Source organism: Bos grunniens, chromosome 1 (assembly GCF_055505025.1).
Source record: "Bos grunniens cultivar Pamir isolate PY7600 chromosome 1, Bosgru_T2T1.0, whole genome shotgun sequence".
In the NCBI taxonomy this organism is placed as follows: domain Eukaryota; kingdom Metazoa; phylum Chordata; class Mammalia; order Artiodactyla; family Bovidae; genus Bos; species Bos grunniens.
In genome coordinates this window covers 127,815,929-127,888,017 of record NC_141165.1, presented here as the reverse complement: position 1 = coordinate 127,888,017, position 72,089 = coordinate 127,815,929, and the positions used below count along the sequence as shown (strand labels likewise).

General features: G+C 38.1%; 1 long non-coding RNA gene across 1 annotated transcript; it reads left to right on the top strand.

Moving 5' to 3' along the window:
* Positions 1-29,776: 29,776 nt before the first annotated feature.
* On the top strand, positions 29,777-34,858 carry LOC147380201 (uncharacterized). Its single transcript, XR_015134954.1, has 2 exons — positions 29,777-29,957; positions 34,047-34,858. It is a non-coding gene; the product is annotated as an uncharacterized LOC147380201 (long non-coding RNA).
* The last annotated feature ends 37,231 nt before the right edge of the window (positions 34,859-72,089 follow it).

Below are 72,089 nucleotides of genomic sequence, written 5' to 3'. Positions count from 1 at the left end.
ACAGCTTGGAAGGGCCTGTGTGAATCGGTCACCTTCAGTGTTTGGGGTATAAAATATTGAACTATTACTGTATCTCAACATAACACAGAAACCCTCTCAGTTTTTATTTCTACTTTGGTTTTAGTTATATATCAAAAAAGACACGCAAAAATGAATGAGATACAGTTCAACACTGAGAACATCCCAGTTTGGAGGCTCAGAGGTGGCCTCCGTAAATGATGCATCAAAAGCGTGCGTGCTCAGTCACTTCAGTCATGTCTGACTCTTTGCAACCCATGGACTTTAGCCTTGTAAGCTCCTCTGTCCATGAGATTCTCCAGGCAAGAATCCTGGAGTGAGTTGCCCTGCCCACCTCCAGGTAATCTTAACCCAGGGATTGAACCTGCATCTCCAGCATTGCAGGTAGGTCCTTTACTCACTGAGCCACCTGGGAAGCCCTCAATGGCTCAAACTAAAAACGGAATTCTATTCTCAACTTTGCCATTATTGGCCTTGTAACCATGAGTAAATCTCTTGGGCTTCTTATGTCTCTAGTTCTTTATGTTTTACTTGAGGACAAGTGCAGAATAATTCCTAAGGTACTTTGCAGCTTTACAAATTTGTATTATTTTTGACAAAGCTAAAAGTGCTAAAAGAATGGAATGAAATTTTGGAGTCAGTCAAATCTGAGTTAAAATCATCAAACCACCACTGAGTGACCTTGAGAAAGCAATGGAGCCGCTCTATAGCATATTTTTCATCCGTAAAATGGGAATATTATTGCTGTCCTTGCAGGCTTGCAGTGGCTACAAGATTGAATGTAAAGGTGGCAACATAAAGCTGGTGAACAAAAGGTACTGAAAAATGGGGGTTATTTTCATAGACCAAGGGAAATCTTATTTCCTGTGAGAGCCATGCCAAATGGGGTGCTCAAGTTATTGTTTGCACTCCTCACCCGTGAAGGTGTCCATGAATTGAAATTAGCACTGTGTGTGTGTGTGTGTGTGTGTGTGTGTGTGTGTGTGTGTGAGTCTCATGGGATTCGAGTGTTGCTAAGGCAACCACTAACTTCCGAATCAGGGTAAATAGTTTCACAGAATGTACAGTTTCCTTTAACAAATTGGATTCTAGTGAAGGGCACACCTTTCCTTCTCCTGCTGCTCTGTGCCCAAGTCCGGGTTGTACACCTGCAGTTCTGTGTGGGGGGGGCCGCTTTCATCCTCTGCCAGCAACACTCTGAAGGTAACAGCCAGTAACGGAGATCCCTGAGGTCTGTCAGCTTTCCCTAGTCTTTACCTTTTGTACTTTGTCAAGTTGGAGTCACATTTCTTGACTCACACAGTAGGGCACTGAAACAGCTGCTTGGCACATTCATGTAATAGACTCCTAAGCAAAGATGCCATGCGGTTTGCAGTCATCTCATTCTGCCTTCTCCTTCCCACCCTGCAACTATCCTTATTTCCCCTACTCACTCATATGAATTCCTGCCGAGAATGAACCTATTATTAAGCCAGCATTGCCTCTCCTGCTACATTCTTGTGTTAAATTAGTCCTCTTCATTGTTGCAAATAATAGGCGACCACTTATATATCAATGAAAATTCACTGCACTGCTGTGGGGTTATTTCAGTCCTCGATAAACCACACGTTTCTGCTATTGTTTATGATTTTAAGTGATTTGAAGTCAGTATTGCTTTATTTAAAATCTTTTCTTTTGGAAGTGGTGACCATTCTTCCTCCTGTTCTTAGCATATTTTCTCTTTGAATTCCTTGGAACAATGGGTACTTTAACAGTGGCATCTTTTTTGTGCTAATTCTTAGTATTGGCTTCTGCTTTTGAATATGCTAGTAGCAAGGCATGAATACAATGCTGACAATTCAAGGAAGCATGTTAATTAGCTTCCTTAAGCATATGGAGGAGAATTTAGGATTATTTATTCTTTTCTGATCAAGACTTGAAGTCAGAAAAAGCCTCACTAGCTTTCTCACAGCTCTCCTATGAAAAAGCTTGGCCTTTCACCTTTGCTGAGGTTCTCCCTTACGCCAGGCACAGTGTTGGGCTTCTCATGCACACTGTCACCCTTAGAACTGGAAATAACTGCAAATTAGGGATTATCACGTGCATTTTACTTTTGTGAAAATTGATTAGCATTTTTAAAGATCTTACAGTAAAAAAAGTATTCAATCTGGAAATTTCATGTGTCTCTGCAACGTATTAAAATTACTGATAGAATCTACTAAGCAAACATTTCTCCCTATGCTTGAAGGATTAAAAAAAAATTGCAAAGTATGTTGTATATAAAATAAACATGGATATATTTAGTTCAAAAATAATAAAATGAACACATTTGTACTCTCTATCCCCTTAAGGAAAAGAACCTACCATGCCTGTCCTGAGCCTATTGGCCCAGAGTCATAGCGCAGTATCTTAATTAGGAGAAATAGCCCTTATAGGCATCTTTACCCTAGTTCCCTTTCACCTGTGTTAGGTCAGTCTGAACTACAGCAGGAGATTTGGTTTCTCAGCTCTTCTATTACACATGTCAGTAATTTTTAAATTAAATTTTCTGTAACACAAGTACTTAAAGTGATGTCAGTTATTAGATTCTCATAAATAGACCTCAAAAAATGAACTCTGCATTTTCCTCCTTGATCATACCTCTCCATCAACCTCAGAAGTAACCACTATCTTGATTTTTAATTGTAGCATTCTCATGATTTTCTTTACTGGTTTTACCACTTTTGTATCCTTAAACGTTATAATTTTTACTTTTGTCAGTTTTGCACTTTATGTAAATGGAATCACACAGTATGTTCTCATATGACTTGCTTTTTTTCAACATTTTTGAGATTCATGAATATTATATGTGCAGCAGTTCATTAATTTTCTGTAAAGCATAATATTCTACTGTATGAAATAGCATAACATATCCTTTCTCTGTGATACACTTTTGTCTGTTTCCAGTTTTTACTTGTATGAACATGCTACCATGAACATTTTGATATGTGATTCCTGGTACATATGTGCAAGAGTTTCTCTAGTACATATGCCTGTGGATGAAACTGCAGGGCTATAGACCATATAAATGTTCAGGTTCACATGATAATTCCAAACTCTTTCCCAAAGTGATTGCACCAATTTATAATCCCACCAGTGAAAAAGTGTCCCAGTCATTCCAAATCCTGAACTGAAAGTCACCTGCTTTTCAAGTGTTTGAGAAATCAGAGGATCTATGAACTGAAAGCAGGCTTGAGAGATAGCTTCTTGCTAGAAGTTTTAACTGGAAAGATTGTGAAACCTGGATAGAGAGCCTGAACAGAGTGGATTGCTAGCAGTTGAGAAGAGATTATGCAGCACAACAATAAGAGTCATTGCCATGTCAAGTGAGCAAAATTTGGATGTTTTCAGGGTGTGTGGCTATGTAGTGGGATGATATCTATCAAAATTTCTACAAAGAATATCCCCAAAAGAAAGATTCATCTTTGAACATACACCAAGATGAGAGCACCAATCCTGATTTCTGAAGTACCAGTAAACCAGTAAAATTAGACTTCCCTGCTCTTTTCCTGTCTCTCCTTCTTCTTCTTCCCAGGTCCAACAGAAACTGAGTGTTGGATAGTGGGAAAGACAAGAGGGGCACAAGATGGAGAAATAGTGAGAAAGTCAACCTCACTGTCTTAACGTTAGGTTCAGCATAAAGCATGCTAGTGCTGAGCCAGAGGACAGCTTCACATTTAAATTTCTGAGTTTTACTATTACATACACCGAATAACTTAATTACCCAAATGAAAATGTTTTGTGAATAAGACTGACAGGAGAACTTTTGAGAGTGATGAGAAAAACCATTGTGAAAAAAGCAGTTTGAATATAGTTACTTCTCTATCTGAAACATATATATATATATATATACATATATACAAGTTCAGTATAAACCCAGTGGGCTCAGTGTATACATGTGTGTGTGTATGTGTGTATATATATATATATATATATATATATATATATATATATATAAACCCAGTGGCACAAAGGAAATTGGAGAGGAGGCAATTATAGCAGACCCAGCAGTAAAAGTTTTGGAGGCTGAAAACCAGCAGGACAACGGGTAACAGGTAAAGCAGAAACAAGAAAGCTGAATCCTCCACAGTAGGAGGGCTGGCAGTCAATTCAATTTAATTAAAGAATTACAAAAAGGCTCAGGAGTTGGTTAACACTAGAGACCTGTAGAAGTGGAGGTGAAGTTGGGTGAAGAAGAATCATTGGATTTCTGTTTAAAAACCATCAGAATCTCTAGGTTCCCTCCAGATTGTTTCATGCCCTTCCTCTCTTCCTCCACAGCCCTGTCTCCTATATTTCCAAATAATGTATTTTATATTCTCTTTTCTGACTTCTCCCATTTGGACAGTATCTTTTTACTCCCCTACATATTTTTTCTATCCCTGGTAGTTTTACTGTCAGTCATTTGGATGATTAATGTATCATGTTTACATTATTCAATTAGGTAAATTGTATTTATTGCTAAGCCATATAGGATACTTATTTTTCCTGAATGCATTTTTGTTTTTCATGGCATTGATAAAGACTTTCTTTTTAAAACTTGATTGTCTTTATATGCCTTTAACCAGAGGAATAAAATGATGGGCCATATGGGCTGTTCAGTAAAATCAGAACACCCACATTCACAGGACTAAGGCTTTGGGGAAAAACTGAATTTGATGATAGAGCAAGAGAGTTCAGAATTGGAATTACCAGGCAAGTCATATTGATTAGGGAGGCAAGATGTCACTTTGGATCATTTAATCTAATGTACTATATTCTCTGCACTGTGTTATAACCTTAGAACATAAGCACATTCATTTTCAGTGCTGTCTAGGCTTCACCTATCATATTCTAGTGTTGTCAGAGGGACAAATAATCAAAATTATATCACAATGTATTTGAAGATGAGTATAGTGGTAGGGGTGATGGTAAATCAGGAAAAACTTCCCTAGGTCATAGACCTGATGATCCTTATAAGACAGATAGTAATTAACTAGATGGAATAATGGAAAGTGAAGTTTCAGACAAAAGAATCAATATTTACAGAATTGCTAGGTATATATTTTAGAGGAAATATTTTCAAGTGCTATTGAGGATAAATCTGGAGGGAGTTAGATCAGTGTGGAGCTAATGCAGTAGTCTAGGCAGAAAATGATGAGGGATTAAACTAACACGCTGCCCAGAAATCAAGGAACTGACTTGAGAGCTAGCATAACATTGGAATTAATAGGACAGTGTTACTACCCGGAAGAGTGAGGGATGCAGTGCAGTCTTGGGTAGCATAGATGCTTTTGTTCGGAGTTACTAGATGGACAACCATGCCATTCACTGAGATATCCAACAGGAAGAAGATAGACTTGGGTGGAAGATGATGAGTTTTAGATCTATTGAGTATGTATTATTTGTGGAAGATATGTGTGAAGAGGATGATGAGGTAAGAAAACAATTTGAGATGTAAATTATGTTTTAATTCCTTTTCTTGGAATTAGTTGGTCATTCCCTAGCCTAGAAAGTTAGGGTATTCCACCTGTACTGCCACAAGAGAAGAGATGATCAATATAGAACAGATCAAAAGAGTTAATTCTTGGGTTTGATTTCCATAAGCTTAGGCCTTACCATAGAGAAAAGATTTTGAAAAAAAAATCTCATCATGAAAAAATCATAAAAATTTTTATTTTTCCCAAATTTCTTCCTCCCTCTAGACTAAAGATGAATATTATGGTCTCCAGAAAGGGACATCCTTTAATCACCTCCAGACTCTGGAGATATGGCAAATTACAGTGTTTCCTTACAACAAGCAAGAGTAAGAGCAGAAGAAATTTTTTTCCTGGTATGTTAAGGCAGACTTGTCAGAGAGGACATCACAAATTTTCCCACAGTCTTGAGTAGTTTGGGATCAAGAGAATATTTCCAGTGAATCCTAGAATGGCTGGTACATGGCTGACAGTGAGCTGAACTTAGGTCAAAGGAGAGGGGGTTGAAGAGCTGATTTTTGTGGATTGCTGAGCCAAGTAGAAACTGGGGACAGGGACATCTCAGCAAATGACATTGTGGGTATATAAACAGATTGTCTTAAAACCCTACTGTATCCCCAGAATCTAAAAGCAAGGCCAGGGAGAAAGCAAATTTCTTCTTTAACTGATTGAAATTAAGTTTTCATTATCAGGTAAAATGAGTTCTCATAAGAGAAATTAAGTTCAATTATTTAAAAAAAAAGACAATTCATTTATTGAAGGTGGTGAATTTGTAGACTAGATTTCATACCTGCTATATACAGTAAACAACTGGATGTGCTCTTTTGGGATGCAATTGGTAAAACTTATCTGGATGTATTGACTTGGAAGTTATCAATATATCTGTAGTGACTGAAGGTCTAGCAAGAATCAGATTACTTCAACAACATGGAATAAGAGATAAAAATGTTAACAGCAAAAATGTCTGAAAAATACAAAGACTCAAATAGATGGAAGAAGATGGTCCCTTAAAGACTAAGTGAGGAAGTGTTTTTTGAGAAGTCTCCTTTTGAAAGTGTAGCCTAAGTCTGAAAGTCTAATGCTAATGACCTTGCATTTCGGTTCAAAAGGGCCGTTATCTAATGTGTCTAGGTTTCATGAGAAATACTTTATGTTGCTAAAATGAAATGTCTTTCTTGCCTTTTATTGTTTACATAATTAAGTTAAGTGACTCCTGCAGTTCTCTGTTTTATATTAAGTTTGACTTCAGGTAGAAAGGGAAATTTGAATGTTGGTACACATGAACACTTCAATGAGGTTTTTTAAAATTTAAATCAGGGTTTACTACTCTCATCCCCACCCTACTTCCACAACAAGGAACAAACACACAGAAAATATAGACTTCAGATTGCACGTATTAGATTATAGGCAGCTATCGGGCTTCCCTGGTGGCTCAGAGGTTAAAGCGTCTACCTGCAATGTGGGAGACCTGGGTTCGATCCCTGGGTCAGGAAGATCCCCTGGAGAAGGAAATGGCAACCCACTCCAGTATTCTTGCCTGGAGAATCCCATGGATGGAGGAGCCTGGTGGGCTACAGTCCACAGGGTCCCAAAGAGTCGGACATGACTGAGTGACTTCACTTTCACTTTATGGGTCATCATAGACAGTTGTATTAGAGAGTGACCTAAAATAATAGAGCTTAGTATCTTGATAATTCTTGCATCTTTGTTAAAGTTTCAATTGTCTTCAAGTAACCCATAGTAATAAATTTCCTCTGGTGTGCATGCTGGTATTCTTGAGTACTTTAGAGATATAGACTCTTATTTAGGATGAAGCTGAAGAGCCTGCCAATGCTTCATGTGTCAGCCTTGGTAAAAACTGATGTTCATGTGTTTCTGTCAGTTGTCACCTGGGATGGATTTCAGTTGCCATTGTGAATATAAAAAGCTCACTATCCCATTACTAATTCCCATGAGTTATTTAGTCCTGTCTTTCTTTTTCTAAAGGTTAAACTCTTATCTTTCTGCTAAAAAGTTAGATAATTAACATTCTCACTTACAATGCTTCCATAACATCTGTAGATTATGCACCATTAATCAAGTTCCTCTGCAGGCATGATTGACTTTTGCAAAGAAACTTGGGGAATAAATCCTTTCTCTTTTGTAATAACTTTGTTGTTATTATGCTTAAAAAAGTCTCTTTCTGAGAAACTCAATTTAGAGTAACTGTCTCTAGCTACTTAAAATGGGTATTATAAAACCATATAACAGAAATAAGAGTAAATGATGTATTTTAGAATCTTTGAATGCTGACATCTCTTTGTTTGCATTAAAAACTTTAGAATTTGTGATTTCTAAAGCATTGCATATTTATAAAAATCATTTGTATTGACATTTAAATTCTCCATTTTCAAATGACAGAAGCAAAAATTTAGGATATATACTGTATTAGCATTTTAACTTGAATTTAGAATTCACTTGTGTGGAAAAGACACATATAAAAACTCAGATTTTTACATTCTAAAATTTCTGTGCCTGAATTATTTGTCAAGAGCACCTGCGCAAGGAGAATGCTGGACATTTATAGAAAATATGTCCTAGAAACGATTTGTTCATGGAAAAAATCTGTTTTATATCTGTGATGTTCCCTTGACATTTTCTTTCTGCTGTGGGTTTCTTATAATGCCTCCTTGATCTGTCTGAGGAGATAGATTGTGGGAACTTTTGGGAAGCTTTAGAGATCTATTAAACATAGAAATAAAACCTCTTCTTTTCCATCATAAAAACCTATTTTCATTCACTTCCTTTTGTTCCCTTCTCCTTTCTTTTTCCTTCCCCAAAATGAGTGGTAGAAAATACCAAAGCACTTAAAAACAATTAATTAACATAAGAATTTTTTTGTTGCATAACAAAAAATATACCTGAATTGGGTCAATAAAACTAAATACCAGTGTTCACTGCCAAATATATTAGTAAACTATCTTGGCCTAAATGGCTCTTTTTCTAAATTTTGAATATAAGAACAACTTTCACAGGAAAAAGATTGACAATTTTGACATAGAGGGATGTACTTTTTAAATATTAGTAGCGATCACAGAGATAATTTTTTAGGCAGAGGATCCAAAGTTTTGGAAGAGAGGAGTCATAATAAAAAGAAAACAGAGTAGTTACATTAGATTTTGATTAGATGTTCTGGTAACATAGAGTCTAGTATCTTCTAAAAATCGTCAATTAATCAAGATTTTTGTAAAAGACTAAGGTCTTAAAAAGGTGAGGGGAGGAGAGGGTGAGATATATGGAAAGGGCAACATGGAAACTTATATTACCATATGTAAAATATATAGCCAACAGGAAGGGAACTTGCCCTATGGCTAAGAAACTCAAACAGGGGCTCTGTATCAACCTACAGGAGTGGGATGGGGAGGGGAGGTGGGAGGGAAGTTCAAAAGGGAGGGTATATATGTATACTTATGGCTGATTCAGGTTGAGGTTTGACAGAAAACAACAAAATTCTGTAAACAATTATCCTTCAATAAAAAATAAATTAAAAAAGAGGTGATACATAGAATAATTAGTCATCAGGTAATGTGGCTATTAAAAAATTTGCTTATGAAAATTGTTATATTTAGTGTTCACTTAAAGCTTAGTCTCTAACCATTTAAAAATCTTTATAAATGAGCTTATATTAACCTCTGATTGTTCTTTTTCTGGTGATCTTCTATTCATCCTTAAAGAGGCAAAGAAAATGTCTTCTCTGTGAAGGTTTTTGTACCCTTTATCAGAAACAATCCTTTTCCTTGCTATGAGCCTTTGCAATTTTGAGTAGAGCTTAGTCACTTTACATCTTACATTTTTGGTTTACATGTTTTGTTTCTTCATGTTAAATGTGGTCTAATCCAGTGGAAACAGTGTCAGACTTTATTTTTGGGGGCTCCAAAATCACTGCAGATGGTGACTGCAGCCATGAAATTAAAAGATGCTTACTCCTTGGAAGGAAAGTTATGACCAACCTAGACAGCATATTGAAAAGCAGAGACATTACTTTGCCAACAAAGGTTCATCTAGTCAAAACTTTGGTTTTCCCAGTGGTCATGTATGGATGTGAGAGTTGGACTGTGAAGAAAGCTGAGCGCCGAAGACGTGATGCTTTTGAACTGTGGTGTTGGAGAAGACTCTTGAGAGTCCCTTGGACTGCAAGGAGATCCAACCAGTCCATTGTGAAGGAGATCAGCCCTGGGATTTCTTTGGAAGGAATGATGCTAAAGCTGAAACTCCAGTACTTTGGCCACCTCATGCGAAGAGTTGACTCATTGGAAAAGACTCTGATGCTGGGAGGGATTGGGGCAGGAGGAAAAGGGGACGACAGAGGATGAGATGGCTGGATGGCATCACCGACTCGATGGACGTGAGTTTGAGTGAACTCCGGAAGTTGGTGATGGACAGGGAGGCCTGGCGTGCTGTGATTCTTGGGGTCGCAAAGAGTTGGACATGACTGAGCGACTGAACTCAACTGAACTGAACTGAAGCAAGGGAAAGGGCCATATTTCAGCCATCATGTTCCCAAAAATGAGCTCAGTGCCTGACACTAGCAGTCATAGTTTAAAAAAAACATTTGTAAAGGTATAAAATTTTTTATATTCTTAGCCTTAGGAACAAGAAGGCTAAAATCTTGAGATTAGAAAATGCTTACTTCTTTCTTCAGCTTCAAAGCGTCTCCATGATTTGTTATTGCTTCTTAATGGAAGACTAAATTAGGAGTAAAAATATCTAAGAACAGAGAATTAAGTTGCAGATTGATTGTTGCTGCTGAGTTGCCAAGTTGGGTCCGACTCTTTTGTGATCACATGGACTGTAGCCCAACAGGCTTTCTGTCCATGGGATTTTCCAGGCAAGAATATAGGAGTGGGTTGCCATTTCTTTCTCCAGGGGATCTTCCCAGCCCAGGGATCGAATCCATGTCTTTGCACATGTCTCCTGCATTGCAGGTGGATTCTTTACCACTGAGCCACCAAGGATAAAATTGTACAATTCAAACAATATGAGGAGAAATTTTGTGATATAAACATTTTGTAAATTCGCACTGAAATGAAAGATCATTTAGAATAAATGAGGGGAACAGTCATCAGAAATTAAATGTTTGGAAAATGAGAATGTATTTCTTCATTTATCTCACTTGACCTTTAGCATAAAACAAACAAAATGACGTCAGCAGTTATTGAGGCTATCAAGGATACGTTTGTACCCATGTAATTGAGTACCCTTAAAGGTGTGCTGTATCAAGAATTCAGCAGATAGACACAAGTAATTCTATTTACATGTTTGTTCTCATAACTTTGAATTTTAAATATATGTGTTCCTTTTATTCTTAAGTAAACTGAGAGCAAATTTGACCAAAGAGATGGAAATTGTATTTCTATGGAGACTTTTAGTGTAAGCACATACAACTTCTTAGCTCTAGGCTCTCTCTTTCTCTGTCTCTCACTATGTATATGTTCTCATTTGAACAAGAATTTCACTGGTATATTTTTCCACTACTATATCCCCAGTAATTGGAACAGTGGCTGACATATTGGTTTTGAGTAGGAACTCAATAAATATTTGTGGATGACTGCACATTTCTGTATTACCAGGGTGGATTATACATAGAAATAGAAGACATGGTCCTTGTTTAGCAGCTGATGATATCTAGAGGACTAGGTCACTCTAATACACATTAGTTAAACTAAACATTGTTTCTGCTAAAATTAGAAATATCCTCATTCTCTTCTCAGTCTAGTATTTAATAAAGAAAAACTAACCACAAAACTCTGTAAGACTGTGTTGTCTATCCCCAAAGTCCAGAGGCCAAATTGATATGAACATTGGCCTATTTCCTCTAATGAATCAGTTTGAACATTAAATGTAACATAAAAAAACATATTTTCTAAAAGACATAATTATAAATATTCTTGACAAATGAGAAATCAAGTGTTTAATGAGCTGCCCATGTAGCTTCCATGGCAAAAAGAATGCTTAGCTTTAACAGCAATATGTAGGATTTATGGATATCCAATTACCGTAACATTTTAGAGTTGAAAATTTTAGTTTTATTTGTTTGAAAACTGTCTCTCCTACATGGAGGGCAAGTGGACACTGAAGAAAAAGGCAAACTATTCCAGATTGGTAGGTGGCAATTTTAATAAGCAGGGGAACTTAGAAGACTTCTAAGATAAGATTTCTGCACCCACTCTCTAGAATCTTAAGAGTTTATATAAAGCCTTAACTGAGTACAGTCACAAACACAGTCCAGATGGTCTCAACAACACCTTGCTCTCTCAAGGCTCTGTCCTTGGAATAGATCCTAGTGTGTGAAAGGTAGGTAGAGTGTACCTTCCAAGGACAGGAGATGAGGCAAAGTTCAACTCATTGGTTAATCAGTGGTCACATTCTCTTGATTACCTTCTCCAAGTTTAGAAAGTCATTATTTCTGGGACCTTACTTTTTATTTTTAATATTTATTTATTTTGAATTAGATAATACTTGCTTTACAATACTGTGTTGGTTTCTGCCATACATCAACATGAATCAGTCATAGGGATACGTTTGTCCCCTCCCTTTTGAACTTCCCTCCCACCTCCCATCCCATCTCTAGGTAGTCACAGCAAACCGGGTTTGGTCTCCCTGTGTTGTACAGGAGAACCTTGTATTTTTAAATCAAAGAGTGAGATGTAGAGCTTTTAGGACTAAACAAGGACATATCGTGGGACAGTGAGTTCTTAGATGAGAATCTATGATTCCTAGCTCCCCATTTAATGCTTGTTTTAGTATACCCTTGTTGCTTATTATACCGAATAATTTAAAGAAATCTGTATCTATCCAAATGTTAAATTAATTTATCAATTATTATAAGGTAGAATGAAATGTTTTAATCTAAGTAACGGTCATTCATGCAAATCAGAGCAGGAAGCCATGTTTTTCTTAATTGACAGAAAAACCAGATCCTCTGTATAATTCATATGTTATGAAGGGCTCCATCATGTGAAAATTTTGAGAACTTCAATGTAGATGATCTGAGATTTCATGAGCCCTTGGCATTGTGACAGACCACGATTTTCCTTGAGTTGTCCTAATTTCTCTGACTCTAACTGAAATTTTGTTTGTCCATTTAAAAAATTTTAATGGTAATCTATTTCTGACCAGAGAGTTTTTCACAATCTCTGTTTCTGAAGGTTATTTTATGCTGCCTTTCACTGACTGGAAGACTATGTTTGGGAGACTTCTATGAAATGTTATCTTTGGAAGTTGTATAGAATGCTTTAAAGCACTCCAGTGTTTGAAAAATGGTATATGACTCAGAAAATAATTAAAATAATGATGATGATGATGATGACAGAGAAAATTTGAGGGGGAAAGTATTTCAAACTGAATCTTTGAATTAGTCTTTCAACATTTCAAGATATCAACCAGAAAGGCAGACCATGGAACATATACAAATTAATATCTTGGTCAGGTGGAGAAGTTTAAAAAATCCTTTAATAGAACTGAAAGTGTAGTTATTGATTTCTGAGCAGATAGGATTGCTAAAGGCTGAATTGCTTCTATGATTAAATCACAAGCTTCAGCTCTGGCATCAGTGTTTCCTTCAGTCAAAATCACAGAGGATATCTGCAGATCCCTAGAGCTGTTTCTCTGAGTAAACTAGTAAAACATAAATATTTCCCTGAGGGGTTTTGATCCAGTGCTAGATTAGCTGCTTGAAGTTGATCATTTCAGTTTTTCTTAGAGAGATCTATAGAAGCTAGTTACCTACTTGACTTGCCGTCTGTATCTGAGAATTAAAACGGATAACAGTTGAAGCCTCTGCATTTACTTAGTGCACTGCAGGCAAGATGGAAATGCAGGTTCCTAATGTTCAGCCTTTTATGTTTCTACCTTCTGGGTTAGATATTATTGCTTTGAGTGCTTGAAAATATTGTATTCTAGAAAGGGAAGTTAAGTATTTGAGTCCAGAATTAATCACCAACTACTCTTTAGTCTCATGAGTAAAATAAACCACCATTAAAAAAAAAACTCTTATGAAACAAATTACACTTAACACCTAATTTAAAACCCCAAACATAATTTGCAATAATAAAATGATTGAGCAGAGGGAGTGGGGTGGAAGAGCAGATAAGATTTTAATCAAATAAGCTTATTAGATGATCTAAACTTGGTTATATGCAATCCCAATCATTGTCTTCAACCATGTTTTAGTGATTATCCTTTTATTCTGACCCATAAATAACATCTAGGGAGATCCCAAGATTTCCCCATCATTTTCTGTTATTAAAAAGTGCAGTCTAGTCTTATCCAATTTAAAACTTGAATTTCATCATTGTCTCTTCTCCCAGTGATGGCCAAGCAGCATTGCATTTCCAGGACTTCACCCTTCTACTGTTCACTGTGAATTTGATGACACTATTGATAGTGGTGGGAGGAGGCATTGCATAAACAGGCAATAATCTTTTAAACTCACTGGTACATATTTATGGACATAAGAATGGTCAGATGTGGATGCACTCTGCCTGGCAGAAATCAAATGCTGCTCTTCCAGACACAAATGCGAGTCTTTGGGAGCCCTGAGGTGCTGCTTTCCATCTCACAATCCCAGAGGTGGGAGATTCACTGGCTCTGATTCTTTTATTCACCTTTTCTTTCTTCTCTCCACCGTCAAAAGTTCCAGCTCTTTTCTCAGTCTCTCTGCTCTTTGTAGTCAGCCTTTACTGGGGACCAGGAATGTGACTCAAACCTTGGCGCCTTCTCTAATGTCTGCTTAACTCACAGAAGTCTGCTACATTCTCACCCGCTCAGACCATGGAAATGCAGACTGCTCCATTGTTCCTGTCTTTTCACATGGTCTTTTCTGGACAATTTCCTTTTTGCCTGTTCATGTAGGCCCCTGAAGATTAGTAAATTCATGGCGTAGCCTGACTTTCATTCAGGAAATGCGATGCCACGCTCCCTTCCTGCAAAAGTTACTCCTAACTTGGCTTTTAGGTGGGGTAAACATATATTACATTGTCCAAACCAGGTCATTTTTGAGAATACAAGAGGTTAGAGACATAAACTACGAATTTCCTATGCATTCTAGAGTTGTATTAACCGGAAAATGAAGAATATTCTGTTGGTAGGGCTCCCCCTTGTGAGTCGAGTCAACCACAGTGCTCTCTTCCTGGGATAAAGTCTCAAAACTAGAGTGATTCTCCTCTCTTTTTCCCATTAGAATTTTCTTTATTTGGGGGAAAGGAATAGCACAATGGAAGTTAATGGTGTGGGTAGCAAAGTAGGTTTGGCTACAATCAAGATGTCTGGGCCCCAGTTATTTGTGATTCAGTTTAGAATATTAGCTTTCAGTCCTTCTATCAGTTACAGGGTAAGAGGAAAACAAGCTATTCAATTTCAACTTAAATACAGAAATTTATTTAAAAGATCAAATATTTCAGGAATCATGATTTTCAGATAGATAACTCATGTAATTCATTTTCAACTAAACATGTGGTAAAGGGTGTGGTTTTCCAGAAAAAAAAATTAATACTCCAAAGACTATTGCCTTAATGGCTTTTACTCTACAAATATATCATCTATCTCCCATATCATGGATTTCTCCCTCTTTACAAGGCAATTCTTCTCAACCTACATATATACTATAATACATTATCTTTCCCTTTACCAAAAACTCAGTCTGTTTTGACTCCACCTTCTATGCTTGTGACTATATAATTTCTCTGTTCCATTTCATTTCATAATTTCTCAAAATAAATGTCTAGATATGTTTCCAAACTTAATTTTTTTTAACCTCCCAAGCTTTCTTCCATCTTTTATACTCAGTTACTCTTGTCATAGTTACCAGTGGCTAAATCCAGTGTTCACTTCTATTTCTGATCATGACCTCAGCATAATTCTATAATGTTGGCCTTCCCTTTTTAATATATTCCTCTATGGTCTTTCCAGTAGTCATGTACAAATGTGAGAGTTGGACCATAAAGAACGTAGAGCACGAAAGCTTTGATACTTTCAAACTGTGGTGTTGGAGAAGTCTCCTGTGAGTTCCTTGGACTACAAATAGGAAAAGGAGTACATCAAGGCTGTATATTGTCATCCTGCTTATTCAGAGTACATAATGAGAAACGTTGGGCTGGATGAAGCACAAGCTGGAATTAAGATTGCCAGGAGAAATATCCATAATCTCAGATATGCGGGTGACACCACCCTTATGGCCGGAAGTGAAGAAGAACTAAAGAGCCTTGTGGTAAGGGTGAAAGGGGAGAGTGAAAAAGTTGGCTTAAAGCTCAACGTTCAGAAAACAAAGATCATGGCATCCAGTCTCATCACTTCATGGCAAATAGATGGGGAAACAGTGGAAACAGTGGCAGACTTTATTTTGGGGGGCTCCAAAATCACTGCAAATAGTGACTGCAGCCATGAAATTAAAAGACACCTACTCCTTGGAAGGAAAGTTATGACCAACCTATATAGCATATTAAAAAGCAGAGACATTACTTTGCCAACAAAGGTCCGTCTAGTCAAGGCTATGGTTTTTCCAATAGTCATGTATGGATGTGAGAGTTGGAGTATAAGGAAAGCTGAGCACCGAAGAATTGATGCTTTTGAACTGTGGTGTTAGAGAAGACTCTTGAGAGTCCCTTGGACTGCAGGGAGATCCAACCAGTCCATCCTAAAGGAAATCAGTCCTGAATATTGATTGGAAGGACTGATGTTGAAGCTGAAACTCCAATACTTTGGCTATCTGATGCTAAGAGCTGACTCATTTGCAAAGACCCTGATGCTGGGAAAGATTGAAGGTGGGTGGAGAAGGGGATGACAGAGGATGAGATGGTTGGATGGCATCACCGATGCAATGGACATGAGTTTGAGTAAACTCTGGGAGTTGGTGATGGACAGGGAGGCCTGGTGTGCTACAATCCACGGAGTCACAAAAAGTCAGACATGACTGAATGACTGAACTGAACTGGACTAAGAAGAGATCAAATCAGTGAACCCTAAAGGAAATCAACCCTGAATACTCATTGGAAGGACTGGTGCTATAGCTGAATCTTCAATACTTTGGCCAACTGATGCAAATAGCCACCTCCTTGGGAAAGACCCTGATACTGGAAGATTGAGGGCAAGAAGAGAAGGGGGTAACAGAGGATGAGATGGTTGGATGGCATCGCCGGTTCAGTGGACATGAACTTGGGCAAACTGGGAGATAGTGAAGGACAGGGAAGCCTGTCTTGATGCAGTCCATGGAGTTGCAGAGTCAGACAGGACCTGGTGACTAAACAAGAGCAACAAAGTATACAAGCTAGTAGTCCTTCAGATATTGGAAAGTTTTTTTTAGCATATCACATTTTGTTTGTACCTCTAACTTAATCTTTACCACATTCTACCTTGAATTGCAATCACATAATTACTCATGTATTAAGGATCTTCTTTAATAAGGCAATATTCTGCTAAGCACCGTGAGGCAGTAGAAACACATTTATACACATGCATTTTTCTCTCTTCCACTAGGGGGTGATATCCTTGAAAGAAGTATCTTAATAATTATTAGTATCTTCTATAACACATAGCAGTGCTTTGTTCAAAGTAATTCAGAGATTAGGTAGAATTACAGAGGATGAGGAAACTATTTTCACAAAATTTGCAAGGCTATTACTGAAGTGCATAATACACTGACCTTTCTCTCAAAATGATAGGAGAATAGTTCAGATCTTTGACTCCTATAGTCTAATCATAGACCTCGACATTTTAACCAGGAATAGAGATTACTGTGGCTTTTTCATCATGGCTTGTTGGGTGTAATCAAGTTGCTGGGTCATTATTTCTGATCAATCAGAATTATCACCTCCTCTGACCTACAGGTGAGGGTTAGTTTCTTTAAAAGAAGTGCTCATAATTTTTTAGTGTGTTTTATCTCTTTTTTCTTTGTCTGGTATGATATTTTCCAGACTGTGGGTGCTTAACAAATGTTAAATGATAATTCTTTATTGACCTGACTGGGTTTGGGGAGCTTTCAGAATTTTCAAGGAAGCATTTTAAATGTTTTGTGATCTTTAGGATTTTAAAATAGAATTATGATGACCTTTCCAAAGCAAAGCAGAAACCTGCTCCAATCTGAAGGCCAAGCAGTTAAAACTGATATGATTGGTCTCTTTTGGCTCATTAATTGTATCTAAGTGGATACAGAGAGGTGAAGCTTTTGTTAAATAATTGACAGACTGTTAATTCCAATTTGTAATATGATCTGGGCATGGTATAATAATAAAGCACAAAATGATCTCCATGGCATAAAGTGGAGAGGAGAGTCAAATAAATGCTGTCTAATAACTCAGGTTCTCCCCATATCCTGTGAGAGTGTTGATGCCAATTATGATGTTTATAAGCTTCTGGAGGACAGCATGGCAAATCACTCCAGTATTTTTGCCTGGAGAATCCCACGGACAGAGGAGCCTGGCGGCTACAGTCCATGGGATCACAAAGAGTCAGACATGACTGAAGAGACTTAGTTCTCATCTAAGCTTCTGGTGGTTTCATCACTGCCACGACCACAGGAAAATGGCCTTCCAGGTAGCTGTATACCACTCGCATTTCCAATTGCTCCTGGAAAAGGGGATCAAAAATTAAGTTGTTTGACAATTCTGGAGATCAGAAACCAAAAATGGGTCTTAATGTACTAAAATCAAACTATCAGCAGAGTCTCTTCTGGAGGCTGTAAGGAAGAGACCATTTCCTTGCTTTTTCCAGTTTCTAGAGGCTGGCTACATTCTTTGGCTCATGATCCCATTCCTCTATCTTCAAAGTCAGCAGCATAGCATCTCTGAATCTTTCTCCTGTTTTGACATTTTTGTTTCCCTCTAGCTAGGACTCTTACAATTACACTAGGCCCACCTGGATATTCCAGGATAATCTTCCCCTCTCAAGGGCCTCAATTTACATCTGCAAATACAAAGGTCCTTTTGGCACACAAAGTAATAATTCACAGATTTTGAGGATTAGGATGTAGATATCTTTGAGGGAACCAATATTTTGCTTACCACATGCTAAAAGTAAAATTTTAAATTATTTTAAACTATAATTTTATTTTGTGATAATATTTTCAAGGTATAAAAGACCAGAATATTATTTTGATATCAAAAACAATAAAATTAAAAATTGAGCAAATACTGTAATTTGTGTGGTGGAAAAACTGGGTGTTTGACTGACTGGGTTTTAATCATGGTAGTGCTAGGTATCGGAGAAGGCAATGGCACCCCATTCCAGTACTCTTGCCTGGAAAATCCCATGGATGGAGGAGCCTGGTGGGCTGCAGTCCATGGGGTCACACAGAGTCGGACACGACTGAGAGACTTCACTTCCACTTTTCAGTTTCATGCATTGGAGAAGGAAATGGCAACCCACTCCAGTGTTCTTGCCTGGAGAATCCCAGGGACGGGGCAGCCTGGTGGGCTGCCGTCTATGGGGTCGCACAGAGTCGGACATGACTGAAGCGACTTAGCAGCAGCAGCAGTGCTAGGTATTACTGAAGATTTTCTTATTTTCAATTTCATTACTTACATAATGAGCTTAAAATGCTATCCCATGAGATGCTTTGGAAAGCCAGTGGGGTGGTGTTTTTTTTGTATCAACATCTAGCATGATCATTTCTTGAATTCAAGTTCATTAACTACCTACTCAGGGAGAGCTTAGTCAGTATACTGTTTGATAAGTACTTGGGTTGATCATTAAATGCAGCTCAGGATAGCATTTAGAATGTCCTTGATGTGGCCCTAGGAAAAAGGATGCACAGATGTTCTACTGTGTGGCAACTCTATCTACTAGAATAAGACAGACAAGGGAAAAATAATATTCCACTTGACTAATTCCACTACTTGTTGGAAGGTTCAGTCTTCAGAGTTTTCATCAGAAAGAAGCGCAAAGGTAAATGCTTAATATCAGAGAGTACTAGGTCTGTGATCTCACTGGTTGGTGACTGGACATTAATAAAATTAATGTCTTCAATTAAATAGACTTGTTGAAAAATAGAACCAGTGAGAGCCAAAAGATGTTTTAGTCAGTTAATTAATAGACTATTGTTATATCCAGTTGGAGAAGGAAATGGCAGCCCACTTCAGCATTCTTGCCTGGAGAATTCCAGGGACAGAGGAGCCTACTAGGCTGCCGTCTAAAAGAAAATGGATGAAAATTGACTTCAACATGATAAAATATTATTAGTCTTAACCTTAAGACAGATTGGAAAGTACTTGCTGTTAAAAATTCTTTTACACCTAATTTTTCTCCTCTTGATTTTGCTATGGAAATAAATGGATTCCATGTCCTCTGCATTCTATTGGAGTTTATCTGAAAATCCTGACCTAATACTATAATTTTATTATCATTTGATATAAAGTTATCAGAATTTATTTGGAAATATGTACCCTTAGTTGGCTGTCTTAAATTTCCTTTAAATCTAGAAGTTTATTATTTTCATATTGTAGCTGATGGAGATAAAATATATTACAATCAGAGAAACTATATATGTCTTATTTCTAATTTTAATAACGCATACAATTATGTTTTTGGAGACTTGATTTAGTGCTCCTTGAAAAGGTTAGTATTAAATGAAAGTTTGATTTTGTTACCCCATTGGTTATATAAAATCACAAATTTTTTTAACGTTGAAGACATTCGTGTAAAATGTGTCATCAAATAGCTAATAAGGTATAAAAAAATCATTAGCCTTTCTTCAGAAAGATATCTAAGCTGATGAACTATAACATTTTGAGTTCTTCTGAGTGTCACTTGGAGTTCTGGGGGATGTCGCTTTTTTGAATTCAGAAATCATACGTTGAATATCTTGATATACTTGAGTAAGCGGGAAATGAGCACTGCTTTTGCAACTGACTCATAGATGTGATCCTAAGCAGGAGGGCAAGGATGAAGAGGGTAAGAATGAATAATAAATGTATTTGAAAATGAGATTTAACATGTAGAGAGTACCAAAAATTTTCCAGTATTTTAAAGAATCAGTTTCTTTTTTTACTTTACCATGCTTCTTAAAGAATAGACTATGTGACTGATAGATTATGTCATTGTTATTCTATCCTGCAATAAATATAAAGTCTTTAGAAATATTTCTTATTGTAATAATATGCCCAAATGGCTGTTCATTTTACAGATTCCATGTAGGAAACCATATTTTTCTCTAAGACTTTCTTCCAGTAATATTTGTGGTTAATACATTTAAAATTTTTTTGTAGGAATTTGCTTTGCTAACTTGACATTGGGGTTATTTCCATTGCAAACAAGTGAAAATGGAATCAGAAGTATATTTTCTGGGGTGAAACATTTCCTCACAACTTCAGTTTCTTTTTTAGGCTTAAATTTTGCTTTCATTTTTTTCTTTAAGGATTCTGAAGAATTCCAGCCTCCCTACTGTTGCTTCTTACATAGATTCATGTTGAATATGTATTTCCCAGCATCTAGAGATGCTGATTCAGTGTAGTTGGTGACAGGTGTCTCAATGACAAAGGCAGGAAGCCTTTAAAATCTTCAGTTTGGGAGTGTCAGGATGGGTATGACATAGGCCCATGCTGACAATCTGAAACGAAGGCTCTTGGCATAATTGCTTTTCATTCAAAAGTTAAGAAATGCAGCTGCGTCCTCTTCACCTCCAATTCTTGCAATCTCTATGCATGGAATGGAGAATTGCCTCCTTCATTTCTGAATTTCCATTCCTTCCTTCTTTAAAGGAAAGAAGATCAATGAACTTAGTGCTATTCTGGTTCTTACTAAACTTAGCCTGGCCAAAATAATCCATTTAGCTGGAAAATAAATCTAATATAAAAAGAAAGAGTCTGTGTTCTTATTTATAAAGGACCAAATATCTCTTTTCTCTTCAGTGACAGGGGCACACAGGCACTGCAGCACAACCCCAGGCAAAATAGAGAAAGAAAGGAGAAAGCACTGCCTTTTTCCAGAAGTGACTCGCAATATTTATTCACATGACAGGATGGATGAATTATCTGAAGATTTATAGGAATCTGTTAACTCTTGTACATGCGTTTTAGGTTAATTGCATTTTATGAGTATGTTAATCTATGAATTGTTCTTAGCTGTGCGTGGCAAACTGTGTGGATAAACACACATATGTTAATCAGTTTCGGGAAATAAACCTGACTTAAGAAAACAATAGTCTGCAATGGGTTAATAGACAAGGTATAATTAACATAATTCTGTATTTCTGCTCATGGGTTAATTACTTATAGGTTTTCTGCCTGAATTTAACTATACATATATACGATTCTTCATAATTTGAAAAGGAAGCTTTCGTTATGATGATTTCCCATGCAGCAGTTTGAATTGTTGAATAAAGACTCTTCATAAATGAACATCGTTATAACCTTAGGGCTTCCGGATAATTTGAATTGGTTTTTACAATCCACAGTCAGGTAGTAAAAAAGGAGTCACTTATGGCCACAGGAAAGCCTTGACAATTGTCAGCTTACCGTACATCCAGTGCACTATCTGAATTTGATCGCTGTCAAGAACAAATCATAGGTAAATGGATACCAGTTCTGATAATGAAGCAGACTAAAATGGCTCAAGACCTTCTTACTAAATTTAAGGAAGGCAGCATCAGAGCCAAATAGTTATTGCCCAACCAACATTTTTCTTTATGATTACACTGTAGTAAGACCTCAGAGAGACAGGCAGGTGTAGGAATGTGTTGAAGCTAGCACTGAGGTTAGCATACAAATATGTATAAAAGCAAAAAGTATCCTCATTTGGGCATTTTTAGAGTCAAACATAGGATAATTAGAGATATGTAGCTTTTTAAGTCACCATTATCATTAACTACCCGTGGGTGGGTTCAAATTGCTATTAATAGCTTCTACTGAAAGAAAAGCTCTTGTCTTTTGAGCAGCACATTATGTTTTGTGTTATATGAAGCAAATACCAGTGTAATTCTTGAATGTTATTTTCAGGTCTTTCCTTTCTTTTCTCTCTCTCTCCTTTCCTCTTTGCTGCTATTTCATTTTTTCTTTTATTTGTGCCTGGCAGACAGGATATCTTAAGTACTAAGGCCTGTAACTATAAAAAAAAAACAAACCCTGTAGATGGGACTTTTAAAATATTTAAGTAGCATACATGGATTTTGATTTGGTAGGAGCAGAAAAATAACCCTGTGCTTCTATGATTGTGAACTAAAAAGACCCTTGAAAAGGCCCTTGAAGATTTAATATAAGCTCTCCTCTTGGCAAATATATTATCCTATTTAAAGATGGTGAAACTCTCAAATCTGTTTCATTAAAATGTTACAATATCATTCAAGATGAATGAAGCCTAGGTTGCTTAGTTTAGTCAGTCAGTCAAACTTCCGCATATTTCAGAGGGCAAATCTTCAGGTTCTCCTTTTCCCCCGTGTTTTCTGCATACTCTTCAAAATGTGGATTCTGTTGGACTATGACATTTGAGGAATGCTTTTGTACCCTCTGTTTTCTCCCTGTACCAGCTGCAGAGTGATTAGTGAATCATTTTAGGACATTACATACTAATTGCTAAAATGATTAAAGCTCTTTCCTCTCCTATATTCAATCCCTTAACCCATCATTTTCCACTTTCACAATTTAAAGGCAGATTATCCAAATTTTGATTCACTAACATGCTCATTTAGCTGGATTTCAAATTTCGTTTTTGAGACATTTACATCAGTTTTCCCTAATCGCTTGCAATTGAAAAGGCAAACTGGCATTCTTGGCCAAAGGATGGAAAGAGAGGATAAGGCAAAGGAGGAAGGAAGGCAGGGGAGGAAAAGAGGGAGATTTGCTTATTCTGGGTTTCTTTGGGGAGTAAATTGTCCATCTCACCAAGAAAATCACCAAAACCTAAACATGGGAAGACATTGCTGGCTGTCTCCTCCACCAAGGATAAACTTCACAGCATCCACACACTAAGTAACATTACAGAAAGGCAGACGAGACAGGACAGTTATGTATTTTTAAAAACCTATTTGAGAGTCTCTCTCTCTTTCTCTCTCTCTCTCTTTTTTTTTTTTTGTTGCAAGCAGTCCTTTTTGCACAAAACATTCTCAGAATCTGAATATCAGTGTGTGTGTACTACCCTGATAATATCATATTCATCTCTAGAGATAAGAAAATGCTACTCCATTCTTGAGAGCAAAGAGAAAATTCTGACTGATAAAATGGTCAAACAGGGCTTGATAACAATTTATTTCTGACCTTTTAATGCCTTCTGTTCTTAATGATTTTCTGTCATTTCTGTCTAGTCCAGACTTGAAACTCAGTCTCAGAGGTGCTTAGCTTTATGTTGCCACTTAACTTTCAACTTCCATTTTCAGCTCAGAAAGGTAAATCAGTAATTGTCACTCTGGCTTCTCAAAGTTTGTCAGGCACCCGAGTGGGATTATGACATAGATCTTAAGGGTGTTTCATATGACTTTGACTGTAGTTTTGATGTAATCATGGAATGTCTTAGGACTTTAGGAACTTAATTATCTTATTAGCTTCACCCCTTCCTTTGCTTGGGTTTTTGGTTCACTGCTTGGGTTCTTTCTGTCCCCCTGATCTGTTGAGAAATAATTAAAGGAAAAAAAAAAAAAAAGAAGTTCAGGGGCATCTTCAGTGAGACATTTTCTTGGCTGAGAGTCATCTCTTTCTCAGTGCCCTCCTATTCTTTTGACTTTTCCTTTTCTTTTTTATTTCTAAGGCAGTGGCATACTCATTTTTCTCCTTTGGCCCTTGTGGAGCAATTGCAGAGCTTGAGGAACCACCCTCTGAAAGGTTAGTGTGTTGCCCTTCGTTTCAAAGTATTTTTGAGTCTGCTTTTTACTTTATCAATTGAAACTTAGGGAGACAGTGAAGGCAATGGCACCCCACTCCAGTACTCTTGCCTGGAAAATCCCATGGACGGAGGAGCCTGGTAGGCTGCAGTCCATGGGGTCGCGAAGAGTCGGACATGACTGAGCGACTTCACTTTCCCTTTTCACTTTCCTGCATTGGAGAAGGAAATGGCAACCCACTCCAGTGTTCTTGCCTGGAGAATCCCAGGGACAGAGGAGCCTGGTGGGCTGCTGTCTATGGGGTCGCACAGAGTCGGACATGACTGAAGTGACTTAGCAGCAGACATACCTAGAGATCTTCTTTAGACGAGGAGAGAAATGGGGAGGGGTCTCAAAGACACGGTCAATGGAGAATTTCTGTCTTGAGAAGATGAAAACTTGCATTTCCAATATTTTTATCCAGGTAGATTTGTCTACAGATCTGTGGCTGAAGATTTCTATGTGTGTGTATTAGTCAAAACTTCTTCACTTACAAGTGAAAGAAACTGAACTCAAGTTGGATGAAACCAGGACTTTTCTTTAAGGATTACTGGACTCAGGAACCCTAGTCAATAGCTGATTGTCTTTGCAGTCTCCCTTCCACCTCTGCCTCTTTTTTCCTATCTTGCTTACCTTTGTGTCTTTCCAGGTGTTGTCCTTACTCTCTCCTGCCAAAGATTAGCTCTCTCTCTGTAATGGCAAGGGTGGCTCCTGGCAGCCCTGGTCTAAAAGAAAAGAAAAGCTTTTCTTCCAGCATTTATAGAATGTCTTCTGGGGAAGTTTTTTCAATTGATTCTAAAAGACTTTCATGACTACCTCTTGACTTGGTCTTTGTGGATAGGGATTGGAAGCTGGGATCAAATACTCATCTCTGCTGACATGCAGTGGCCCAAACCTGTGATTGCTTGTCCAACTGTACTGGATGGGGCAAGGGCAGCTCAGCAACGGAAGGTTGGTGCTGCTACCAGGATTAGGGTTATAAGAAGGCATGTTGGGAAAGCCATATAGTTGTTTGTTGTCCAGTTGCTCATTCATGTCCAACTCTGCAACCCATAGACTGGAGCACGCCAGTCTGCCCTGTCCTTTGCCATCTCCTGGAGCTTGTTCAAACTCATGTCCATGAGTCGGTGATGCCATCCAAACATCTCGACCTCTGTCGTTCCCTTCTCCTCCTGCCCTCAATCTTTGGGAAAGCCATAGTTACTAAAATATAGATCTCTGCATGTTAATACTTACATAGCAAATGAAACAATCAATATACCGGAAGGGACATTTTATTTTTTTCTTTTAAAGTCTTTTCACACCGAGAACATATGATGTTATCTGACTGTTTTCCTTTAAGGTGTACTATTTGGTGTTTATATCCTGTGGTACAGGTATGGAAAAATTGAACTAGTTTTTATCATCTTCACCCAAATACACAAAACATTTATCTAATACCTACTATAGATAGAAGAAATGATATCAGGTGCTACTGTTTACTTTTTTATCATAAATAATAAGAGCACTTTTCATTTTCATAGTGGTATTTTGTCTTTTGTCTTAAGAATTCTCAAACAAATGTATTTATTCTGTTTTAAAAAATAAAGCAAGAAGGGGTTGTGTGTTTATGATTATTCATACTAAGCTTTACTGTGTTTTTAAACAGTGGTTATAACAAATGCATTTCTTATTTACAAAGTGTGTGTGTGTGTATGTATATATATATGGTTTCCTAGGTGGCATAGTGGTAAAGAATCCACCTGCCAATGCAGGAGATGCAAGAAATAAGGATTCCATCTCCAGGTTGGGAAGATTCCCGGAGAAGGAAATAGCAGTCCACTCCAGTATTCTTGTCTGGAAAATTTCATGGGCAGAGGAGCCTAGTAGGCTACGGTCCATAGGATTGAAAAGAATTGGACATGAGTGAGCAACTGAGAACACACATATGGTATATGTACTTGGGTACATATAGTATAAATAAATGTATATTTAAGCTTCATATTATGGATAATGGAAAGTACCTTAAGATCACTGTCTTGAGGAGTTGTCCATGTGTCTTATTTCTAGACCTCATCGATAGATTGTTAACACGTAGATCAATAAGCAATTATTGTTCTTTGTGAGATGCTGAGAGTAGATTTGGAGAGTTTACAGGTTAAGAGGCATACTTTACAAGGGGCTGTCAAATGTCAAACTAACAAGTAAAATGTATCATCTATTGATCAGTCTCTATCTATCTTTATCTATCTATCATCTATATCTCTGAGTCCAGAAAGATCTGTATATATCTATTGACCAAAGTCATATAAAAGATATTTGAATTTTTTTCCCTTTCTACAGATTTCCACAGAGAGCAGAGCTGATATTACTGGCTCTGTGCCTCATAGTGAGTTATAGTTATAATGGGGACAGCAGGCTTCTATAACTCTGTTTAATAGAAAGTAGGGTACCAGCAGAGATTTTCTAACTCTGCATTTAAAATCCCCCCCAATAGCTATTATTACTTCTTAAAACCATTTGAGCATTAGCACCAAATCAAGTGGAATAGTTTCATCTAAATAATTTAAGAGGCTGACTGATGTTCTCATATTGGCCATAATAAATAATATTATTAATTTCAAGAGAGAGAAGAGGATCAGAATATTGTGATTTTGGTTTTCTTTCAATTGAAAAGTATTTTGAAAAGGATTAAAGGAGCAGATTTTCCTCCTCCAGGTTTGACTCCCCGCATATCCCACCTCTGGTCCTTTCATAGAAACTCCACCCATTGTGTTTGGCCCCGTGTACCTGCTCCTGCAGGGCGGCATCCTGTGGTGGGAAGTTTTATTCTTCTGTGCAACAAGCTTATTGATCAGCAGGGTTTGCTTACTCAAGTGTGAGGACATTCTGAGTCTTTCCCTTGGGTTTTCATTTCCTTCCTGAGAAAACTCTTATGAAGAATTTTTTCACCCCTCTTATTGTGCTTCCAATCAATCTTTCATTTGATATTATGCAAAAAAAAAAAAAAAAATCTTAAGGCTTATCTGCAAGGGAAAAACTCTCCACTTAAAGTGGCTATTCTTCTTTGTTTACACTATCTGTATTTTCTCTGTGCTTCATGAGATCATCATTGTAACTATCTTAAGAGTAAAAATTGAGTTTTTTTCCCCCTGTGCTATCAATGAACATTTAAATACCACTGTTTCTCAAAATTCTTATCATAAAAATTATTTGAAAATACAGATTCCCAGTTTGCTCCTTGAAATTTGAATTTAGTAAGTCTAGGATGATGCTTGGAATTACTATTTTAAGTAATGTCTTAAAGGTGGTTTAAGTTTGTGCTGTGCCATGTTAAGTCACTTCAGTCATGTCTGATTCTTTGCGACCCTATGGACTATAGCCTGCCAGACTCCTCTGTCCATGGGATTCTCCAGGCAAGGATACTGGAGTGGGTTGCCATGCCCCACTCCAGGCGATCTTCCTGATTCAAGGATTGAACCCAGTCTCATGTCTCCTGCACTGGCAGGTGGGTTCTTTAATACTAGTACCATCTTGAGTTTCAGTTCAGTTCAGTCACTCAGTCGTGTCCGACTCTTTGCGACCCCATGAATTGGAGCACGCCAGGCCTCCCTGTCCATCACCAACTCCCAGAGTTCACCCAAACTCTTGTCCTTTGAGTCGGTGATGCCATCCAGCCATCTCATCCTCTGTCATCCCCTTCTCCTCCTGCCACCGATCCCTCCCAGCATCAGGGTCTTTTCCAATGAGTCAACTCTTTGCATGAGGTGGCCAAAGTACTGGAGTTTCAGCTTTAGCATCAGTCCTTCCAAAGAACACCCAGGGCTGATCTCCTTCAGAATGGACTGGTTGGATCTCCTTGCAGTCCAAGGGACTCTCAAGAGTCTTCTCCAACACCACAGTTCAAAGGCATCAATTCTTTGGTGCTCAGCTTTCTTCACAGTCCAACTCTCGCATCCACACATGACCACTGGAAAAACCATAGCCTTGACTAGACGGAGCTTTGTTGGCAAAGTAATGTCTCTGCTTTTGAATATGCTGTCTAAGTTGGTCATAACTTTCCTTTCAAGGAGTAAGCGTCTTTTAATTTCATGGCTGCAGTCACCATCTGCAGTGATTTTGGAGCCCCCAAAAATAAAGTCTGACACTGTTTCCACTGTTTCCCCATCTATTTCCCATGAAATGATGGGACCAGATGCCATGATCTTAGTTTTATGAATGTTGAGCTTTAAGCCAACTTTTTCACTCTCCTCTTTGACTTTCATCAAGAGGCTTTTTAGTTCCTCTTCACTTTCTGCCATAAGGGTGGGGTCATCTGCATATCTGAGGTTATTGATATTTCTTCCGGCAATCTTGATTTCAGCTTGTGTTTCTTCCAGCCCAGCGTTTCTCATGATGTACTCTGCATAGAAGTTAAATAAGCAGGGTGACAATATACAGCCTTGATGTACTTCCTTTTCCTATTTCCAACGGAAAACATGGAACCAGTCTGTTGTTCCATGTCCAGTTCTAACTGTTGCTTCTGGACCTGCATATATGTTTCTCAAGAGTGGTCTGGTATTCCCATCTCTTTCAGAACTTTCCAGTTTATTGTGATCCACACAGTCAAAGTTTAGGAAGTATTAAATCATCGCCTGTGTGTGTGTGCTAAGTTGTTCCATCATATCTGACTTTTTGCAACCCTATAGACTGTAGCTCGCCAGGCTGTTGCTGGCCAAAATCTTGACCTTCCGTGCCTACTGAAGCTGAATAAAAAATATGGAGACAGAGCTTGGAGGTAACAGAAAGGTGGCTTTAATTCTCAGCTGATGGAGAGGGTAACAGTGTAGGCTTATGCCTTAAGAACTGTGCCCCCGCTTCACGAGGAATCTAGGGGCTTATATAAGCTCAGAGCTTGTCGTTAGGAGTCAGCGATGAGAACAAAGATATTAGGATCCTGATTTCTTCTCCTTTGCATTGTTTCAAGGACAGTCATAGGCTGGCGTCAGTAACCCAATAATTGAGTCTGACAGTTTGGTGGCTTTGCGATCTTCTTTCTGATATGTAAAAAGAAGAACTATAAGGGGAAGAGTGTTGTAAGGGAAAACACCAGATGCAGGATGTATTATAGAGTCAACGGAAAACAGGTGCGAAGTGTAGGTCCTGCAGAGTTAGTGGGAAGATAAACAAACTCAATTACACAATTGTGAAGTGTTTGTCTCTCAGTCATGTCTGACTCTGTGACGCATGGACTGTAGCCCACCAGGCTCCTCTGTCCATGGAATTCGCCAGGCAAGAATACTGGAGTGGTTAGCATTCTATTCTCCAGGGAGTCTTCCTGACCCAAGGATCGAACCTGGGTCTCCTGTATTGCAGGTGGATTCTTTACTGTCTGAGCCACCCAGGTTAGGAGCAATTAAAGTAAAAAAAAAAAAAAGTAAAAAAAAAAACCCCAAAAAACTAGGAATGTCCAGACCTGCTCACTTTTCTCTTTATCTTCTTTGTTCTTAGGAAAGGAAAAGAAAAAAACTCATTCCCCACCCCCTTTTTTCCCTCTTCACTGCAACAAGACTCTTCTGTCCATGGATCCTCCAAGCAAGAATACTGGAGTGGGTTGCCATGCCCTTCTCCAGGGGATCTTCCCAACCCAGGGATCAAACCCGCATCTCTTACGTCTCCTGCTTTGGCAGGTGGGTTCTTTACCACTAGTGCCACCTGGGAAGCATATCTCCTATACTTAGAAAAATTAATGACAGTTACATCACTTGACATTCCAAAATGAATATTAGCACTTGTTATTCATATTCCTTTCTAGTAGTTTCAGGCCTCAGATTTCATGAAACTGCTCTTGTCATTTCTATTGAATTCTTTCATGGTAGAACTGACATGTCTGTAGTCAGCTATGGTCTTCATGCAGTGAAAATTAGGTGTTTGGTTATTTGTGATGGCCTAGAAGAAAAGAGGAAAACTCTAACTAAAAGAGCAACTGCTACCATAGTCAGATCTAGCACTAAGGATGAGCACCAACCAGAAAATAACATGCTTGATAAATGTGTAATGAAAAATTTACTTGCAGAGGAAACAAGGCTGCAAATGGCTGGGAGCCAAGAACATCTGTGTTCCTGGTATCCCAAATGTGTAGAAGGAGCAGATGTAACTGAATCTATAACAGAAACCCTGGCACTATTCCTAATAATGTGGAGGAGAGCTCTGGATGTGCACAGAAGGCTTTCTAAAGCCCAGAGAAAACAAAAACAAAAATACTGGGGAACTCCCAAATAATATTATTAGGTATCTTGAGAAGAGATATTATTAAAGCAGGTCAAGATAAAAAAGACATCTTATTTATATAAGAGAAAGAAAATTTACTTATTGTACGCAACCAATAAGACACCTCAGGGAATGTATTGTGTCTAGATGTAGCAATACAATTCTGTTTAAGCATACACATGAGAGGGAAAATATAGTACTTTTTAAACACTTGCTTCTTATGTTTCCTATAAAACAATAAGCTCATTCAAGGCCAACATATTATCTTTGCTTTACTAAGTAGTTCTTCATACTTTTCATGAACTCAGCCAGTTGTACAGAGGTACCTGTGTTGCTATTCAGTTGCTAAGCTGTCTGATTCTCTGTGACCACATGGACTGGAGCACGCCAGGCTTGCCTGTCCTTCACTATCTCCTGGAGTTTGCACAAGTTCATGTCCTTTGAGTCGGTGATGCTATCTAACCATCTCATTTTCTACCTATAAAATAGAATAAAATGTAAAATGAAGATCAGGAAGAGCCAGATGATAGCAGCTGCCATTTTATTTCATGATACCAAGGAAATTTGTTTTAAAGTTCTTATTAGAGTATATGGGTAGGCCACAATAGTTGGCATAATTTTAATATTACGTACATGATTAGGGTAGACACACAACACCCTTCCCTTGGCTACCTTCTGGCTAGCTAGGTTTGGCCTTGTGACACAGTTCTCATTAGTGAAATGTAAGTGGAATTCTGTTTTGTTAGTTTTGCTTTCCTGATAAAAATAAATAGACTAGACTGGCATGACCCATGGCTCTTCCTTCTTCCTACCTGTAATGAGGATGTGATAATGGAGGTGCAATAGGCATATTGTGATTTTGAGGTGACAACCTTAAGAAGGAAAGCAGATGATCTAAATATGACAGAGAAGAAGGATCTATTGGAGTCCATGATGTCCCAAGGAATCTACTGGAGCTATTTGATTATATGAGGAAAAAGCCTAGTTTGTTTAACGTATACTGTGATTAGAACTTCTAACACTATTTTAAATAGTAGTGGTAAGAGTGAGCATCCTTGCTTGCTATCTGATCTTAGAGGGAAAGTTTTTAAACTTTAACCATTTGAATATATTAGCTATGGGTATGTCATTTATAACCTCCATTATGTCAAGGTTATATTCCCTTTATTTCCAGTATATTAAAGGTTTTTGTAATGAATGGATGTTGTGAAGTGTTTTTTTCTATGTCTTTCAAGATGACTATATGACTTCTTATCTTTCATCTTATTAATGTGGTGTGTTACATTTATTGATTTGTTTTTGTTGAACCATTCTTGCACCCCAGGGATAAATTCCATTTGATCATAGTATATGATTCTTATAATGCACTGCTGAATTTGGTTTGCTAGTATTTTGTTGTAAATTTTTGCATCTATATTCATCAAAATATTGGCTTATAAGTTTCTTTTCTTATAATGTTTTTATCTAACTTTGATATCAGAGTAATATGATCTCATGACATAAGTTTGAAAATATTCCCCCCTTTTTTTTGGAAGAGATTGAAGAGGATTGGAACTAATTCTTCAATAAATGTTTGGTAGAAATTTCCATCAAAACCATTAGGTCCTGGCGAGATTTTTTGCTTGGAGGGTTTTGGATACGAATTCAGTCTACTTGCTAAGTTGTTATAGATCTTTTCAGGTTTTCTATTTCTTATGATTTAGTCTTGGTAGGTTGTATGCTTCTAGAAGTTTTCCATATTCTTCCATCTTATCAGGTTGGCATGTAATTATTTATAGTAGTCTCTTATGACACTTTGTATTTCTGTGGTATCATGTTAATGTTGCTTCTTTCATTTTTGATATTATTTGAGTCTTCTCTCTTTTTTCTTAATCTAGCTAAAGATTTATCACTTTTCAAAAAGCAAGCTCTGTTTCATTGATTTTTTTCTCTTGTTTTTTATGGTCTCTCATTTATTTGCACTCTGATCTTTGTTATTTCCTTCCTTCTGCTATCTTTGGCCTTAATTTGTTCTTTTTTTTAATAGTTTTTTGAGGTGTAAATTTAGGTTATTATTTATGATCTTTTTTTCTGAATATGAATATGAATATGAATATGAAAGTCACTCAGTCGTGTCTGACTCCTTGAGACCCCATGAGCTATACAGTCCATGGAATTCTCCAGGCCAGAATACTGGAGTGGGTAGCCTTTCCCCTCTCCAGGGAATCTTCCCAACCCAGGGATCGAACCCAGGTCTCCCGCATTCCAGGCAGATTCTTTACCAGCTGAGCCACCAGGGAATCCCTTCTTTTTCTTAATGTAGGTATTTATTTCTCTTTTAAAACTGATTTTCCAGTATTCTATAAGTTTTGGTATGCCTTGTTTCCATTTTCAGTTGTTCCAAGATATTTTTTTATTTCCGTTTTGAATTCTTCTTGACATACTGGTTGTTCAGAAGTGTATTGTTTAATCTCCACACATTTGTTAATTTTCCAGTTTTCTTTCTGTTATTGATTTCTAGTTTCATGCTGTTGTTTTTGGAAAAGACAGTTGGTACAAATTTAATCTTCTTACATTTACTAAGGCTATTTTTGTGATATAACATATGATCTATCCTGGAGAACATTTCATGTGTATTGAGAAGAATATATATTTTGCAGCTGTTGAGTGAAATGTTTTTCACATGTCTGTCAGGTACATTTTGTCTAAGGTGCAGTTCTTATCCAGTGTTTCCTTGTTGATTTATTATCTATATGATTTATCGGATATTGTTCTCTCCTACTTTTACAGTTTTGTTTTCTATTTCTCTCTTTAGATCTGTTAATATTTCCTTAATATATTTAAGTACCCTAATGTTGGGTGCATATATATTTACAATTGTTATATTTTTGATGAATTGATCCTTTATCATTATATAACAATTTTCTTTGCCTCTACTTAACCATATTTAAAGTCTATTTGTCTGATATAAGTATAGCTAACCCTGCTCTCTTATAGTTTTAAATTGCACAGAATACATTTTCTGTCTCTTTTCTTGAGCCTATGAGTGTCCTTAAAGTGAATCCCTTGTAGGCAGCAAAGAGTCTGATTCTATTTCTTAATCTATTTAGCTACTTTATGCTCTTTGATTGTATCGGATAAGGCGATGGCAACCCACTCCAGTACTCTTGCCTGGAAAATCCCATGGATGGAGGAGCCTGGTAGGCTGCAGTCCATGGGTTCGTGAAGAGTCGGCCATGACTGAGCGACTTCACTTTCAGTTTTCACTTTCATGCATTGGAGAAGGAAATGGCAACCCATTCCAGTGTTCTTGCCTGGAGAATCCCAGTGGTGGGGGAGCCTGGTGAGCTGCTGTCTATGGGGTCGCAGAGAGTTGGACACGACTGAAGCGACTTAGCAGCAGTAGCAGCAGCATACTCTTTGATTGAATAACTTAATCCATTTATATTTAAAGTAATTATTGATACATATGGACTTACATATGACATCTTATTAATTCATTACTGTTTTGTGGTTCTCTTGTTTTTTAGTTCTTTTGCTGTCTTTCTTTGTGAACTGATAATTTTCCACAGTGGTATATTTGACTCCAAGCTGAAGCTCCAATACTTTGGCCTCCTGATGCAAACAGCTGACTCATTGGAAAAGACCCTGATGCTGGGAAAGATTGAAGGCAGAAGGAGAAGAGGTGACAGAGTATGAGATGATTGGATGGCATCACTGATTCAATGAACATGAACTTGGGCAAACTCCGAGGGATGGGGAGGGACAGGGAGGCCTGGCATCCTGCAGTCCATGGGGTCACCAAGACTTGATGACTGAACAACAACACATTTGACTTCCTTCTCTTTATCTTTTGTGTATCTGCTGAGATGGAAAAAGTTCCTTATATGTGTAGAATTTTCTTTTTTTCTCTTGCTGCTTTAAAAATTCTCTCTTAGTCTTTGGTTTCAAACAGTTGTAATATAATGTGTTTTGGAGAAGATTATTTGGAAGTGACGTATTGTCTTCATGATATTGGATGTCCAAATCTCTCCCCAGACTTGGGACATTCTCAGCCATTGTTTCTTTTCTTCTGAGACTCTAATAACAAATTGTTTTGTTTTAATGAGCATCTCATAATTCACATAGGCTTTATCCATTCTTTTTTGCTCTTTATTTATTTATTTTTTGCTCCTCTGACTGGATAATATCAAATGACCTGTCTACAAATTTACAAGTTCTTACTTCTGCTTGATTGAGTCTGCTATTGAAGTTACTTTAAATATGCAGTTCAATCATTATATTCTTCAACTCTAGGACTTTTGTTTTGTTTTTTAAATAAATTTCTATTCTTTTTCTTGAACCTCTCATTATGTTCATGCATTGTTTTCCTAATGTCATATAGTTGTCTCTTTTTTTTCTATAGTTCACTGATTTTCTTTAAAAGGATTATCCTGAGTTCTTTGCCAGACTATTCATTGATCTCCATTTCTTTAGGGCTAGTCATTGAAGTTTTATTAGTTTCCTTTGGTGATGTTATGTTTCCTTGATTATTCATGATCCAATGGGTTTATATTTGCATCTGCACATTTAATAAATTAGGTACCTCTTCTAGTCTTTACAGACTGTCTTTGGGAGGCAAAACCCTTCACCAGTCAACCTACGTAGAGATTCTGGTTAATGTTCACAGGTGGGCTTGCTGCTGGCATCCTTGGATAAGCAGATTTGCTGCTTGGATCAGCAAATAGGGGGGCTGGTAGTTAGGTACATAGCCACCAGCCTGATGCCTAAGTCTGCAGAAGTGGGCCTGGAGCCTAGATTCACTGGGGCTAGTCTGGTGATTGAATCTGTAGTGATAGGCCTGAGAAACGGGTTTGCATGTACAGCCTGAATCTTGAGTCCATATGGGCCAAATAGGTGCCAGGGATCTGGGATAGGACTAGTGTCTGGTTCCATGAGAGCCAGTCTAGTACTAGGATGGGCCAGGAGTCTGGTTTCATAGGAGCTGTCCTGAAGACCACAGAGGTCAATCTGTTGCTAGGGTGAACCTGGATCCTTGGATTATGAAACTCAGCCTATAACCTAGGGCTTCAGCCTATAAACTCAGAGGTCAGCCTGGAGTTTGTGTCTATGGGGGCTGGTCTGGCTCTGGGGCAGGCCAGGGAACTGAATCCTTGGAAGCTGGTCTTGAGGCTGGTCTCAAGCCATCTTATTTATTTCCATGCTGCACTTAGGTGCTGTAATCTGTCACCTGGAATTCTAGCTCTTTTGACAATATTTTTTAGTTCACTTTTGTGCACAAATAGTTGCTCAAATTTGATGTTACTGGGGGCAGATGAACACTAAAATTCCTTTGCTGCCATTATGCTGATATTCTCAACAAGAGATTTAACCATGTTCTTGTTTGCAAGAATTTTCATTAGTCATTGCCACAGTGGGAGTCCAAATACCATAAAACCATTCAAAAAGCTAATGTTCTATTATGTCACATTAAAACAGTAACTGTGGAAACTAAATTCAGGATAATGGCTCTATGGTTGGACTGGGGCACATCCGGAACACTGCTTTTATTTCTGAATAACCCTAAAGAAGGATGCTGATAAATCAGAAGAATCCGGAGGTGCAATCAGGGTAGTAAAGTGTCTGCAAAGCATTTCAAAACCAAAGTTATCACTACAAACTGGGGAGGTTCAGCCTTAAAATAAAAGACAGAACCAAAATTTCAAAATGTATAGTCATGACACAGTAGTAATTTTCAAATTCTTGAGAGTTTCAAGTCGAATCTTATTGTCTCCTCAGATAAAAATAATAGGAGGAAGATTACTACAAGTTGGGGAGATTACCACATTACTGCTAAATGATAAAGATATATTTTCTGAGAGTAAACCATCTAACAAGGAATGTGCTGAGCCATCTTTTCAGATAACACTGCCACTGTATAAATCTTTGCTGCAGGAAAAGAAAGGGAGTCTTTAATTCTAAAGATTCAAGACCCAGGACATAGATGCTCCTTAGTAGTATCTATGTAATGAGTGAATGAATTCTACTATGTTCACGTATTCTCTGAGTTAAAATTTTTGTACTGTTAGAATATATGCATGCTAATTGTGAGATTCCCCTCAAACCGGTTTCTAGTTGTATTACCTTATGTGGGTAGGCAGGATAAAGCATCCAGCTGGCTAGGAAATAAATACATGCAGACTACTCATGAAAGACCACTGCAGATACCTCAGTCTTAGTGAGGCAACCTGGGGGCTAAAGAAAGTACAATGCTTAAAGCAAGTCTAGAGGATGTTTTATCTCTTAGAGGCCAGTACTCCCATATATCCATTATGGAGGTTATGGCTCATGAAAGAGTATAAAAATGATGATTTTTCCTTCTAGTCTCTGATGGATGTGAAGCACAAGCTTAAGTTGCTGCATCTAGTCTCAGAAATTGATTCAAAGGGTTACTTATGCTTTCAAGACATAATCCTCTGAAACAGTTCTAGCATCAGTTTTTGCTATTGTGAGCTGTCTATTATTTGGTTTTCTGTCAACCAGACAAGATGTCAAGTCATGTTTCCTTGCTTCAGATTGCTGCATATTATCTATCCCCTGGTGAACCTCTTTTCCACATGTTCATATTTAAGTAGGAACAGAGGTGAATACATAAAGTTGAATGCCTGAATTGTTTTTAAAAGGCCAATTCAGAATATTTTTAAAAGTATTTTAGTGTGTCAAATGTGAATTGACACACAGTATTTTGCTCAGAGCAAGCTGGAAAATCTTCAGAATATGAACTTTTTATATAACTTAGGAACTAACAATTCAAAAAAGTAAATCTGACTGTTTTGTAATGAATGTTTTTGGAAGCACATTTGAAATCTATTCTTTACCCAACAAGCTTGGATATGCACATCTTGGGCATTATCTTTTCTTTACTTGGCAAGCATAGCTGCAGACAACATTTCCACTTGTCTAAAGAGTATTTTTTGTTGGTAAAACTTTCCTCACTTTTTAGTAAGAGAGTAGTGTTTTCTTTTGAAAAGAAATTCTAAAGGGGTTTTAAGCTGCTTTGTTATAATGCTAGAGTTTATCATTAGTGCTCATTATCTCTGTGTTTGGCAAGGATGTGTTTATGTTTAGGATAAATAATCGTATTTATTCAAATATAGTTTTGACATTTACTTAAGAATAGCCAACTCTTAATTTCTGAGTAATGTAGAAAAACCCATCATGGGTTAGCCAAGTAATGTACTGGAATATGTAGATTAGGCAGTTACAGTAATTAACATATGCAGCTTTCAAAGTAGAAACTTAATGTTCTGCAGTTTTGTTTAGCTATAACTAGAAAGTGCTGAAATTTCAAGCGTAGTTATAACCATCAGTGTTTTATATATATAGTGAAATAGATTTATATTCAAAAGAATACAAAAGCAATGACAAATATAATAGGAAAAACAGCTCTTTAAAAAAATTGCTATTTATCTACTTTGTTTGCTTATTTTGTACACAGCTGCTGGTGGGATTTGATGAGTGAGGAAGTAGGAGGATGGGTGACATCATTGTTACCTGAGACACTGAGGTGGCTATACAGCTCCTTGTGAAAGAAGAAATAGGGACCTAGGAAATAAGGTAGCTGCAAGAGAAACAATGATCTGGGTGTGAACGGAAGGAAAGAGAGAATAAGAAGGAAAAAAGACATTATGAGTCACTGAATATTCAGCCCTAAAAAACCAAGAGCATTATCCCATGTTTCATTTATATAAAATTCTGGAAAATACAGCTGTAAACTGCAGTGATAGAAAAGAGGTGAGTTATTTCCTGGGGCTGGAAACAGGGAATGATGACTGCCTCGGGCTGGACACAGAGGGATGGACACAAGAAAAACTGGAAATGGTTTGTACTTTAAGTGTTGGTAAAACACTGTATGTAATTTGTAAAGCTCATAGAAATATATAAACTTAAAATAGATGCATTTTATGATGTAAATGACCTCTTTGTAAGATCAGATCAGATCAGTCACTCAGTCATGTCCGACTCTTTGCGACCCCATGAATTGCAGCATGCCAGGCCTCCCTGTCCATCACCAACTCCCAGAGTTCACTCAGACTCACGTCCATCGAGTCAGTGATGCCATCCAGCCATCTCATCCTCTGTCGTCCCCTTCTCCTCTTGCCCTCAATCCCTCCCAGCATCAGAGTCTTTTCCAATGAGTCAATTCTTCGCATGAGGTGGCCAAAGTACTGGAGTTTCAGCTGTAGCATCATTCCTTCCAAAGAAATCCCAGGGCTGATCTCCTTCAGAATGGACTGGTTGGATCTCCTTGCAGTCCAAGGGACTCTCAAGAGTCTTCTCCAACACCACAGTTCAAAAGCATCAATTCTTTGGTGCTCAGCCTTCTTCACAGTCCAACTCTCACATCCATACATGACCACAGGAAAAACCATAGCCTTGACTAGACAAACCTTTGTTGGCAAAGTAATGTCTCTGCTTTTGAATATGCTATCTAGGTTGGTCATAACTTTCCTTCCAAGGAGTAAGCATCTTTACTTTCATGGCTGCAGTCACCATCTGTAGTGATTTTGGAGCCCAGAAAAATAGTCTGACACTGTTTCCACTGTTTCCCCATCTATTTCCCATGAAGTGATGGGACCGGATGCCATGATCTTCGTTTTCTGAATGTTGAGCTTTAAGCCAACCTTTTCATTCTCCACTTTCACTTTTGTAAACTTGATATTAAAATGTAAAATTATCAAACTCAAAAGAAAAACCACTGAGTATCTATTATGTGCCTATTATGAGTATCTATTAAGTCTTCTACACAATACTAGCTACTTTATGATTATGAATTTATTTCATACTAATATCAACCCTTTGAAGTAGATTGCATTCTCCCCAATTTGTAGATAAGAAAATCAAAACTCAGGATGTTTAGGAAACTCACCAGGATTATATAGCTAAATGGAAATTTAAGGTTAGTTTTGATGTGTATGAAGCATCTTAATAGGAATGGTGAGAAGGAAATTGGTTATACAGTTGGGAATTAGGGAGGGGGTAAAGGCTGAAGGTAGAAATTTGGGAACTATCTGATTAGAGGTCATAATTATGTACTGTGTCTTGATGAAAGCACCTAACACAGCAGAGGTAGAGAGGAAACCAGGAACTGTAGCTCTCTCATTTAGTTCTCATAATGATGAAGCCATTCTGTGTAAGTGTAATCTTGGCTTGACTGCATGAGAGTTCTTATTATAAATATGTGGAAAATTTCATGTTTTGAATGTGTCAGTGTACCCCCCTCCCCTTCCTTTTTTCCTGTTAAAGAGAGTAAAAAGTAGGTGAATTGCAGCCCAATTTGTGTTTGGGAGATGTGATGGTTGATGGTCGGCAGAGGACTCCAACACAAGGTTTCATGTTACATAATTATTTTCACTGTGGGATGGGTAATAATTGATAGTAAATGCAAAATTAAAAGATAAGGCAAAAGATGAGGGGAAATAAAAGTTACACAGAACAGGGTATGATTATCAAGGCATAAACATAGTCAAAAGAAAAAAAGACTTATTGGATAAAAGTTTAAGAACACATTGATAACACAGTATATAAGAAAAATTTTCTAGAATGTTGCATTACTTTTAGTAGGACAAAGAGGAATCAAGAAGTAAACCATCTCTTCTCAGTATCTATGAGACTCTATTATAGCTATGTCTCCCAGACTAGTCTCTCCACTTGATCAAATAAGTTGAAAGATAAAGGAGGAAATAGAGAAGACCAAGTTTTTGTCTTATTAGGGCAAATTAATTACAATGACATCATCTTGAATATGAGGATAATCAATATTGTATTTGAAAGGTTAAATTAAGGAAGTTATTAAGTAATTATTCTCCATATTAATAGAAAGATGGTCTTACATTACCTGAGTCAGAGTCAAGTTTAAAAAAAAGACTTTCTAAGAGACATTAGGGAAAATTGTGGCACCCAGTTTTTAATAGGCAGATTCTTAAGTGTCCCAGTGTGACACGTTAAATAGAGTTATATTTGTCTGCCTAATTTCCCTTGCCCTTGTCCATCTTTGAGTGTCCCCATACTTAGGTGTTTTCCCCAGATCCTTTATTCTGTGTCTAGATTTTGCTCATATTGCCTATCAACTAATTTCTTCTAAGAAGCTGACTTTTAGGTTATTAGAAACGGGGACAGTGAATGGAAAGAGTATTGGAGCAGAAGACAGCTGTCGCATGTTTCCAGTCCTGACTCACATTAATTTTATGTGCCTTGGTTTTATTAAGCACACACTAAGAGAGGTATATTAGACTCTCTAAGGTTAAACAAGGTTTTTAGAGTCATTCCAGCTCTAAGAGATTCAACTTCACTCTTTTCATTATGAACATGTTCTGCAGCTATTTGCCTTTAGTAGTAAATTGTTAGAACTTCTGTTGACAAGGAGTGCAATATAAAGTTCCTTGGAAAAATAGTATAGAAAACATTGTTGAGACTGTCAGAGGAATTCTGTAGGGATTCTGCTGTGAAGGCCAGCCCATAGCATAGTGTTACCTTTTACCTTCTTTCTTTCTTAATTTTCCAGACTCGTCCATTCTGCTTGCTAAGGGCATCTCATTCATCCTCACTTTCCTTCCTACTGCTATTGCCCTTGTTAGGTTTCTTTCTCACTTAGATGACAATATATTACTTTAAAAAATTCTGGTCTCCATTTAAAACATCTTCAATACATTTGCTGTTCCTAGTGAATGATTTTCCTAAATGAGGGTTCTTTCTCATGACATACCTCTCCTCAAAAAGTTTTGAGGCCTCCTCATCATCTACAAAGTCCAGACTTCTTACTAAGACAATTAAGGCCCTAGACAGTCATTCCAACCCCTGATTCATGATCCCAGTTCTACTGCTACCTTCGTCCACCCACTAGTCTCTGAATGTGTCATGATTTGGTACCCACCCTGCTTTAGGTGGTGGTGTTCCCTCTGTCTGTATTGTTCTTTCTCCCTTTTCATTTCTTTCTGTCAAAATCCTATGTATCTTTAAAATAGTAACTCAGCCACCTATTCTGTTAAGACATTTTATGGCTTTATCTTTCATAACACTTTATTTTTATGTCCATTGTAGAGTAGGATTCATTCATTTATTATAGTTTGAGTCTCCCAAAAGACTGTTGAACTCCCTAAGGTGGAATTTAAGAGTATTATTCATCTCTGAATTCCACAAAGTGCTTACCTATGCAGATAAATGTTCAACACATGTATTTTTGGACTGAATTCTCCTAAAGAACGGAAAAGTTGGTGTAGAAAGATAAAGTCACTTGATTGACATGTGCTGTGATGTTGATAGTTCCAGGGAGAGTAAAATGCAGCTTAAGTGGGGCAAAGGGTTTACAAGAATGCAATAGCACATGCAGAAGTGAGGGAAGGTGGGATGAGTAGAGAAGAATCCCAACCAGTCGGGAGATAGCCAGTTAATGATTCCAGGATCCACGAAGGGTTTATAAAAGGCAAGCAAAAATTCAAGTAGACGACTTGAGGATGCTAACATTTTCTGTACAAAGACACATTAGCTGTGTAGGCAAGATAGTAATTTTAACTGGCTGGGCACTGGCGCTGAGAAGCTTTCAGTTTCTAAATATGTTCAGGGATGTCTCCTGCTGAAGGAGAGAAGGAGATGAGATTCACTGGGGCTTTAGGGGAAAACAGTTTAGTGTGAAAAGATGATTTTTCAAATAATATAAGAAAAAAAATGACTGAGGAAACTGTGGTATCCTTCTACACAATTTAAGGAAAGTGGTGTGTCTCAGTTAGGCCAACATGCTCATGTCTGAGGCTCTCCATGCTGTTGATAACATGCAGACTGGTAGTCTGGTGTATGTCTTCTGAGTTTCAAACCTCCCCCTAGTAATAGTTCTAGGATTCCTTGTATTCAGTGAGTATTTAGAGAGGCAAAATTTCAGAACAATTTACTATTTTCTTGTATTACATTGATGGAATGCTGGGTTCTGAGTAGCAGCTTGCCTTATCATTCACTCAAGAAATATTGAGTGCCTATCATGTGTTAGATGAACAAAATCATACACAGGTCCACTTTGATCAAGTGTAGAGTGTAGTAAGAAAGGCACCCATATCCAGAAACTAAATGTATAATTTCAAAGTGTGATAAATGTCTAGAAACACAGTGTCATGCAAGTATTCTAATCTCATCTGATAATAGCAGTGCTGGCTCATCATTTAGTAACTTTATTGAATACTTGTGTTCTTAGGAAATTACCTAATACCATGTTGCTTCAGTTTCCCTTTTGGTAAAATGGGAAAAACATCACCAGTTTCATAGGTGGCTTAGACTGGCATGTGGCATAGGATAAACATTCAATACATTTTATCTGTTTGCTCTTCTTGTTGTTAGTGTGTTGTTGTTACTATTTTAGTGAACTGGAGCTCTAGTTCTGTTAGTTACTCTCTTTTTATAAAATCTAAATGGGTTAAGGAGCCCTGTTCTGTTATCTATTCTCCTTTTGAGCAGTTTCCGTGGTTTGGTGATGCACACAAATCCAGAATAAGTAGCACAAAAATGGCGGAATTTGATACATTAATTACATCCTGATGATTTATTTCATAAAATAACAACAGCAAGAGAAAATCATCTTGGTTATGTGCTCTCACTCTTTCATTCATCCCTACACCCATTCGTATATTAAGCATTTCTTGATGAAATAAAGCTAGGTGCTAGAGGAATGAAAAATTAGCATCAATTCTGGATCAGACTCCCAGTCTGGTAGGAGTGATAGACAAGTACAGAAATAGTTACAATGAAGCCAAAGAAGTCATATAATTGAGAAGGGTTCCAAGTAGAGCTAAGGCACAATGGATCACTTCCACTAAAGTTGGGGAGATGAGAGAAAGCAAATGACAAAGCAGAGAGGAAGCCCTGCTGTCCTTTTCCTTATCTTACACATATAGGTTACAAGAAACAAATTTCATTATAATTCTCATGCACAGGATATATGCTAGAGAGCTATGAAGATTTCTTATGGTAATCAAAGTGCAATTTTATCAAGGAAATAAATGTAACAATGACCATATTTTCAACTTTTGATTGACTGTAGCAATCACATACAGTGAGTCTTGGCAAGCTTACACTATAACATTCATTCAGTTTATCAGTAAGCCTCTCTATCCCTTGTCTCATCAAAAAAACTAATGATATTATAATGTCCTTGGTTTTACACATTATTTCCCTTGGACTACCCTCCTGCTCCTTATTTTATTCTTATTTTCCCCTCTTACCTCCCATCCTTCTGTCAGTTTTTAACAAAGAATAGAAGAATGTTTGTTTAAAAAACACTCTGGGATTTCAGGTCACAGGATTTGGAAAAAACAGGCAGAAGTAGCCATTTATATATAGCAAGAGAAATTGATGGCAATTTTTGATCTGTTATAGGAGGAAAGGGGAAGAAAGAAAAGATATGAACAGAGAAGTTTTGAGAGCAGAGAAAAAACAATTTAAGCAGTTTCTGATGCATAATTCTCTTTCAGTTCAGTTCAGTCGCTCACTCCTAACTGACTCTTTGTGACCCCCATGGACGGCAGCACACCAGGCTTCCCTGTCCATCACTAACTCCCGGAGCTTACTTAAATTCATGTCCATTAGGTCAGTGATGCGATCCAACCATCTCATCCTCTGTCATCCCCTTCTCCTCTTGCCTTCAATCTTTCCTAGCATCAGGGTCTTTTCAAATGAGTCAGCTTTTCACATCAGGTGGCCACAGTATTGGAGAGTCAGTTTTAGCATCAGTCCTTCCAATGAATATTCAGGACTGATTTCCTTTGAGATTGACTGGTTGAATCTCCTTGCTGTCCAAAGGACTCTCAAAAGTCTTCTCTAAGACTACAGTTCAAAAGCATCAGTTCTTCAGCACTCAGCTTTTTTTATAGTCCAACTCTCACATCCATACATGGCTACTGGAAAAACCATAGCTTTGGCTAGACATACCTTTGTTGGCAAAGTAATGTCTCTGCTTTTTAATATGCTGTGTAGGCAGGTCATAGATTTTCTTCCAAAAAGCAAGTGTCTTTTAATTTCATGTCTGTAGTCACCATCTGCAGTGATTTTGGAGCCCAAGAAAATAAAGTCTCACTGTTTCCATTGTTTCCCCATCTATTGCCATAAAGTGATGGGATCAGATGCCATGATCTTAGTTTTCTGAATGTTGAGTTTTAAGCCAGCTTTTTCACTCTCCTCTTTCACTTTAATCAAGAGGCTCTTTAGTTCCTCTTCACTTTCTGCCATAAGGGTGGTGTCATCTGCATATCTGAGGTTATTGATATTTCTCCCATCAATCTTTATTCCAGCTTCTCCTTCATCTAGCCTGGCATTTCACAGGATGTACTCTGCACATAAGTTAAATAAGCAGAGTGGCAATATAGAGCCTTGATGTACTCCTTTCCCAATTTGGAACCAGTCTGTTTTTCCATGTCCAGTTCTAACTTTTGCTTCTTGGCCAGCATACAGATTTCTCAGGAGGCAAATCAGGTGGTCTGATATTCCTATCTCTTTCAGAATTTTCCACAGTTTGTGGTGATCCAGACAGTCAAAGGCTTTGGCATAGTCAATAAAGCAGAAGTAGATGTTTCTCTGGAACTCTCTTGCTTTTTCGATGATCCAGCGGATGTTGGCAATTTGATCTCTGGTTCCTCTACGTTTTCTAAATCCACTTGAACACGTGGAATTTAACAGTTCATGTACTATTAAAGCCTGGCTTGGAGAATTTTGAGTATTACTTTGCTAGTGTGTGAGATGAGTGCAATTGTGCAGTAGTTTGAACATTCTTTGGCATTGCCTTTCTTTGGGATTGGAATGAAAACTGACTGACATTTTCCAGTCCTTTGGCCACTGCTGAGTTTTCCAAATTTGCTGGCATATTGAGTGCAGCACTTTCAGAACATCATCTTTTAGGATTTGAAATAGCTCAACTGGATTTCCATCACCTCCACTAGCTTTGTTCGTAGTGATGCTTCCTAAGGCCCACTTGACTTTGCATTCCAGGATGTCTGGCTCTAGGTGAGTGATCACACCATTGTGGTTATCTGGGTCATGAAAATCTTTTTTTGTACGGTTCTTCTGTGTATTCTTGCTGCCTCTTCTTAATATCTTCTGCTTCTGTTAGGTCCTTACCATTTCTATCCTTTACTGTTCCCATCTTTGCATGAAATATTTATTTGGTATCTCTGATTTTCTTGAAGAGATCTCTAGTCTTTCCCATTCTATTTTTTTCCTCTATTTCTTTGCATTCATGGCTGAGGAAGGCTTTCTTATCTCTCCTTGCTATTTTTTGGAACTCTGCATTCAAATGGGTAGGTATAGCTTTCCTTTTCTCTTTTGCCTTTCACTTCTCTTCTTTTCTCAGCTATTTGTAGGGGCTTCTCAGACAACCATTTTGCCTTTTTACATTTCTTTTCTTGCAGAAGGTCTTGATCACTGCCTCTTGTACAGTATCATGAACCTCCATCCATAGTTCTTCATGCACTCTGTCTATCAGAGCTAATCTCTTGAATCTATTTGTCACTTCCACTGTATAATTGTAAAAGATTTAATTTAGATCATACCTGAATGGTCTTGTGGTTTTCCCTACTTTCTTCAATTTAAGTCTGAATTTGGCAAAAAGGAGTTCATGATCTGAGCCACAGTCAGCTCCTGGTCTTGTTTTTGCTGACTGTATAGAGCTTCTCCATCTTATGCTAAGAATATAATCAATATGATTTTGGTATTGACCATCTGGTGATGTGCATGTGTAGAATCTTCTCTTGTGTGTTTGGAAGACAGTGTTTGCTATGACCAGTGCATTCTCTTGGCAAAACTCTGTTCTTTACATCCACTTTATAAAATTTCTAACTCCAGGAGGTGAGTTGACAGTGGAAAGCTAATATTTGTCAACTGACAAAGAGCTGGGTTTCACCAGTGCAGATTTATTTCACAGGTAAATATTTTGTATTTAAAAAGTAGTTGTACTCAATCCTATATTTAAAAGCTTCATTACCTGGTGGGAAAGTGTAAAAGTAATTATTTAACAAATGGAGAAGGGCAAAGTAAAGTAGCTGGTAACATGGAAAAGAAGGCACAGGCCCTGAAAGAAAAATGTAATACTATACCACCAAATTATAGAAAGCAGTCTGTGATTTGTTAAATTTAACATAGATGGAAAGGATGGCTATATGAATATCCTTTATATCCAGAAACAGAATGAAATGAAAAGTAGGCAAAACAATGATAGCATGTGTTTTACTTTGCGATAAGTTACCAAGTTACCATAAATGTCTATGGCAGCAGTCAAACACCTTTCCAGAAAAAGTTCACAGAAAAGGAAGCACACAGTAATGTCGATTTACTGAAAGAGTCATGGAAAAAGACCTTTAGGTGGGATGACAGTGGTGGGGGAAACATGGGTCATCTGTAGACACAAAACCAATCAAATCAAAAGAAGAGAATGCAGGTAAGTTGAAAAGAGAAGACAAGAACACAAATGTACCTGGGGAAGCAGAAAATAATTAATTGAATAAATGCCAGGAGGATAAAAGAATATGAAACCAACAGGAAGAAGCAAAATGAGAAATTGTGGGAAAAACTACATGTATCACAATTTTTCTGATTTTCTGCCAGGTCATAGCTGTTCCTTCCTGGGCCACCAGTCATGTAGCATCAGAAGTTAGCTCTTGGTCAGCATTGAATAAAGGTCAACTGAATAAGTCTTGATATGCTATTCATCTAGCATTTGGGGAAAATGTAAATAAGGAAAATGTAGGAAGACATTTCCCTATAAAATATTCATAAAAGTTCTTGGAGTTTAAAAAAACAAAGGATTCTGAAAGAATGAACACTGAAAAACTAGAACCACTAGAAAATGGAAATGGAAACATGGGCAAAGGAAGATTTTCAGCAATTATTTTCATCAGTTTTGTTTCATAAGAATATGTCATAATTTTCAAATTCATAGATTAATAAAGATTTTCTCAAAACTAAAAATGGGCTAAATTGTTATTTACATATTGTTGAGATGGAATTTTATTAATGCTATAGGACCAATTAATTGGTCAAGTAATGAATGAATATATTCCTTTCTCCTACTTTCTTCTGTAAAAGAGATAGAAGACAGTTGAGCATTAAACTAAATCAAATGAGCTATGTAAATTCTTCAAATTGTTTATTTCTTTTGTGAAGACAATGCATAGAGAATTTGAAGAATTTTGTGTTTTCATCTTTTCCAGCTCTAGCTCCTCCCCATTTGTAACTGTATCTGTTCTGTTAGAAATCCAATAGTTGTTAAAATGAAGATTGCAAAATTCTAGTAACAGATATTATTTTTTTAAAATATTCATTTATTTATTTTTGACTCCCACGGGGTCTTTGTTGCTACATATGGGCTTTCTCTAGTTGTGGTGAGCAGGGGTTACTATTCCTTGTGGTGTGCAGAATAGTGTGCAACTACTGTTTGTTCATCACGGTGGCTTCTGCTGTTGCTGAGCATAGGCTCTAGGAGCAAGGGCTTCAGTAGCTGTGGTGCATGAGTACTTAGTTCAACAACTTCAGTAGTTGCTCTGAGGCATGTGGAATCTTCCCAGATGAGAAATCGAACCCATGTCCTTTGTATTGGCAGGTGGATTCCTATCCACTGTACCATCAGGGAAGTCCCCAATACCTGCAGTTACAGATATTCTGATCCTGTAGCAAGGGTTATATTTATTTTTATTTTTAAAATGTGTATTATGTCTTTTAACATTAGTCATTTTAATATGTTTTGTACTGGAGGTGTCTAATCAATCAGGCAGTTGTATATATTCTGGATGGAGGTAAAATCTGGGGGTTTAAAAGCATAAAGTTGTTCACTTAAGTCTTAGAAATGGATTAGATTGCCCAAAGGCTATTATTATTATTAAAACACAGAGATAAAAGAAAAGGGCTCATAGCTGAGCTGTGATGCACTTCAAATTTTAACATCCAAGAGGAAGAGTCTGGGCTGGCAAACAGTGCTGTGGATGAGCAGCCACAGAGAGAAAACATAAAAGGAGGACATCCTGATGTCAGGACCCCAAATTGAGAATGTTCTCAGAAATAAACAGGAATCACATTTCCTGCCCCTCCACCCATGTGCACTACAGTCCCCAGGCAGGCAGTAGCATCCCAGCGCCTCAGCCTCAAGCCCGACCTATGCTCAGGGTAGTCAATGGATCATTGGGCCACCCACCTGTGCAAGCTTGGGCTCCCTAAGTCTTTCACTTCTTCCTACATATCAGGAACCCACAACACTTCACAAGTGTGCCCCAAGTGTTCAAACCATGGTAGCCAGCCCCATGACCCACATTTAAAATAAGCATCTTCCAGGGCAGTGATTGGTACTTTTTCTGTAAAGGACCAGATAGTAAATATTTTAGGCTTTTTATGTTAGAAAGTCTGTATTGTAATTCCTTAATTCTACAAAAGCAGTTATAGACAATATGTAAAATAGGCATGGTAGTGTGCCAATAAAACTTTTCTTTTAACAAAAATAAGTGGCAGAGTGGATTTGGTCAATGGCCACTGGTTTTCCCACCCTCACTATCAAGATTCTTTTTAAATGGCCTTAGAAGACACCACCCTTGTGGCAGAAAGTGAAGAGGAACTAAAAAGCCTCGTGATGAAAGTGAAAGAGGAGACTGAAAAAGTTGGCTTAAAGCTCAACATTCAGAAAACGAAGATCATGGCATCCGGTCCCACCACTTCATGGGAAATAGATGGGGAAACAATGGAAACAGTGTCAGACTTCATTTTTTTTGGGCTCCAAAATCACTGCAGATAGGGATTGCAGCCATGAAATTAAAAGACACTTTCTCCTTGGAAGGAAAGTTATGACCAACCTAGATAGCATATTCAAAAGCAGAGACATTACGTTGCTAACAAAGGTCCGTCTAGTCAAGGCTATGGTTTTTCCTGTGGTCATGTATGGATGTGAGAGTTGGACTGTGAAGAAGGCTGAGCACCGAAGAATTGATGCTTTTGAACTGTGGTGTTGGAGAAGACTCTTGAGAGTCCCTTGGACTGCAAGGAGATCCAACCAGTCCATTCTGAAGGAGATCAGCCCTGGGTGTTCTTTGGAAGGACTGATGCTAAAGCTGAAACTCCAGTACTTTGGCCACCTCATGCGAAGAGTTGACTCATTGGAAAAGACTCTAATGCTGAGAGGGATTGGGGGCAGGAGGAGAAGGGGACGACAGAGGATGAGATGGCTGGATGGCATCACTGACTCAATGGACGTGAGTCTGAGTGAACTCCGGGAGTTGGTGATGGACAGGGAGGCCTGGCGTGCTGGGATTCATGGGGTCACAAAGAGTCGGACACGACTGAGAGACTGAACTGAACTGAACTGAGAAGACATTTTAAGGACATACACATTTACATACAATATTTTCATTTAACATAGCTCTCACAATTGGTTTAAAAATTCAGGGCAGGGAGATGTTAAAAAATGTCTTCCTTCCTTTAACAAGGGAGTTTTACATCAGGAACTGGAAAACTTAATTGCATGTGTAATAATGTAATTAAGGGGCTTTAGTATACTAACTGTCAGCACTGAACTATTACCACAATAGACCGCTGTTTTGATGAAATGTCAATGGTGAAATACTGCATCAAGAAATGTCCCTGGCAACTTTGATGGCAAAATGTCAATGATAAGATGCTGCATGGAGAAATGGTCCTACAATGAAATGTTGCATAACAAGATGCCCTTATGATGGCATGGTCGATGAAATGTCACCATGACAAAGGAAAATACACATACACATAAACACACACCAAGAAATGACTTGGCTACTTGGCTGCCTAATTACTTTCAATCTAATTTAAATTGATAGAAAGCCTTTTAACTTTTTAAATCAGAGAGTGCTAGCACATTTAAATGCCAAAAAGATTTTTTTCCCTTTTCTTCCTGGGCCACTGCAGGTGGCCTCTTTCATCTCTGTGCTTCTCACTCTGCAGAATGTTGCCTGAGCAGGTGATCCTGGCATCTCTGAGTCAAGAGAGCTAGTTCAATCGCCTGCTTTGCGTTCCCCACCTTTCCCACCTCCTTCCCAGTTGGAACAGTAAGTTCTCTGTGAAAGCTCCTGCAAATGATGACAGGAAGAAGAGTTCTCAGGAAAGCAACTGAGCTTTAATGTGAGTAAAACTGTTCCAAATGTAAAACACATTTGAAAATCTAAATGTGTGCCCCCCGAAACCACATCAATAGCACCTTTAATGATCTTCAGAACCAGCCTTTTCTCTTCCAGTCAGTGGGAAGATTGTTTCAAATCTGTTTGTGCCTGAAGCACTTTTGATTGTGACAGTCTTCTCATTCATGGGCTAAACATGGAGTCCCACTGGAAGTGCCACCCAGGTTCACAGCAATACAGTATGATATGAAAGCATAAACAGAAGTCGGAACTGCATTTCTCCTCTGAGATAACAAGTACAACTAGATTTTCAGACCACCTATTATGCTATAAAAAATAAAAGGGAAGGGAAAATAAGACCTACTTTATGTCAGCTGCCTGGTTTGTGGGAATGAAACTTACCAGGTCAATATGGAGCCCTTTAAATGACTTCTATAGACAGTATCTTAATCCTAGCTTCTAGCCAATTGTTAAAATTTTTCATAAGATAAAAGCAGAGATATTAACATCCATCTGAAGTGCTTTCTGCTTTTTTGTGTGTTGGCTAATCAAAATTGATTAAATAATGAATCGTTTCACAACCTGACTTACTTTTTCCCTTTTGCTTTGAATACCTGAGTAAAATATAGAGCTCAGCCATACCTAATGTTTAGGCTTCCCAACATACAGATTAAGACTTTGGATTCTTGTAACCCTATTTTTCACAGTAATGAGCTGGCTGGATAAAATAACACTGGTTTTCTGTATAGATATACTCCACCCTCATTATAGAACTATTTCAAAAGCCAAGGATATTGAAAGTTATAACAGTAATGTCAGCCCTCATGATTAAATCATGAGGCACATGAGTTTTTCGTTTAAATTTGATGTTCTCATGATCTCAATATTTTTCATGCAAATCTTGTTATTTCTGCATCCTTTCACACTCCAGCTTAAATTGCTTGTCAATCGCCGTGCTTTTCTTGAGTGCAGCACTTCTGAGCTTCTCCAATACGATTTTCTACATCTATTTATATCTACTTCTTTAGTATATTTTCCTTTAAAGAAGACATTGGTATAGCATTCCAAATCACATTTAATAAAGTCTTTTGAATTGGGAACAGTGACTTTAGAGGCCAAAGGAGATGAGGCAAGAGGACTGGTTTGGCTAAGGGGTGGGGGTAAGGAGGAACTATAGGTTAAGAGAGGAAGAACCCTTTTTATATTTTAACATTTGTAACATTTTTTTTTGACAGTATAACTGGAGTGTTACACTAGGGATTGATTTGAACAAGGGCAAAACTGCAGCCTAACAGAGAGAAACACCATTAATTGGAAGATCATTACAAAGTTAGGTAACAAAAAATGCCTTCATAAAATAACCATTGAAATGTCAAGGCATCCTAATTTTCCAGAACTTACAAGCCTTCAATTTACAGTTTTTCAGCCAAATGTTTTCTCTTTAGTGAATACTATTTCAGATGTCCATAACGTTTCCTGGCTACAGCATCCATTTTGACCTTAGAAACAGAAGGAAAGAGAACGAGTCACAAATACACTTCCATCAGGTCAGTACGCTTTCTCTTTCTGAATTTACAAGACTTGCACTATAGGTATCTACAATTGCACAGACAAGTTTTAGCACCTTTATGAAGTCCCCTAGTGCTCCATCTTATTTTTTCATACAGAGGAACATATTGCCACGTATCTTGTAAAATCAGCTAATGTGCTTGCACGGAACTGGGATGTCACTGGTGCAACAAGACGTGCAGTAATGTGCGCTCATGTAGTCGAGGACACTTCTAATTGATTTGCCATACCACTGTTCTCCTTGAAATATTGCTTAAGGAAAAAAAAAACATTTGAATAATCTCACACTGTTTTAGGGATTCCTGATGTTTGCTAATGAATACACCACGCAGCTTTATATTTCAAACGTGTTCTCGAATGTGTAACCTACTTATTGCTTTTTCTATGCATTTTTATATTCCAGAGGATCCTCCAGTGACAGAACATTTTCAATCATTACTTCTCTTTGGTGGAATCAATTACCTCCTGATAGATTCCCTTTCCAAGCTTAAAATTGCATTTAAAAACTCATCTCTTTTCTGAATTCTAATTGGATGTACTTTGAACTCTAGATTCTTTTAGTGAATATTTGTTTATAAACCTTTCTATGATTTAAAGGGCTTATTAACACACATAAGCTGAGTGTATAATCAACATATGATACATAATTCCTTTGGAAATTTAGGTTTATTAAACAAAGTTTTTATTTATTCTCAAAGGAAAGACTAAAAGAATACTGAAAAAGTAAAAATTGATAAGTAATAATATATTTTAAACCTACTTTGTTCTGTCTACATAATTTTTTTAAAGTCCTATTTGAGGACATGGAAAATAATATTGCCTATAATTATCTACCTTTTACATACAGAATCATACATAGTGGCTCATTTATATTCTTTATATTAAAAGCAGCCCATCAACTTCTCAATGTTTATTGTTTTGCAAGCATACTAATCTGCAATATAACCAGGAGAAGAGAAAGTAAGTAAAACATACCTTTAAATAAATATACTACTATGCGTAAAACTTTTATTGACAGCTGTCATGTACAAAGCATTTTGTCTTATGATATTTGTTTTTTTATAATAATCCAATGAGATGGGAATTTTTAAGCTTGTTTTTCAGATGGGGAATAAAGGAATGGAGCTAAAATTATCTGTTGGAATTTGCATAATTAATTAGCAACAGAGTTGGGATCTAAACCTAGATATAGCTTACTCCAAAGCTATTCACTCTGTTTCTCATATGGCACCATATCTCTCAAGGTAAGTGGTAAAACGTCCTTGGTTGCAAATATTTTCAATTTGACCTATAAAAGAAAATTTTAGGGCTTCACTTAGAACTACATTTTTGATTTAAAAAAGAAAAATCTTACTGTTCATTAACTTTGTTTTTCTTAGTTCCTAATACGATATACTGAACAGCAAGTGGGTAGACAGAAGACATTAATGACTAATGATAAATATAGATCTGGCAACCTCTCTTAAGAGCCCATGGAAGTCACACAGTGACATGCAAATAATGCAAATCTTTATTTCCAGCCTCAGCACTCTGGGGGATTTAGCATTATTCCAGTAGTGGCAAATTCAACTGCAAAAGTCAAACTGTAGAAAATCTATCCTAGCCCTTCCTGACTTGTGGTGAGTGTAAGACCAATCTTTTAAGTCCGTGTCACAAAATTTTAGGCCTTGGTCTTTTTTTTCAAAAAAAGTGGCTGGCTACTGGCACCCCACTCCAGTACTCTTGCCTGGAAAATCCCATGGACGGAGGAGCCTGGTAGGCTGCAGTACATGGGGTCGCTAAGAGTCGGGCACAACTGAGTGACTTCACTTTCATTTTCACTCTCATGCATTGGAGAAGGAAATGGCGACCCACTCCAGTGTTCTTGTCTGGAGAATCCCAGGGACAGAGGAGCCTGGTGGGCTGCTGTCTATGGGGTTGCACAGAGTCGGACACTACTGAAGTGACTTAGCAGCAGCAGCAGCAGTGTCTTTAAAAATCTGAATTTGAATGTCTTCAAATTTTCAAATGTTTGCTTCAATCATAGGCCCTACACACTGCCATCTTATCTCAAACTACTTGAATTACTTATATCACCTTTTTGGCCATGAAGATATTTGAGTTTGGAAATCTTATCCTGGTGTGTCATTACTTTGCCAACAAAGATCCGTATAGTCAAAGCTATGGTTATTCAAGTAGTCAGATGTGAAAGTTGGACCATAAAGTAAGCTGAGTGCCAAAGAATTGATGCTTTTAAATTGTGGTCTTAGAGAAGACTCTTGAGGGTCCCTTGGACTGCTAGGAGATCCAATCAGTTAATCCTAAAGGAACTCAGTCCTGAATATTCATTGGAAGGACTGATGCTGAAGCTGAAACTCCAATACTTTGGCCACCTGATGCGAGGAGCTGACTCATTAGTAAAGACCCTGATGCTGGGAAAAATTGAAGGCAGGAGGAGAAGGGGTTCAAAGAGATTGAGATGGTTGGGTGGTATCACTGATCGATGGACATGACTTTGAGAAAGCTCCGGGAGTTGGTAATGGCCAGGGAAGCCTGGAGTGCTGTAGTCCATGGGGGTCACAAAGAACTGGACATGCTTGTGTGACTGAACTGAATTGATCCTGATGTATCATGAAAAGATAAGCTTCTTTTCCTACTTACTCTAATTCTACCCATGGTTCTTCTGAAGTACCCAACAAGGTTGTGATTAGATGATTCTACCTTGGGCTCAAAATTTTAGATGGCACTAAAAAATCAGCCACCAAAATAGAGTTTTAATGAAATTAAAAAAATAAAAATAAATAATCCCAAAATTATGATAAACAAAATAAAAGCATCACCTAATCTTTACTCTGGTATCCAAATTGCTCTTTAGAGACTATTTTATTTTTATACAAATAGCCTCAAATCCAAGGCCTTCATTCTTACTTAATTAGTCTCTGCTTGTTCTGCCTCATCTCTAAATATGAAAAAAAAAAAAAAGCAGAATAGCAGCCAATCCTGATTAGAAGAAAACTCAAACAGCAAAGCCATGTAACTCTCTTCAAAATAGGGACCTACATTCAGTACACTCTGAAAAATCCTCTGCATAGCTAATAATTTTGAAACAAAATGTATGTGTGCCAAGTTGCTTCAGTCATGTCTATTTCTTTGTGACCCGATGGACTTCTCTGTCCATGGGATTCTCCAGGCAAGAATACTGAAGTGGGTTGCCATGTCCTCCTCCAGGGCATCTTCCCGACCCAGGGATCAAACCCATATTGCCTATGTCTCCTGCATTGCAGGTAGATTCTTTACCACTGAGCCACCCTGGAAACCCCAAACAAAAATAGCTAACAATTATTGAGCATTTCTGTGGAGGTCCTGTGCTAGGCACTTTATTTGAACTATTTTTCCTAATTCCTGACAACTATTGTATATTATAGAGTGGTTATTTGCCAAATCAATACATGGTAGAGTAAGAAATTGAAGTTCGGTTCAGTTGCTCAGTCGTATATGACTCTTTGAGACCCTATGGCCTGGAGAACACCAGGCTTCACTGTCCATCACCAACTTCTGGAGCTTACTCAATCTCGTCTCCATCAAGTTGGTGATGCCATCCAACCATCTCATCCACTGTCGTCCCCTTCTCCTCCCACCTTCAGTCTTTCCCAACATCAGGGTCTTTTCCAATAAATCAGTTCTTCACATCAGGTGGCCAAAGTATTGGAGTTTCAGCCTCAGCATCAGTCCTCTAATGCATATTCAGGACTGATTTCCTTTAAGATAGACTGGTTGGATCTCTTTGTGGTCCAAGAGACTCTCAAGAGTCTTCTCCAACACCATAGTTCAAAAGCATCAATTCTCCAGTGCTCAGCTTTCTTTTGGAGAAAGCAATGGCACCTGACTCCAGTACTCTTGCCTGGAAAATCCCATGGACAGAGGAGCCTGGTAGACTGGTCTATGGGGTTGCTAAGAGTCAGACACGACTGAGCAACTTCACTTTCACTTTTCACTTTCATGCATTGGAGAAGAAAGTGGCCACCTACTCCAGTGTTCTTGCCTGGAGAATCCCAGGGACAGGGGAGCCTGGTGGGCTGCCGCCTATGGGGTTGCACAGAGTTGGACATGACTGAAGTGACTTAGCAGCAGCAGCAACAGCTTTCTTTAAAGTCCAACTCTCACATCCATACTTGACAACTGGAAAAAACATAGCTTTCACTAGACAGACCTTTGTTGGCAAAGTAATGTTTCTGCTTTTTAATATGCTGTATAGGTTGGTCATAACTTTTCTTCCAAGGATTAAGAATCTTTTAATTTCATGGCACAGACACCATCTGCAGTGATTTGGGAGCCCAAGAAAATAAAGTTTCTCACTGTTTCCATTGTTTACCCATCTATTTGCTATAAAGTGATGGGATCAGATGCCATGATCTTAGTTTTCTGAATGTTGAGCTTTAGGCCAACTTTTTCACTCTCCTCTTTCACTTTCATCAAAAGGCTCTTTAGTTCTTCTTTGCTTTCTGCCATAAAGGTGGTGTTATCTGCATATCTGAGGTTATTGATATTTCTGCCAGCAATCTTGATTCCAGCTTGTGCTTCATTCAGCCTGACATTTCTCATAATGTACTCTGAATATAAGTTAAATAAGCAGGGTGACAATATACAGCCTTGACATACTCCTTTCCTGATTTTGAACCATTCTCTTCTTCCATGTCCAGTTCTCACTGTTGCTTATTGTCCTGCATACAGATTTCTCAGGAGACAAGTCAGGTGGTCGGGTATTCTCATCTCTTTAAGAATTTTCCACAGTTGTGGTGATCCAGACAGTCAAAGGCTTTGGCATAGTCAATAAAGCAGAAGTAGATGTTTTTCTGGAACTCTCTTGCCTTTTGGATGATCCAGTTGATGTTGGTATTTGATCTCTGATTCCTCTGCCTTTTCTAAAACCAGCTTGAGCATCTGGAAGTTGATAGTTCATATACTGTTGAAGCCTGGCTTGGAGAATTCTGAGCATTGCTTTGCTGGCCTGTGTGTTAAGTGCAATTGTGCAGTAGTTTGAACTTTCTTTGACACTGCCTTTCTTTGGGATTGGAATGAAAACTGACATTTTCCAGTCCTGTGTCCACTTCTGAGTTTTCCAAATTAAAGTAAGACATCATAATCACAGAAAACCCATTTTTAAGGAAGTAACTAGAACTGATCTTAAGTTGTAGATAGAAGGATAAATGATTTTATCTTAAAAAGCAGAGAATAGTTATACCAAGAGAGCTTGTTATTTAAAGCTGGTTGTTATCATGGGATAGTATTTGGATTTTTTTAGCAGATTTTTTTTTGTTTCTTACATAATTGTCACCATCATCATTATGTTGATAATTGCATTGCAACCTTCACTGACAAAAGGATATTCATTGCTTAAGGGGGAGAACTGATATAGTCTGGTCTTCCACAGTAGCTCAGATGGTAAAGAATCTGCATGCAATGCAGGAGACCCAGGTTTTATCCCTGGATTGAGAATATCCCCTGGAGAAGCTAATGGTAATCTACTCCAGTACTCTTGCCTGGAGAATTCCATAGACAGAGGAGCCTGGATGGCTACTGTCCATGGGGATCTCAAAGAGTCAGACATGACTGAGTGACAACACAGAGAGGTACAGTTTAGAACAAAAAAAGAGTAATTTTTCTGTTTTAAATCTTAAGATTGATTTTTTTTTGGAGTATTTTGTAGGTATCTTTTTTTTTTTTTTAATTTTTAAACTTTACACAATTGTATTAGTTTCACCAAACATCAAAATGAATCCATCACAGGCACACATGTGCTCCCCACCCTGAACCCTCCTCCCTCCTCCCTCCCCACACCATCCCTCTGGGTCGTCCCAGTGCACTAGCCCCAAGCATCCAGTATCATGCATTGAACCTGGACTGGAATACTCCATCAGAGACTATGAACTTGAATGCCACCCTCCCTGCAATTTTAATTGTTATTTTTGATACAAAGTAGGCACTTTTATTTCCAAAAGCTTGGGTGGTGAAAATATCAAGAGCCACAGTGTAGAGGACTCCGATCTGGTTGTAGCATAAATCAGAGCAAGGAGAACTTCAGGATGATGTAAGAGCTCCCAAGGAGGTTAAGACCATGACCAGGAGGATTGAGAGGAAAATTTGGAGAAGATGTGATTAGAGTTAGGTATGCTGAGTTCCTGCATGCAGGAAAACAGCAAGTGTTGCAGAAACCTCACACTAACATGATGCCTGAGAGGTTTAGTGGCACTGACTGTGGGCCTGAGAGCAGTGTCACATGGTTTGGTATTACATGCCTCAGCAGTGGGCAGGGAAAACAATCATGACTATTGAAGTGAATGTATTTGGAGTGAAAAGGATGCAGAATGAGTGTACCTGAAAACTGAAGTCCATGGCAAGACCTCAGACATCCTCACTAGATGAATAGGGGTGAGGCACACTCAGTATAGGCCACAGAGGATGGAGAGGACCACAGATTTTTTGCAGCACTCCTCTGTTACTTCACCGACCCATGCCAAACAGCTCTGCCTCTTTGCCATGCTGTTATGTTAACTTTCCCTGGAGCCACAGCCATCCATGGAGACGGAAAGGTGAAAAGGGAGGTAACAAATACTGTATTGACCGCACCGTGGTCGCAAAGAGATTTAAATTCGAAGCAATCATGTCTACTCTTGAATTTGCAAGAATAAATATCCTTGATCTTCAGAAATGGAGAAGAGGGAAATAAGGTTATCACAGAGGAAAAATAGAAAGATGTTATTGTGTATTTGTGTTATAGTTGTAAATTTATAGGACCTATAGGAAAATAATTTGGGGCTTCCCAGGTGGCGCTAGTAGTAAAGAACCCACATGCCAATTCAGGAGATATAAGAAATGCGAGTTCAATCCCTGGGTTTGAAGATCCCCTGAGGAGGGCATGGCAACCCACTCCAGTATTCTTGTCTGGAGCATCCATCCCATGGACAGAGAAGTCTGGCGGGCTCTGATCCATGGGGTCACACAGAGTCAGACATGACTGAAGCAAGTTAGTCTGCACACATGCATAAGAAAATAATTTAACAATGTTATGGTATTATAATCTTCAGTTATCTAGAAAATTAAACTATGTGGAACTGTGCTGTCTCACCATGATAGAGAGTTCAGTTCAGTTCAGTTCAGTCGCTCAGTCATGTACGACTCTTTGTGACCCCATGAATTGCAGCACGCCAGGCCTCCCTGTCCATCACCAACTCCCCGAGTTGTCCATCACCAAACTCATGCCCATTGAGTCGGCAATGCCATCCAGCCATCTCATCCTCTGTCGTCCCCTTCTCCTCCTGCCTCCAATCCCTCCAGCATCAGGGTCTTTTCCAGTGAGTTAGAGCATCCATTTGTGTACAAAATATCAAATTTTGTTATATACCTAACAATAGAATCACAAGTATAAAATTTAACATTCTAAAGATTTTAATATAATAATCTTGTGTATTTTATGCCTGCTATATCTTGGGACTTACAGATATCAGTTTCTACCAAAACCCAGTAAATAAAAAAAGTAGGATATTTTTGTGATTGGACATCAGCACTGATCAACCATTTCCTCCAGTATGTTTCAGGTTATCAATTAGGTTTGATAATTTTTTCTCATAAGTTCAGATTTATTTTCTATGTTAAAAACTCTGTTGTACATGTTGAAGGAGTTTGATATATTTCTTGTTCTAAAACTAGTCCATATTTAAATTGGTAGTAACAGTGGAAATCAATACAGGAAAAATGGAGGCATTAAGAGTAAAGACAGTGTCTGGTAGAAAAAAGCCACTCTTTTGGTTATTCTTTCAAACTTGAAAGAATTATAAATGCTACAACAGCAGACTAGGAGACTCAGCTGCTTTGTTAAGAACTTATTTTAGCTACATGCTCAAGGTGAGGAAGTGTTTCATTTGTATAATGTGTGCTTCTGGGATTCATGATCTCTACTAGAGAAAGAGCAAACATCCTGATAAATCACCATAAGAAATGTAAAAACTTTAAGGAGTCCCCAAAATAGAAATTCAATGAAAGTTCTCTGCCTTGGCAAAGAGATTTCAGATTGTAAGACCGAATTTTTATCTACAGGGCTATTTTTTTCTCCAATATATGGAAGGAAAGTTAAGCCTATTGTGATATGCTATGAAGACTACAAATATTAGAAATTAGTAAAAACTTTCTCTTTTCTGAAATCAAGGTAAGCTACTCTGGCAAACTTTAGCTGCCTTAAAGATCCTCCTATTGTTAGTAGCTTCAGTCGTGTCCCACCCTTGGTGACCCCATGGACTGTAGCCCTCCAGGCTTCTCTGTCCATGGGATTCTCTAGGCAAGGATACTGGAGTGGGTAGCCATTCCCTTCTCCGGGGGAATCTTCCTGACCCAGGGATAAAACCCAGGTCTCCCACATTGCAGGCAATTCTTTACTGTCTGAGCCACCAGGGAAGCCCCAAAGATCCTCCTGACTCACATATTTCTTTTAATTATTGATAATTTAAAAAGTTAACTTATATAATTTCCTACTTTGAACTAACCAACATATTATTTTGATTCAGAGTAATAAAAGAACAGCATCCCTTTTCTACTATATATTTGGAAACATCACCTGTTATCTGATAGAATAATTATTATTATTTGGTTTCTAGAGTAAAAGCAAATGGCAGGTAGAATGCAAGTAGGGATTGCTGGGAAGAAGGCCAGAGGAAATTAGAGTTAGAAATGTAAAATGTGTGCAAGAGTTGGTCTAAGGAAAAGCACAGCCACTTTGTTTGGAAAAGGTTGAAATCTCATTATTTTGCAAGAGGTACATTAACGACTGCAGAGGCTTCAGGAATTCCAGGTAATCAAGAGTCTTAGAAGCTCAGTGAGCCAGCATGCTTCTTCCCATGAATGCTGCCTCTATAAAGCAGATTTTTCATTTTCACATTAATAGCATGGTTGAGAAGCTCTTGATAGAGTAGCTTCTGGGGGAATGGAATTTGTCTGAAGAAGAAATAAGCCTGGAAAAGCCAGAGTAGCCATAACTAAAGGCTGAAATTTACTTCCCTACCAGACCCTCTGTTTTCGGTAGGTCGGTGGGGAAAGCTGTTTTTGAAATCGTGGTATGTTTCTGACAGTTTAGAACTCCTGAAATTATTGGGGATCTGAAAGACAAGGATCTTTAAAAATCTCTGGTGAGAAGATTTTATTTCTTTAATTAAATAAAATGTTTAAAGAGACAGAAAAAAGATGCCTGGTGTCTCCCCGGGTTTCTCTAAGCAGTTGTATTTGTGATAAATCTGCAGTGCCTTCCTCTCTGTCTTCTATTACTCTGTTAGTCACTGACTGTAGCCTGAGGTAAAGTGATTGCTGTTCCCTGTCTCTTCATTTCCACCTCCTAACTGTGCTCCTTGATCACTGCTCTCCTACCTTCGCACATTTTCTCCCTGATGTCCTCATTTCTTCATAGCACCATTTCAAGTGTAGATTTCCCTGGTGGAGAGATACAGCATGGTCTGAAAACAAAACAGAACAGAATTCTATATTGATGTAGATAGCCCAGACAATGCAGTGAGGGTTTTTTTTTTTTTTTTTTTAAGGAAAAACCAGAACCCAAAAGGAAAAGAAAAGGAAAAAAAAAAAAAAGGAAATAAAGCAAAGAGGACCTAAAATCAAGGTGCAAGTTGATTTTCCTCAGACTTTCAACTCATTAGAGCCCTGAACAATTAATTCCATAAATATGCAAAGGTAGGTTTGTATGAGAGGTATGTTTAGAGGGTTACAGACATTTCCTGGAGCATTGGGAAATATTAAATATGATCACAGCCCTTTTCTTACCTCATCTGATACACTATGTTGTGGTAAGAGCAAAAAGTCACCTCTGGCTTTATCACTCCCAATACTAAAGCTTTCATATATTAAATTTTATAAAGTTTGCATAAATAACATTAATACCATATATACTATTTTGTAGTTTTATTTTAAAAAAAGCACTTAAAGTATCAATAATACATACCCAGTTAATAAACAAGAATAGTATTAAAATCTTACTTCTAACAAAACAGACTTCTCTGGCTTGCCCTTTCTTATTCTCTGACTTGGGCTTCCCAGGTGGCTCAGGGGTAAAGAATCTGCCTGCAATGCAGAAGACTCAGGAGATGTTGGTTCAATCCCTGGGTTGGAGAGATCCCCTAGAGAAGGCAATGGCTACCCACTCCAGTATTCTTGCCTGGAGAATTCCCTGGACAGAGGAGTCTTACAGGCAGGTTACAGTCCATGGAGTTGTAAAGAGTCAGACAAGACTTCGCAACTAACCACCACCACCACTACCACCATTCTCTGCCTTGCAATTCTTTTTAACCATTTCTTCTGTGTGTTTGTATTCATATTCTAAACAGTATAATAATATTTCTAGTTCTTGATGTATTCATATACAGTTTTGGTCTCCTCTGTTGACTTCCTATTATGGCAGACAAGGAGTAGGTCTCTCTGGCTTCCTCTCTGTTTTCCCTCCATTAGTCCAATATAAGCATGTCCCGGTTTGAAGTTAAAGTTATATTTAGTTTTTATGGTTAAATGCTATTCACTATAAAGCCAAGGAACATAACTGTTCCCTTTTCTGCATAATTTTTCCCTAGAGTCAATAATTTTGTTATTGTTCTCATTTGTCTACTTTATTATGTATCAGTTCTTCTCACAACCTCCAACAGCCTTCAGTACAGTTTTCTGCATGATCAAATACATCAGATTATTTTCCCACTATATTATTTTTCCTCCAGCAGATTCCCCCCAGAACAGATTCTCATCTTACTGCTCCAGTGTTGACTCCTAACTTACTAGGCTTGCTATGCAACTGTGACGCCAGAAATTCCCCTTACTTGATTCTTGTTGTTGGAGCTCCGTTTCTTGATTTCATGTCTTTCTTGTTACCTTTGCATAAAAAAAAAAAAAAAAAAAAAAAAAAAAAACACACACACCGAAAAACAAAAAAAGGCAATTGAATGAGAATTTTATTTATTTTGGGGTGAATTTACTGAAAATGTTGCTGGCATTATTCTACTGCATTGTGCTTTGGAAACAAGATTATCTTAAGCCTCTAGGTACACAGGATAGTAACTGACCCTTGTGTGTGCGTACTTAGTCATATTGATTCTTTGCAAACCTATGGACTGTTGCCTTCCAGGTTCTGCTGTCCATGGGATTTTCCAGGCTAGAATACTGGAGTTGGTTACCACTTCCTACTCTAGGGGATCTTCCTGACCCAATGATCGAACTTGTGTCTTCTGCGTCTCCTGCATTGGCTGGTGGATTTTTTTACCACTGCACCACCTGGGAAGCCCACTGACTCTTGAGTTTCTTCTTATTGTTATTCATCTAGTCAACTGTTTTCATAAGGTACTCAGTAACGTTTCTGAAGAAAGTAATAGTCTAGAAATGTAAATACATTACATTTCTATAATACTCTATATTACTGGGAAATTATATCTGGGTTTATCTGTATGAGAAATAAAAGCATTAAAGCATTAAACTTTACAAATAAACTGGAAGATTTTTTATGAGGTCACTGACATGAAGCTGCATATATGTATATGTGTATATGTGCATGTGTATGTGGGAAATAGATGGGGAAACAGTGGAAACAGTGTCAGACTTTATTTTTCTGGGCTCCAAAATCACTACAGATGGTGACCGCAGCCATGAAATTAAAAGACGCTTACTCCTCGGAAGGAAAGTTATGACCAACCTAGACAGCATATTCAAAAGCAGAGACATTACTTTGCCAACAAAGGTTCGTCTAGTCAAGGCTATGGTTTTTCCTGTGGTCATGTATGGATGTGAGAGTTGGACTGTGAAGAAGGCTGAGTGCCAAAGAATTGATGCTTTTGAACTGTGGTGTTGGAGAAGACTCTTGAGAGTCCCTTGGACTGCAAGGAGATCCAACCAGTCCATTCTGAAGGAGATCAGCCCTGGGATTTCTTTGGAAGGAACGATGCTAAAGCTGAAACTCCAGTACTTTGGCCACCTCATGCGAAAAGTTGACTCATTGGAAAAGACTCTGATGCTGGGAGGGATTGGGGGCAAGAGGCGAAGGGGACGACAGAGGATGAGATGGCTGGATGGCATCACTGACTCGATGGATGTGAGTCTCAGTGAACTCTGGGAGTTGGTGATGGACAGGGAGGCCTGGCGTGCTGCAGTTCATGGGGTTGCAAAGAGTCAGACACGACTGAGCGACTGATCATATACATCTGATCTGATCTGATCTGATGTATATGTCATACATATACATATGTATGATTTTAAAGTAGTGGGGAAAGAACTAACATTAATTGAGTATCTTCTATATTTGCACGAATTCTTTCACAGATTGATTTTACAATATTGCTTTTAGTTCTCTGAGGGGTTGCATGGTATACTTGATGAAGTTTGGACTTTGAAGTTAATAGTCATGGATTTGAATCCCAGCCCTGATACTTATGAACTGTGTGATCTTGATAAAATTACTTAACTTAGGTTAAATGTCCCTAGTTTCTTGGCTTTTGAAATGAAATTTACAATATCTACCACATATGGGGTTGTTCAAGGTATTAAATGATATGGGTAAGGTAACTAGCACATACTACCACTTCTATTAATACAACTGTTACATGACTACGATGCTCCCACTATTACCATTCTGACAACAATAACTGCTACTATTGTTACTACTACCTTTTATAGGCAAAGAAACTGAAAGCTTAGGTTAATAAATTTAATTAAGATCACATTCCTGGTAAGTAGAAGAACAGGAATTTGAAATTGGATCCTTCTGACTGACGCTAAAACCTTCCCAGTATACTGCACATTCTCTATTAGAAGCAAACAAAGCCCTTCACATCATTTTAGATCTTTTGAGCTGCAAAATAATAAACATTCCACTGAGCTCTGTAAGGCATGAGGTGGCTCAGAAGGACAATCTTAACTGTGCTTAGAAAGCTAATCATTGTAAGATTTGGAACAAAGGGTAGAAAGCTTCTTGTTGCAACTTTTAAAAGAACATTGGTCTTTGGTATTCCAAACGAAGTGTAAGACAAATTATCAATAAAAAATGATGAGTGGTTTTTTAAATTGTATCTTGGACGTTTTGTGTATTATGTGAGATGCTAGATCATGCTTAAAACTTACATTTGAGTCCACTTCCTTGTGATACTATGATGGTGAGCAAGACCATGATAAGGGAATGTAAAAGGCCAAGTCACGATTGCCAAGTGGGAGTAAAGCCTAAGTACTCCTCTGCTGATCATGGGCAGGGGAAGTACCTGCTTACTGTTGGGTGGGGCTAAGGATAGGTTCCTAGCAGACTTCTGCTGATCCCACCAGGACAGAAATGGGAAGAGATCTCTTTGTAATTGCTCCCACATAGCCTGCATGGACACTGTGGAGTGGTGAGAGGGCCTTGTTATAGCTGGAAAGTGAGGTTAAGTCCTGGCTTTCAGTGAGGCCTCCTCTGATACCACTAGGGAAAGGAGGGATCGATCGTCTCATCACCACTTATTGAGAGTGAGAGTCCAGATCCCATGTGATCTCCACTGGCACCACAGAGTAAGGAGGCTGGTGTGTAAGTGCTAGCTCCAGCACCAGTCTGGCAGGGATGGGCATTTCATTGCTACCAGGTAAAAATCTAAGTTTAGGCTCTCCCTCTACTTGGACTTTGTTGATCAAAGTGGGAGTGCAGCCATCATTTTTTCTTTTTTTACCCCAGTTTTAGTGAGATATGGGCTTTCCTGATAGCTCAGTTGGTAAAGAATCTGCCTGCAATGCAGGAGACCCTAGTTCGATTCCTGGGTCAGGAACATCCACTGGGGAAGGGTTAGGCTACCCACTCCAGTATTCTTGGGCTTCCCTTGTGGCTCAGCTGGTAAAAAATCTGCCTGCAATGTGGGAGACCTGGGTTCAATCCCTGGGTTTGGAAGATCCCCTGGAGAAGACAAAGGCTACCCACTCCAGTATTCTGGCCTAGAGAATTCCATGGATTGTATAGTCCACGGGGTTGCAAAGAGTCGGACACAACTGAGCAAATTTCACTTTCACTGAGATGTAATTGACAAATAGCATTATGTAATTTTAAGGTGTACAATGTGATGATTTATATATGTATACATTATGAAATGATTAACATAATAAGGTTATTTAACATATCCATTACCTCGTATAGTTACCATTTTGTTTTACACGTGTGTAGCAAAAACATATAAGGCTTACCTCTTAGCATAGTTCAAGTACACAGTACAATATTGTTAGTCATAGTCACAGTACTCTACCCAGGACTTATAACTGAAAATTCGTCCTCTTGACCAACATCTCCCCATTTCCCCCATGTCTCCTCTTACATATTTTCCCATGATGTTTGATTGGAGTAGATAAGTTATTGTTTAAAAGTTTTCTTGCTATGCTGTCCTTACCTAGTCCATTGTCTAGAGAGAGAAGCCTTTTGTTGGGAAATTTTTGGTCTGCAGCTACAGGCACTTCTGTGTCGCTGTTCTCCAGCATCCAGTCTGGGACACATGAGACCAAAAGAAAGCCTCATGATTTCACAGTTATGTTATTCCTTAGGTCCCAAGATCCCCAGCTGGTCTGCCTTTCTCTCTGCCTCTTATGGAGAAGGCAATGGCACCCCACTCCAGTACTGTTGCCCGGAAAATCCCATGGATGGAGGAGCCTGGTAGGCTGCAGTCCATGGGGTCGCTTACAACTTTATGTTTATTTTATATAAACAGTCCAGAGGTTAGGTATTTCTGAGTAGGATTAATATAGAGAAGTGCTTCTATGTCATATCATATGAGATATCTAGAACTGGAAGTCTTGAACAATTTCAAGTTCTATGCTTTTCATTGAATCCAAAAAATTGGAATGCTTCGCTAGAGAATTGTATGAAAATGCAAACACAGAGGTTGTTCTTAGCTATTTACTTTTGAACCTTATACAGTACATATCATTTCTGAGTGATTCTAAGAGCATGCTAAATAAACTGGTAAGGGAGAATAGGAAATAAAATGTTTAAGGGGCTAAGATTACTGAGCTATCAGTTCAGTTCAGTTCAATCACTCAGTCATGTCTGATTCTTTGTTACCCCATGGACCGCAGCACTCCAGGCCTCCCTGTCCATCACCAACTCACGGAGTTTACCCAAACTCATGTCTATTGAGTCAGTGATGCCATCCAACCATCTCATCCTCTGTCATCCCCTTCTCTTTCTGCCTTTCATCTTTCCCAGGACCAGGGTCTTTTCAAATGAGTCAGCTCTTCGCATCAGGTGGCCAAAGTATTGGAGTTTCAGGTTAAACATCAGTCTTTCCAATGAACACTCAGGACTGATCTCCCCAAGGATGGATTGTTTGGATCTCCTTGCAGTCCAAGGGACTCTCAAGAGTCTTCTCCAACACCATACTTCAAAAGCATCAATTCTTTGGCACTCAGCTTTCTTTATAGTACAATTCTCACATCCATACATGACTACTGGAAAATCCATAGCCTTGACTAGATGGACCTTTGTTGACAAAGTAATGTCTCTGCTTTTTAATATGCTGTCCAGGTTGGTCATAACTTTCCTTCCAAGGAGTAAACATCTTTTAATTTTATGGCTGCAATCACCATCTGCAGTGATTTTGGAGCCCCCCAAAAATAAAGTCTGACACTGTTTCCACTGTTTCCCCATTTATTTGCCATGAAGTGATGGTACCGGATGCCATGATCTTCGTTTTCTGAATGTTGAGCTTTAAGCCAACTTTTTCAGTCTCCTCTTTCACTTTCATCAAGATGTTCTTTAGTTCCTCTTTGCTTTCTGCCATAAGGGTGGTGGCATCTGCATATCTGATGTTATTCATATTTCTCCCAGCAATGTTGATTCCAGCTTGTGCTTCTTCTAGCCCAGCGTTTCTCATTATGTACTCTGCATAGAAGTTAAATAAGCAGGGTGACAATATACAGCCTTGATGTACTCCTTTTCCTATTTGGAACCAGTCTGTTGTTCCATGTCCAGTTCTAACGGTTGCTTCCTGACCTGGATACAGGTTTCTCAAGAGCCAGGTCAGATGGTCTGGTATTCTTATCTCTTTCAGAATTTTCCACAGTTTATTGTGATCCACACAGTCAAAGGCTTTGGCATAGTCAATAAAGCAGAAATAGATGTTTTTCTGGAACTCTCTTGCTTTTTCAATGATCCAGTGGATGTTGGCAATTTGATCTCTGGTTCCTCTGCCTTTTGTAAAACCAGCTTGAACATCTGGAAGTTCATGGTTCACATATTGCTGAAGCCTGGCTTGGAGAATTTTAAGCATTACTTTACTAGCATGTGAGATGAGTGCAATTGAACTCTCCATTAAAATGGTATATCTTTCCTTTTTCCCTTTGCTTTTCACTTCTCCTCTTTTCACAGCTATTTGTAAGGCCTACCCAGACAGTCATTTTGCCTTTTAGCATTTTTTTTTTCTTGGGGATGGTCTTGATTCCTGTCTCCTGTACAATGTCATGAACCTCTGTCCATAGTTCATCTGGCACTCTGTCTATCAGATCTAGTCCCTTAAATCTATTTCTCACTTCCACTGTATGATCATAATGGATTTGATTTAGGTCATACCTGAATGGTCTAGTGGTTTTCCCCACTTTCTTCAATTTCAGTCTGAATTTGGCAATAAGGAGTTCATAATCTGAGCCATAGTCAGCTCCTGGTTTTGTTTTTGCTGACTGTATAGAGCTTCTCCATCTTTGGCTGCAAATAATATAATCAATCTGATTTTGGTATTGGCCATCTGGTGATGTCCATGTGTAGAGTCTTCTCTTATGTTGTTGGAAGAGGGTGTTTGCTATGACCAGTGCGTTCTCTTGGCAAAACTCTATTAGCCTTTGCCCTGTTTCATTCTGTACTCCAAGGCCAAATTTGCCTGTTACTCCAGGTGTTTCTTGATTTCCTACTTTTGTATTCTAGTCCCCTATAATGAAAAGGACATCTTTTTTGGGTGTTAGTTCTAAAAGGTCCAAGGCAAACCATTCAATATCACGGTAATCCAAGTCTATACCCCGACCAGTAATGGTGAAGTAGCTGAAGTTTACTGAGCTATGGTGGGGTCAATACTTGAGACACCTGCAGTTTAATATGGTCTGCTGGTGGGAGTGTGAGTACTCCAGAGCCCAGACATTAATACACTCTGCTGTACTCATGTGGCCTTGTCCTGAAAACTTCTCCTGCAACCTTTTCTTTCTAGTTCTTAATTTTGTGGGTAAACAAGGGAGAAGAAAGTCGGCATACTCAATTCTGAAGTTACAATCTGCCTGTACAGCCTTGGAGCAGATGGACAACCAAATCTTCTACTTATTTCCACATGTGAAATATTAATATAGTCAGAGCCTGCCTTTCATTTAACTTCCAGAAAAAGAGGACTGTTAAGGGATCCTTGTGGAAACTATGCTTTAAATTCTACAAATGAAATTATTTTGAAGAAATTGGCATTTTCCAAAATGAAGGAGCAACAAATAAGGCTGTGTTTTCTTTGGTAACAGAGGAGGAATACAGTGAAAACTCATAGACTCTAAGCCTCTGAAGGAGATGCAAAATATGCAAAGAAACAATAGTGCGAGGGGATGCTGACTGGAGTGGGAGTGTGCCAAAACAAGCTTGGCCGCCCTGTGAGTTTATCCAGGACTTGCGGTAAGCTGGATCATTGTACTGTAATGCCACGTGGGCCAGTCTGTAAATGGTTGATTCTGGCTGAGTTGGTTATTTTCAGCCTTTATTATACAGCACTGGAATTTAGCAGTAATCCTGTGACTGTAAGCAGAAGAGTATCTAAATTTTGAGTAAGACTGTTTTCTCTGTGTTAAGGCTAGGTGCAAACCATGCATGGTAAGGGGCATTCTCTAACTTAGTAAGCATTATCTTTATTATTATTATTTCTTAAGGACCTCACAATTCCAGGTTGTCTTTCAACAGTGTAGTTCATCTTCATTTACCTTAAGGATTCTGTAATATTTAAAATCCCTTGGCCCTCAGGGGCAGGTAGAATCACATCTCACTTGCTCGCCCTAAAAGGCACCAAATCACATTACACCAAAAGGCTCCTTAGAGTACAGCTTTTTGCCAATTACTTGAATTATTTTCAGGCACTTTGGCACATTTCCCCTCCAGACAAAATGAAAATCTTTTCGTCTGTACCAGTGAAGGATTTCATATTTCTTAGTGCTTCCACATATACACTCTAATGAGAATAAAAGCTTCTCTATCTCACAGATCTTTCCTTCAGTGCCATAATGCAGGGAAAATAACATCCATTTCTAACACATGAAGCCCACATATTTTCTAAAGAAGAAGAGAAAGATATTAACATTACACAAGAAAACTATTTGCTCTTTGCTTTAAATTTCCAAATTTGAACACACCAGAGATCTCAGAGTTCAAAACTACATGCATCTGTGCTGAGATGTGGCCCCTCTCAGGTGCTTCATTATTGGCACTGAAAGCTGGTTTCATGAGACACCTGTTCTGAGTAATCAACATGATCAGAGAGTGTCAGCAGGGCAGGCAGATTTTAAATGGAAGATTGTTACTTACCCAAAGGCCATTTGGAAGCTGAAATCTGCAATATCAGCAAACCAGCAACAATAACTTAAATATCCCCAAGTACATTGTTAATGCTTCAACCCTCTAAAGATCAGATGACTTCTTTTTAAAAATTTTGTGTCTCAAGAGAATAAATTGTTTCTCCCCATTTATCATTTTATAAAAAGTCTTTATGCACTGATAGCCTTACTGATACAAGGGAATATCTCATTATTTCCTGTTGCCCTTTATTTTTCCTTCGGATTTGTGTGATTTCCTTTCCCCCAGTGCCTACAGCAGCATCTGCTGAAATCCCTACCCATTGCTCAGTATTCTTCCATGTTCTCAATAGCACAGGCTTCAGGATTGAATCCCTTGCCTAGAGCATTAAGAGCTGAGGAGAAAAAATTGCTACTCATTGCTTTGCTTGCAGTTCTTATTTGGACTAGTGCTTGCAGAAATCGAACTGAACTTTCTTCCCTGCTACCGCATCTGTAAGATAATTGCCTCAACTTGTGGAGCCAATCGGAATTGGTGTTCTTGAGTTTTGCAAACGTGAAGGATCCGATGAAGCAATTTGTAAGCCATATGTGGTACATCACTCTTTCCCCACTCAAAGTCATATTGCTCTCTATAGGATTTTGTATGGCTCTTCTGAAACATTACACTCCAGAATTCTATTTAAAAGCTCCAAACATTAGTGTTAAAAAAAATCATTCCTATTTATGGGATCATTTTTGTTGCACAGTTTTATATTAAATGAAAGGGACTCGAAACTCTTTAGCACTTTCTCTAGTGTTTTGGGTAACTCAAAGAAGTAACATTTAATAAGAGAGAGAGCTCACACTCCTGTAAAATCAAAAGAAGAATAATATGTCACATGCTTGTGGAACCATTTTATCCGCTACAAAATTTGTGTCCAATGTAGAGATATTTCAAAATGCCTCAGTATTTACTAGTGTTTCCAGAGTTGGGAAAATGGAATGTATGTATATGTATATATATGAAGCCTCTAGTTCTCGGACTCTCTCTAAATATGTAATATATGTAACTGTATGTAGAAACAGAGAAAAGGAGAGCATGAGAGAGAAAGTGATAGTTTCATATTTTTAGAAAAAACTCAGGGAACTTAAGAAATTTATTCTCTAGCTTAGAAGCAGAGTGAATAAACACATAATGCATTTCCTGAACCATATTCCCATCCCTACTTGAAAAATTTAAAGTGCTTCTCTTCATAAGGGAAGGTATTGCTTCTGACCCAATTGAATACTCACTGAATGCCTAACTAGCTAAATTATCCTCTTCAGTTTGATGTCATGTAGGTCATTGTCTCT